The 72,089-nt window shown below is 42.7% G+C and overlaps 1 protein-coding gene across 2 annotated transcripts; it reads left to right on the top strand.

Annotated features, from left to right (window-relative positions):
- Positions 1-15,968: 15,968 nt before the first annotated feature.
- Positions 15,969-69,894, top strand: PLCG1 (phospholipase C gamma 1). 2 transcript variants are annotated; one of them, XM_075846364.1, is made up of 32 exons: positions 15,969-16,638; positions 43,113-43,265; positions 44,136-44,229; positions 46,162-46,209; positions 47,412-47,496; positions 49,338-49,421; positions 49,925-49,947; positions 50,992-51,064; positions 51,628-51,729; positions 51,833-51,951; positions 52,120-52,205; positions 52,570-52,690; positions 53,782-53,950; positions 55,570-55,692; positions 56,227-56,328; positions 56,654-56,841; positions 57,036-57,236; positions 57,898-58,017; positions 58,116-58,296; positions 58,388-58,465; positions 58,602-58,705; positions 59,168-59,264; positions 59,527-59,596; positions 59,707-59,864; positions 60,344-60,440; positions 60,835-61,059; positions 61,689-61,837; positions 63,423-63,537; positions 66,926-67,087; positions 67,173-67,261; positions 67,842-68,005; positions 69,072-69,894. In XM_075846364.1, exons 1-32 carry the CDS (start codon positions 16,425-16,427, stop codon positions 69,112-69,114), a joined length of 3,837 nt encoding a protein of 1,278 aa, XP_075702479.1. In that variant the 5' UTR covers positions 15,969-16,424; the 3' UTR covers positions 69,115-69,894. The 2 variants fall into 2 exon arrangements, with proteins under 2 accessions (XP_075702479.1, XP_075702480.1); XM_075846365.1 differs by lacking the exon at positions 67,842-68,005.
- Positions 69,895-72,089: the final 2,195 nt, after the last annotated feature.

Genomic DNA, 72,089 nt, shown 5'->3' with positions numbered 1-72,089 from the left:
CCCCTGGAAGACCTTACTTTTAGTCGCCATCTCTACAGCGAAGAGGGTGGCAGAACTTCAAGCTCTATCATGTAGAGAACCGTATTTGAGAATTCTACCGCATTGTCTCGTTATCCGAGGAGGCAGGATGTGATGTCTATTCAGACTCCCGACACTTTGTTAAAGTTTGTGTGAGACTTAATCACACAGCGCAGCGTGATCTCGTGAGATCACGCTGTGCTGTCTTTCACAGCGTAATCCTGCGAGATCACGCTGTGCCGTGAGTAAGTCCCACAGTAACTTTACCGACGTGTTGGGAGTGGGAATAGACATTGCATCCTGGCTGGAGGTAATGTCTATTCACTCTCAAGACACTTCAGTAAAGTTAATGTGGGTGTATGTGAAAGCACAACAAGAACTCGCGAGATCATGCTGTGCTGTGAATACAAATGGACATGTATGGAGAAAAGTGTATGACGCTGATTGGTCACTGATTGGTCAGCGTCATACACTCCTCTTTACAACGCCCACTTGGTCAAAAGTTAAAAAAACGCCCAGTTGGGCATTAAGAAACGAATTAGCATAAATCTACAATTATTCATAACTTGCTCAAAAATGATCGTATTTCACTTATAATCTGGTGACAGAGCCTCTTTAACTTTATTGTTACATATTTACATAAGTGGTTAGTGGCTCAGCCCTTACTATATACCCTAGCTATGCTGGTTAAGTGTACTGATTAATTGATTAACCACTTATGTGTTTTTTCTTCTGTCCTAGTAGCCAGGAGGAATGACTAACCCCATTTGTATTTTAGCTATTGTTTCGAGTGTATAATAGAAAATGTAATTATTCTTAATTTAAAATATAATACAGGGCCAGGTAATATAATTCTTGTGCAGCCATATGTTCTGAATTTCTTGTTAAAGACCATAAAGAGAAGATTGTGAGGATGTAACCAGTCCCTTATTAAATATTAACCAGCAACATTGGTTGTTCATATAGATATTCTGAAGTGAGAGACGCTTACACAGGGCAGTTTTCAAGAGTAATGTAGGTGACTGGAAACAGGAGATGATCTGTCTAATAAGTGCAGGGAAAAGGGCGATTGTGGCTGCCGAAAATTCATCCCATATTTATGTTTGTCATACACTGGATAGTAGCAAAGCAATCATTTAATACAATTGGAAATCGGGGGGGCGTGGCTAGCTACCGCCACGAGCAGTCGCATGCAGTAGGAGCTCCGTCCATGTCTCAGCGTCTCCACTCATAATCCTGACATAATACTGCCGCAAAGATTTCCTGGACCAGGTATACCAGACGGAGGAACAGAGGAGCACTTACCATGAGTAAAACTCGAAACTCGACGGCAGCGGACAAGCTCCGGGAGTTTGCAAGGCAGGGAGGACAGCATGGCGCCGAGGTTCCTGAGGCGCGGCAAGAGCAGTGTGGAGGTGAGGGGGAGGGGGAGAAGGAGCCAACTTTGAAAGAAGTCACAGCTCAGCTTTTAACGGCTATAAGGGAGTCGACTACCTCATTGACTACCAGAATAGAGGAAGTTAAAATTGATATTGGCTTGATACGCCAAGATATACATAATCTCCGGGACAGAGTGAAAGACACGGAAACTCGAATATCACAGATTGAGGATGACGCTGCACCTGTGGCTAGACAGCTTGGGGCCCTGGAAAGGGCAGCAGAAATGTGGTCCCAAAGATCCGATGATCTTGAAAACCGCCTAAGGCGGAACAATGTACGGGTCCTGGGGTTACCGGAACGAGCTGAAGGATCGGATCCCAGCACATTCATGGAGCAGCGGATTAAGGATATTTTGCCGGATGCTAAATTATCTCTGGCCTACGCGGTTGAGAGAGCACACCGTGTCCCCTCTCGCCCCCCCCCCCCCCCCAGGGACTGCACCGAGACCCATGCTAGTGAAACTGCTAAGCAGTAAAGATAGAGATGCCATCCTGAGTGCTGCGCGCCAAAAAGGTCACATCACCTACAACACGGCATCCATAATGTTATTTCCGGATTTCTCTGCTATACTCCAGAAAGCACGGGCCACGTTTGTGGGGATTAAAAAGCGCCTGAGAGACCTCCAGATTCCATACTCAATGGTTTTCCCTGCAAGACTGCGAGTCGTTTATCAGGACAGGTCTCTCTTCTTTAATACGCCGGCGGAGGCCGAAGACTGGCTGAATAGCCGCAATGCCACGGCGCCAAGAAGTTTACCATAATGCCGCCTGCTGCGAAACGGGCCATGAATCCTGGCAAGGATAGAAAAGTTGGACTGCTAGGCTGAGTACCGTTTTTTCAGACCAGATTGATTTATTCTGATATCTGTATATTCAATGGAAATGGCTGTGGGTTATGTATGTGCGAAAAGATATCTTGCTGTAGAATCACAACTTAAATCAGCATAACCGGCACACTAGAATAAAGCTAAGAAAATGAAATGAAATGGTGAGGTAAGCAAGGCAGGATGGTATTATATATAAAGGATGGTGACCGAGTTTTATATTACGCATCAAGGGCAATGGTGCACCATTGTGTAAAATACCTGGTAGTTCCTAAATAAGTTTTTTAAAATGAGTATATAGCCATCCCTGCTGCATATTATGGGTATGGGCGCATACTTGTGCGGAATGAAACAATTGATAACTGTATAGTGAAGAGTCTTCTAGCAGGAATGTAATGTAATATATACGGCTGATAATATACAAAATATCAGAGTGGGTTGGAGAGATATTATATAATAACGGTCTGCAAATACAGGTATATCTTTATAATGTGGAACAAAATTGTCCGATACAGCCTGGGAGACGCTGATTGGGCGGGGCAATAGTCTGTGAGAGGCAGATCGTTCATCACAGACTACCCCCGTGAAAATCTTCTTAGTAGGATCTGACTAGTTTCCCATCAGATTCTGAGGAAGTTCGTTAGTTTTTTTATTGTGTTAGTAAGTCCGTTTCTTTTTCCCTTCTTTTGAAGCTCTTTGTCTTATATCAGCCAGTGAATGGTAATCCTAAATCTATTATCATGGAATGTAAGGGGAATGGGTACCCCAGGTAAACGAACCCAAGTATTTTCCCAAATTCGGACAAGTGGAGCACAGATGATATGTCTACAGGAGACGCATTCGATACCAGATACGGTCCACTTTCTCAGAAGGTCATGGATACAATGGGCAGCTCATGCCACTTATTCCAAAGGAGTTTCCCTGTTAGTTCATAGGTCCCTCAGGTGGGAGCCTGGAGTAATTAAAAAAGACCCGGAGGGTAGATACATTTTCATACATGCGTGGATTGAGTGTCAGCCTTATGTAATAATGTGTGTATATATACCCCCTACTCAGGCCTTAGCTGTCTTATACGAGGCAGCGGGCTTTGCATCAGCCTATCCCTCGGCCGCAGTTATTTGTATGGGTGACTTCAACTCTTTAGCCGTCCCTGGTCTGGATAAGTTCAGAGGCGACACTGTCCCGGATCCCTTGCCGGGTAGTAGGCCGTCACCACTGGTACTATTCCTGGAGGAGGTTGGGTGGCATGACCTCTGGAGACACATGTGGCCCGGGGTTCGGGAGTTTACCTGCTTTACCCCTGGGAAGAATTCAATGTCTCGCATAGATTATATCTGCGGGAATGGGCAGACCTGCATGGCCTTGCAGTCTGCAGAACATCTACCCCGCACGTTCTCAGACCACTCACCTATCTTGGTGCGTCTGAAGGTGGCTCAGAGGGGGGACACGATTGTTGAGTAGGAAGATACATTCCTTTTGGCTAACACAGTTTACCCAACAGGACCGTATACCGGATCAGTTACTGGTCTACGTAGGGGAGAATTCGTTAACACCTAATCACTCAGCCTATTGGGATGCACAAAAAGCATACCTCAGGGGCTGCCTCCAATCTACCATCTCCTACATAAAGCGAGAGTCGGTCAAAAAAGAAAAAGAATTAGCCGAGTCTTGCACACGGTTAGAAGCAACATACATTTCTGATCCTTCCGAGGTTAATAGACTGACATGGCTGCAGGCGGGTAGACAGTATCTTTTATATCTTACTGAAAAAAGCAAGCGCAGAATGTTTTTTAATAACCAGAAGTATTTTGAACAGGGCAACCAATCTAGTAGCATGCTAGCACACATTATTCACCAGAATAATGCGTCACCGGCCATACTGAAAATTAAAACTAGAGAGGGCACGACTCTGACATCTACACCTGATATATTATTGGAGTTTTATGCCTTTTACAAAGATTTGTATGTCTCTAGATCTCAGATCAAAGGAGGAGTTGTTTGGCTACTGTGATCAAGTTAGCTGTCCTAAAATAACAAATGACCAAAGACAGTACCTTGATAGCCCTATTACTATGGAGGAGATAGTGGAAGCAGTATCGTCCATGCCCAAGGGGAAGGCCTCGGGCCCGGATGGCATCCCACTAGAAGTATATGTGAAGTACCTAGACCAGTTAGCACCCGAGCTGCTTAAGACGTATCAGGCATCTCTAGTGGCGGGGGCCCTACCAGATTCATTTTCTGATGCAACTATAGTGGTCATATTAAAGCCAGATAAAGATCCTCTAGATTGTTCATCATATAGACCTATAGCACTTCTTAACGTGGATTATAAAATACTGACGAAGGTGTTGGCCTATAGGTTGAACGCTATTATGCCATCTATTATAGCCCCGGATCAAACGGGGTTTATTAAAGGGAGAAGTACATCAGACAATTTACGTAGGACCCAAATCGTGTCTCAGATAGCCTCGCGGCAAAAAGAGGACTGGGCCTTGGCCTCCTTGGATGCGGCCAAGGCCTTTGATTCCATTGAATGGCCATACTTACTGCATATTCTCCAAAAATTTGGGCTAGGGCCAGTCTTTATACAATGGATAGGCCTCCTATATTTACATCCCAGAGCGGCCATATCCCTGAATGGGCAGTTGTCTTCATACTTCAATTTGGTAAGGGGAACCAGGCAGGGGTGCCCAATATCTCCTTTATTGTTTGCTCTTGCTATAGAACCCCTTGCAATCCTGATACGACAGGATAGGATATTCCGGGGTACTTGCTTAAACGAGGGTGAGGAACGGATTGCCTTATATGCAGATGATATGCTATTATACATGTCGTACCCGGAGGAGTCGCTACACAGAGCAATGTGAATCATTGAACTATTTGGAGATTATTCTGGCTTACGTATTAACTGGGGCAAATCTTGTCTGATGTACCTCTCCCCGCTCCGGAACTCGGTGGTGGGCCAGAAGGTTAGTGGGTTGCAAGTGGTATCTCAATTTAAATATTTGGGGATCCAGATAGCTAGATCAGACAATGACATGCTGAAGTTGAATGTCGACCCTTTGCTTGCGATCTTCAAAGACAAATTCTAAATTTGGTCGGCTCTACCTCTCTCGGTGGCGGGCCGTATTAACCTCGTTAAGATGGTGGTTCAACCTAAGTGCTTATATGTACTGCAGCACATATTTGTTCCCATTCCCATGACGTTCTTTAGAGAAATGGACTCTATGTTTATAAGGTTTATATGGGGGTCCTCCAGATCTAAGCTGCAACTAGCCAAACTACAACGGCCTAAAGACCTGGCAGGTATGGCTCTCACGGACTTATATGTATACTATCTAGCTGGCCAACTTAAATACCTGGGAGCCTGGGTGTCACATGAGGAACCGGTGGGTTTGGAGAATTGTCTGGCAAATTTTCTAGGATTAAGGAAACTGTGGTCAATACTGGAACCTTTGGTACCACTTGGCAGTAATGCCTTACCAATCCACAGGGTGGCAAAAAAGTCCTGGGTAGCCGCGAGGCAGCTCACATGGAACTATCGGATAATGGCAGAAACCCCCTTGTGGCATAATGACACGATGGGCCAGATGAGTACTTCACAGGACGCTGGGTTTTGGTCTAATCTAGGTATTAATACTGTTGGAGATGTGTTTGATAATAATGTATTACTTTCTTTTACCCAGATGGAAGAGACATATCAGGTCTCGAGACAGGCATTTTACAAATTTTTGCAATTCAGGCACTCTATTCAGGCCCAGTTTAGAGGTAGGGACATTGACATTTCCTCATATCCCCTAATAGGTATTGTACGATCCCAGGGACCGGGGGGGGGCGGGTTGATCTCCTCGATATACTCATATCTCATACACGCCAAAGCAAGCAGGGCAGCCTTTCCGGCGCTGGACAAGTGGCAGGAGCTGATCCTATCCCTGGACGAGGAGGCCAGGGCTAGCCTTTTGGAATCACATAGATATGTATCCCCTGACATTAATAACAAACTTATACAGCTATATATAATTCATCAGAGTTATCTCACACCAATACGATTATATAAAATGGGTAGAAGGCCCTCCCCCCAGTGTCATAGATGCTTTTATAGTCCTGCTAATTTTCAGCATATGATATGGGACTGCCCAGATATCCGCCACTTCTGGATGGAGGTTACTGCCCTGCTTGCTAGGGTGCTGTCGATCCCTGTGTTGGCAGAGCCAGGTATCTGCTTATTCGGGCTGATGGAGGAAGACCTGATTTCTCCACATCTTCGCATATGTATCTGGGAGACTTTGTTTATGGCCCGCAAAACAATAGCTCTCAGGTGGATGAACGCCCGACCCCTACCAAAGCTATGTGGATTCAACTGGTAAACGCGGCTATACCTTATGAGCGTATAATGTATATTCATAGAAATTCTCCTGAAAAATTTAACTGGATCTGGGATAGTTGGTGCAATTCGGATCTTACGTCCTACTCTGGGACGGAGCTAACAATGGCTATTAGAGGGAGTCACACATGAGCATTCATGAGCTATTATGATCTAGGTGGAATGGTGGATAGTTGAATGATAGTCACTGCAGAGGGTGGTACTCTATATCCCTGCTCCTTTACTTGATTATGTTGGGAAAACGCATACTATATCGGGACAGAAATGTAACTGGCAAGAGTTTGATAAAAGAGACGTATTTTCTTTCTTTTTCTTGTTTATGTGGTTCTTTTATTGTATAGGAGTGTTATGACTCTTGTTAAATATTTCACAGTGGTAATGAACAGTTTTGCTTTGTATATGCATAAATTATGGACATGTCCACTATGCGGGGGTCCTGCTGTTTACTGTGTTAATGTATTTATATGTCTCCTTCAATAAACTGAGTTTAAAAAAAAAATACAATTTGAAATCTGTTGGATATTTTGCCGGACAAGCTTTAAATATTCTCTCTCTGTAAATTTGCTTTTTCTCCACTCAGGGCTGACTTCAGCACCAGGCAAACCCATGACAATATGGGTAAACATGCCCTACTTTTGTCAACTGTGACTCTGTCGATCAAAGACCTATTAAAGAACCATATTTCTCCTGTTTAAGACAATGGAAGTTAAAACACAAATACGTATTTTAGATACGAATATCGTAAATGGCAGAAATATAGTTTTAGAACCGAAAATAAGGGAAATTTCTGGTCAACAGGGGTATTTCTAGGTTCTGAAGGCACATAGGGAACCGATGGAGGAGGACACAGTATAAAACAATTTTCAGCCCTATGTATGTATCCTGCATTAGCCCATCTCAAAATAATTAGCCCATCTGGCCAAGTTTATAGGCTTCGTCCAGCTACGACTCGGACATCTTTGTCTCTTAACTTTTGCAGCACATTTCCCTTCCTACTCAATTTTAACAGTGTCGTTCTGCTGCTGCAACACCGAGCCTTCTGCAACCCCCATGACTATTATATTACCATAGGTGGCTGTGTTTAGAAGATTCACTAGTAGTCCTCTACATGTTTCCTGGCCTGGCATCGCTTACAGCAGCACATGGGTAATCGAGTCAAAGGGCAAAAGAGTGCTACTTTTTATAGGCAATATGGCTGACATTGCTTCCCCCACAAGGGCTTTCTGCCAGCTTTTCCAGACACCTGAATGTCAAACTTACCTAGTTGTGTGTGACAGATTAGATGCATTTAGAGCCTTACAATGCGTCTTTCATTGTACGTCGGAGGTAAATGGTAGTGAAATACTCCTAACATATCCCTCCCACGGAAGCCTCCAATGTATGCCACTGTAAAGATGCCCATAGGCATCCATTATAAAAAATAATAAAAACTGTATACTGCACGGTATATGGTTTTCTGCAGGATGTCTCTATTAAATAGTATAGACAGCAATACTATTCCATATAGTAAAAGTATATACAGTATCTATCTATCCATCTATCTATCGACGTACACCTCAATATATCACAAAAGGACACTCTTTTTTGTATAGATAGCCACATAAAAAAAGTAATAAAAAACTGATTTGAAATATGTTTTTCTGATTATACATTCCCTTTAACCAATGCCATGCCCTAAAATGGACTACAAGGCCAGATATCAGTGCTACTCTATTTCCTATAGTATAAGTTTAAGTTGTCAACTTTCCTCCTGAGTCTGTGGTAAGGAAATGGCTGTGGGTTATGTATGTGCGAAAAGATATCTTGCTGTAGAATCACAACTTAAATCAGCATAACCGGCACACTAGAATAAAGCTAAGAAAATGAAATGAAATGGTGAGGTAAGCAAGGCAGGATGGTATTATATATAAAGGATGGTGACCGAGTTTTATATTACGCATCAATTTTTTAATACATATACAGTAAAATAAATGTCAATAGGGCGTGTTACTACACACTGACATTGTCTAATCAGTGCTCACAGATTGTATAGGGACCCTATTGACAAGGGGAATGGTAATGCCCATTTGTCATTTCATTCATACATTTCCAGGAGGGATAACAGAGGAACGACACAGAGTTCTAAGAAAATATATCAGGAAAGCTGACAGGTCCTCTAGAACAGGACTTGAAAGATGCAGGATTATCAAATATTCAGAATCATTGCATAGTCATATAAAGGTAAGTAACTTTTAGAAACCTGTACAGAGGCACACAGAGTACCTGCTCCACCACACTATGAAGCTATAAGCAATCTACATCGCCATATGGTTACACTTTAGAGCACCATATTACAGAGGTATTCTAGGGGCGATTGCCTCTGTAATACTGCCTGCAATGGGGCATGCCACTATTTTACAGATTTATACAGGACCCAACAGAACATACTATCCACATCTTTGTATGGAATTGGAGGCATAAGAAAGGTACAGTAGAGGCCCATACAGCTTAATGTGCACCATAATATGGATATGTACAGTTCGGAGGTTGTACAGAGCTATATGTTTGTATGCATGAGGCCTTACTTGTAAGGGTAGAGAACTTCAGGGAAGCCATAGAAAGTTAAAGGGGTTTTATGACATATCCACAGGAAATGTCAGATACATGCGGGGGACCTCTGGGACCCGCACCTATCTCTAGAACAGGGTGCCCTAAACCCCTTGTTCTAGCTTTTTGTGCTCACACTGCCTCCCAGCCACTAAGGCGGGATTCACACGAACGGGTCGTTCCCGATCCCGAGTGTCGGCCGGTAAAATCGGCATTTTGCCCGGCCGGTTTGCATTAAGTTTTGCATCCGTGCCGGGCCGGGCAGATCCGGACAGTGACATCAGCGGCAACTCCTGAAGGGGAACCCCATGTGTTCAGGGATTCCGCTTCAGGAGTTTCCCCTGATGTCACTGCCCAGATATGGACAGAGACATCAAGCGCTCTGTCCAGGAGCGGAATCCCCGAAAACACGGGGATTGCGCTCCTTCAAGGAGCTAAAGTGCGGCTCTGCTATAGTGGCGTCGCTACAGTAGACCCCCTGAGGAAGCTGATACAGCGAAACGCGCGTTGGGGTGGCCTTTCACTGTCTGTGGATCACGACTTCATTTTCTTTCAACCATGGGTGAGTGTACGCTTCCTGGCTCTATCCGGTGATTCCGGAATAGTAGCCGTACGTATTATGTATACTTTGCACACAGAGTGCAGTTATTACAATAAGTCCTTGGACTCTTTAGATTGGATGGCACTTTGTACCATTATTGGGGATCTCCTTGTACGGCACATTCACTTTTGACATAGACTTTATGCTGTTCTCGTTCCCCTGAATATCAGTAGTGCTGGCTAAATTGCTAACTGTGCATTTGAGCAATATATACCTGTATGCTCCTGTGTCATCCTTTGTCTACTATACTAATGTACCCATGGTCGTATACTTTCCAAATGTGACCCACAGGCATACTTCTTCTTTTTAGAAACCTCGCCATGTTTTTTATTAAATTATTCATGTAAACTATATTTAATAAAAATTGTCTTTTGTACTTTATATATAGCTTATGACTCTTTCTTTCTCATATATATGCTATGCTATCAGTGAGTTTGCTATCTCATGACACTGTGGGGGTACTTTATACCAATGTGGGTTGTACCCAACCAGCTACCTGTCCCTGTGAGACATCTGTTTATAGTGGCGTCGCTACAGTAGTAGCAGCCGCAGCAGCAGCTGCTAGCGGCGCCATCGAAGGTGTCGCCGGGCCAGGGTGCTTTTCAAGCAGGGGAAGGGAGCCAGCGCAGCGCTCCCTTCCACCTGCTGTACACCCCGGCCCTGCCACACAGTGTACAGCGATGCCATTCGTCAGAATGGCATCAACTCCTCCTCCTCACATGCACTTTGCGCTGTGAGGAGGAGGAGATAGAGCGCAAGCTCCGGAAAACCCGGCCATCACTCGGGACACATCCCGGTGATGGCCGTGTATTACCCGGCCCCATAGACTTCTATGGGAGCCGGGCGGCCGGGTACCCGGGCGGAGATAGAGCATGTCCTATTTTTTGACGGACGGTTTTTCCGGCTGTCAAAAAAAGCGGTCGTGTGAATAGCCCCATTAGGGGTCTATTATTCCTAATGCAGCCGGGTGCCGGCCGATTTATGAACGGCCGGCACCCGGCCGGGAAACGCTGCCGTGTGAATGAGGCCTTAGGCCCCATGCGCACGACCACAAAAATCGGCTGTATTTGCGGACCGTAATTACGGTCCCATACACTTCTATTGTCCACGGACACCTTCCCGTATATTTACGGGAAGGTGTCCGTGCTGTAGAAGCCTTCTGCAAAAGATAGGACATGGCCTATCTTTTGCTTTTTACGGACCGTGCTCCCATACTTTATAATGGGAGCACGGCCTGTAAATGCGGATGGCTGTCCACAGCCGGCTGTGCCCGTAATTACGGACCGTGATTACGGGCACGGTCGGGTGCATGCGGCCTTACTGGTTACATGGTCGGGAGTTACGGAAACAGCGTAACTCCCTGAGCTACTCTGTTTCCGGATCTCCAATAGAACTGAATAGTAGTTACGGAAACAGTGTAGCTCGTATGCTACGTTGCTTCCGTAACTGCCATTCACTACTATAGGAGTTACGCTGTTTCCGTAACTCCCGACCATGTAATCAGGAAGTGTCCGGGAGTCCGCGTGAGTACAAAAAGCTAGAACGGGGTTTACGGGTCCCGTTCTAGACATAGGTGCAGGTCCCAGAGGTGGGACCCGTATTTATCTGACATTTATGACATATCCTGTGGATAAAAAATGCCACATATGAAAGTATATTGCCCCCTCACAGTATAATGCCCTTTTTAGTGCCCCCACACAACATAATGCCCATTATAGTTCCCGCACACAGTATAATGTCCCATAAGTGCCACACACAGTATATTACCCCCTGTAGTGCCCCCACACAGTATAATGTCCCCTTAGTGGCCCACACACAGTATAATAACCCCTTGGTGGTCCCTCCCCTGGGTGCCACACACAGCCCCCCCTTGTAGATAGTGTCCCTGTAGATTCTGCCATACAGCCCCCCACATCCCCCTTGTAGACAATGCCTCCCCTTTCTTGAAAAGTTTAGAGTAAGGCGCAAATATCTGTTCTTTTTGGCGCATTTGCTTCATGAATAGTTCTAAAACTTTATGTGACATTATGCGCCAGAAATGAGTCACATTTTGTAGATTTTTACAACAAGGTCAAGTCGCAGTCACGTAAGTAAGTCTTCCCCTTTGTGTTTGTTTCTCAATGTTCTGGTTTCCCTCTACAGATAGAAGACACACGAGCTGCTTACCTGGAGTGATATGAAAGCATATCTTGTGTTTGTTCTTGTTGGAAGGAAATGACACTGTAAATTTAGCACGTTGTGAATATAGTCCATACAATTATAGGGTAGACTAAATGTTTCAGAAATCCCAATTCTGGGAATATGGCCAGTTATCAAGGAAAACTAGTGACGCTGCCAAAACCATCTAAACACAACGTTTGTGACGCTTGTAGAGCGGCAATAAGGAGACAATTGGTTTCTTTCGTATTTTATTAATGTGAATTACAGTAGTAATAAGCTGAGTGGTCAACTCGTGGCCGAGGACCTCGACTGAACGCAGGAGTCCCACCCTGCACCGGTTGCGTCTAATATTTGTGTCCGACCATTCGGTCGTTGTTCCCACTGCGCCTCCGTGGGTCACTGCGGGAACCACCCCACTACCTCATGGCCTACTCCAATAGTAAGGGAGGAGCCCTCTGCTCTTGGTTGCGCCACGAAATTAGAGAACGTCGCTGCTACGCCACTGCGGGTCCTAGTGGCGGTTAACCACTACCTTTCACAGTATCACCGGTAACACACTCGAGCGGTTGCTTGTAAACATCACCAGCAACCCAATTTACTCTGCCGACAGTCCACAATTCAATTTGCAGGCTACCGTCCCTTTAAGACCAACTCACCATTAAACAGCAGCTTTGAAGATAACAACACACTCTGCTTCACCAGAACTCTACAATGTAACACTTAACTTGACTTGCAGGGTCTGCTGGGTGCCAATAGGAGAGTCTGAGGGACTGCTGGGTGCCAATAGGAGAGTCTGAGGGTCTTGTAGCTTTCAGCAGACTTCTTCACCATATCAGAGCTGCTTCATTCAGAGAATTAGTAATACAGTGGACTCTCTTCTGCTGTACATGGATAATAAGGATGCAATTCAGCCTCTGCTTCAGACTGAGGAAACCCAACTATTCCTCACAGGCTGCAGCCTCTCTCTCTCCCCCGAGTCACATGGCTCTCACTGACTTCCACTTCCTGTCACCCAGCTCTGTCTCCTCAGTCACTCGTCCTGCAGTGACACCTTGTGGCTGCTAATAATATGACAGGCATACCCAGGATAACACATAGTAGGTACAGATAACACAGAAGAAAAGTACCACTAAACATGAAAGATGCACAGGGAAGACAGTTCACTTTAGAAGGGCAGTATCACCCCCTTACACGCTACATGCCTAACTATCGGCAGTGGGTGAATCTGCCGCACAGATTGTCACATCCTACTTGTTGATTTGGGCAATCTTCGTAAGGCCTCCTGCACACGGGACGAAAATGCTGTGAAAATTCTGCAGCTCTGGAGATGGAGCAGCTGGAGGAGCAGGAACGCGTTGCTATGTCAGCGCCACAAAAGGTAAAATAGGCTTTATTTTTTTAACCTGCGAAAACACAGCGTAATTGCAGCAAATTTTGCAAACAATGGCTTAGATGGTTTACGTAGATGTGCGTCAGAGACCCACAGGACCAGCTTTCAGCCGAGCCGTCAGTCCAGCTGACCTGACGGAATCGACTTTGACGGCAAGATACAGCTTCTATGTATATAGGATATTTATGCTCCCCTTTCAAGTCTATGGGACAAAGATGCAGCATCTCCGCACAGAATTCGCAGTATAAATTGACATGCTGCGGAGTTAAAAGTCGCACCGCAGAACACTTACTGCACAACTTTTTTTTTTCTTCAGCGTGTAGCTGAGATTTGCTAAATCCCATTCACTTTGCTGCTACTGTAAGTGCAGCAAAGGTAATTTCCGCACAGAATTCCATTGCAGAATTTCTGCAGTGTTTACGCTGGGTGGGAACCCAGACATAGGCTTTGTTTTATTTTCCATTGTCCAAGCGTCGATCCATTACATTATGTGGTTTGTTTTCTAACATAAATTAATGATGTTCAAGGACAAACACAGAATTTTTAAGGGTTTGGGGTACACATTTGTTCCATCAGGGTATGTTCCCACAGGCCAGATACAGTAGCAGCAAAGTTTATGAGATATCAACAAATCTTATACCACCCGGCTGGGAACATACTCTAAGTCTGGGTTCACACAACCATGTTACGTCCGTAATGGACGGAGCGTATTTTGGCCGCAAGTACCGGACCGAACACACTGCAGGGAGCCGGGCTCCTAGCATCATAGTTATGTACGACGCTAGGAGTCCCTGCCTCGCTGCAGGACAACTGTCCCGTACTGTAATCATGTTTTCAGTACGGGACAGTAGTTCCACGGAGAGCCAGGGACTCCTAGCATCGTACATCACTATGATGCTAGGAGCCCGGCTCCCTACAGTGTGTTCGGTCCGGGACTTGCGGCCGAAATACGTTCCGTACATTACTGACGTAATGTGCTCATGTGAACCCAGCCTTAGGCCGTGTTCAACTATGCAGAGTATCTGACCTGGAACCCGCAGTATAATCTGTCTGGAAAACATTTGTTTTGTGTGGAATTTCCGCTGCGATAGAAAAAAAAGTTCATACTTACCCCGGCCGTTGTCATGGTAACGCGTCCCGGACACCTTTGCCGTCCGCGGCCGTGTACTGTGTGTTGTTTCAACACACAGCACATGGACGAGAATCACTCTCGTCTGAATGAGCCCTAATACTGCGTTTTTTTATGCGTTTTTAGGCACGGAATTTACATATTGGTGTGGAAATAGGTGCGTTTTTTTAAATAAACTTGTCAGATACAATTCTGAGACGGAAGTGCAAGATAAATTGACATGCTGCAGATTTTAAAATCTGCCCCGCAGGTCAATTTACGTGCGGGGAAATTCTGCAACGTGTAGATAAGAACACTTGAGATCTCATTTAGGGTATGTTGACACGCAGAAACAAAAACGGCTGTAAAATATGGAGCTATTTTCAAGGGAAGACAGCCTCTGATTTTCTGCCGTTTTTTAAACATCAAATGTTTTTTGATGCGTTTTTTTGCAGCCGTTTTTTTAAGCTGTTTTTCTATTGACACAATAAAAACAGCTCAAGAAGTGACATGCACTTCTTTATACGGGGCGTTTTTTACGTGCCGTGTTTTCAAACGGCCACGTAAAAAAACGCTCTGTCGGAACGAAACGCCATTTTTTCCCATTGAAATAAATGGGCAGATGTTTAGAGGCGTTCAGCTTCCGTTTTTTCAGCTGTTTTACGGGGCGTTTCCGGCCGAAACACGGCTGAAAATAAGCCGTGTGAACATACCCTTACTTTGCTGGTAATGTATTATTCTGTGGATTTGCTGCAGGAAAATCCACGCGGCAAATCCACACGTAATACGCATCGTGTACATGTGGCCTTACATGGCGGTATATAATACATGAACTGGCTCTGTCCGTGAGAGACACTCTTTGTGAGCCCCCTGGATAATAGACGGGAATCCCGAGCAGGGGATCCCCCTCTATGAGGTCCATATACCCTAATAGGTAAAGGGTTATCTCCATGACCCAACCCTTTTAAATTATCTAATTCAGTCTGCCTGCAGCCATCATTATGAGGAGCACCCGTGGGGCCCTGCCCTGGCCCCCTCAGGCTCTGGGCCCCATAGCACCTGCTACGGTTATAGTTCTGTTCATGACATCCACGTTCATTTATGAACAGCAAATACGCATACACAGCTACTGAATGATCTACTCACAGAAATGTGTCCACCTGCATGACAAGTCAGTATATGTTTTTTGGTTTTTTTTGTCTGACGTAGGGCACATAGTGGCGTGGTGTGAACATAGCCTAACAACAGTATGTGCTGTGAATGATCACCTTTCATATTTACACAGCTCGACTGTTATACATCGCACTAGACAAAAAACCCTCTGTGTAAGTGGCCTTAACCTTCAAAGCATAGGTGGGAGCACATGTCACCCAGCAGGCTCTGCTCCATAGGCCAGCACTGAGTAAAAGTGGAAGAGCAGCGTCTAGCCCTTTAAGAGGCAGTCCCTGTATGGGGGGTGTGGAGTCCTGGCTCCAGTTCCTCTCTGCATTTAATCCCACTGGAATCTCTATGGATTCAGGACACTGCAAGGAAGCACTGGGCGGGTATGTGCAGATTGCAATCTGAGAGACCCATGTGAGACGTTGGCCATATTTGCAGGACCCCTGCATGTACATGTGTGCACTGCAGATGTTAGGGGCAGGGGAGATGTGAGGGTCTGCAGGAGGGGACACTTCCTCAGATCATGTTCCTGTGATCAGCTCATACAGAGGAGGAGGGGAGAAGAAGAAGAGGAGGAGGTGGAAGAGGAGGAGGGAGATCTCAGCTCAGCTCAGTCTCAGTTGGCAACAATAGAGGCTGGAAATCCTTCTTCCCTGGTGTGATTTTGCAGGCAGCAGCGCTTGCAGGATTGTATTGTCCTCTCATGGCCTCTGGTTTAGGTTTTGCACTGTAAGTGGCCCCTGGAGTGGAAGGATGATGGATGCAGGGGCTCTTTTAAATGGCTTTGCCCCTTCTGGGCAGAGTGAAGCTGAGCTGACCCATCTATGCAGAAGTCTGGAGGTTGGCACAGTGATGACTCTGTTTTACTCCAAAAAGTCTCAGAAACCAGAGAGAAGAACCTTCCAAGTGAAGCTGGAGACAAGACAAGTTACATGGAGCAGGGGGGCTGACAAAGTGGAAGGAGCAGGTAAGAGGACATGAAGCCTTCTGTGTGTCTATCCTACTATTCACATGTCTGTCCGCTATGTATAGACTACACTATGTAAGGGGTACTAGCAGTGAATATCACTTGATGTTACTATATATATATATATATATATATGTGTGTGTGTTTGTGACAACATAGAGGCCTATCCGAGAAGTAACAAGTTATTACACTGTATAGAACCACTTATAAGGTCATGTAAAAAATAAAATGGCTTCTGGATGTGATATTTTCGTCTTAGGTATATATGACCTATTCATAAAAATGTCCACGTGTGAGAGGAATATATCTCACGTGAGACCGCTAATGACCACTATTTGTTGCCCAGCTGGCGAACGCTTCTGTTGCGTTACTGTACTTGACAATATGGCGCACAGTGACCCGAAAAGTTTTTTTTTTTTTTTCCTCAGAGCCATAAAGTGTAAAAGTTTCATCCCTCCGGTTATCGGTGTTGGTGTCTTTGCTTGTGTCACGTTTAGAATATATTTCACAAAACTTGTTTTGAATGCTGCACATCAGGACACCAGCGCCAAGGTTAATATGCATCATGCGCCAGGTTGTTTCTATGCCACTTTAAGGCGCCATTTGCAAGCACCTCACGTGTACATATTCACAGCTCTTGTCCCACTGTTTATTTTTGTAGTGTAGGCTTATTTGTTTTTAAATATTTGTCTGTGATATATATATTTTTTCCTATTATATCAATATTTTTTGACTATAAACGATGCCATTGCGCCCAGCCTGGGACGTTCCTGTTTCTGCTCCTGGTGGAAGTATACACTGATTCTGCGCTAGTTCTGGGAATAGCTCTATATTTCCCCTGTCTATTTGTGGCTTCCAGGTGTATCCTGGATGTTATTGTCCTACTTCCACTCCTCCGTTAACTCCTAGTATACTGGCAGAGCGGATATTGACCAGCAGTCCTCTTGTCCTACAGCCTAGGAACTAATTTCCAGGGTCCTGACTGTTACTGGGTAGTTTAATTAACTCATTAGATTGCGTCAGTTGTCCTATGTCGGGGCAGGCTCATCGGGGGGCACGGTAGTCGCTCTGCTTCGTGTACATTCTGTCAAATATAAGAAAGTAATTCAGTAGTATTGTCAAGCATTAGGCCTTGTTCACTCCTAGGCCTTCAATGGCAGTAGTGGTTTGGCTGAGAACTGCAGCACTAAATACTGCACTTTTCAGATGTTTTTTTGGTGCGATTGTAATGGAAAAAAAACCCTCAAAAAATTGGGGTAATTTTCCTAAAGCTGTCTTATAAAAAAAAAAATCCTATTTCTATGGTGGCATATGTAGTACATGCCATATCACAGAGCTATACGGCGGCACTGCATTTGGCTCTGGGATATATGACCTTTATCTCGTTTAGCTAGAATATTTGATGTTCCAGCACCTATCAAGTCTCATTGATGCTGGATTAAAGGAATTTTACTGAACATTGAATTGAGCAGATCCTAATGTCTTTAGGTATGTTCACAAGCGCAGATCCGTTGCAGAAATGTCCTTGATTGAAAAATCTGTTGAAAAATCTGTTTTTTTTTTTCTGCAGCATGTGCATGGGTTTTTACGCCTTTTTCAGATGAACAGTTAGAGAAATTTCTGTAACTGCCGTGCATGAACTTCCCCTTACACATAACCATGTCGAAGGCTTGTCTCAAGGAGAATACATCCGTAATACGGCATGTGATGGAATATGTTACGATTTTTTTTTTTTTATCATGGATTCTATATGAAAACCTATGTACGCCTTCATAGGAAATTGGAGACACAGTAGGGCCCATAGATTTCTATAGGTGCCGTATTAAAGATCCATACAACACGAACCTGTAATCCGTGAACCTGTTTTTAGACATAACATCTAACTTTTTTTCAAAGGTGTGTGAACAGTTATATACTTATTAAGATTGAAAAAAGACACCAATCCATTAAATCCAACATATAATCCTCCCGTGTTAATCCAAAGGAAGGAAAAAAACTTCCACTTAGGCCTTCTTTACGCGAGCGTGGTTCACGTCCGTGATACGCACGTGAAAATCACGCATGCCGCACGGACCTATGTTAGTCAATGGGGCCGTTCAGACATTCCGTGTTTCACGCAGCGTGTGGCCTTTACTTTGGCATTTTTCGCTCATCACGCACCCATTGAAGTCAATGGGTGCGTGAAAACCGCGCACGGAACACGGACGCACTTCCGTGTGCTGCTCGTGATTCGCGCAACAGTTGAAGAAATGAAGGGAATTATAAAACTACCTCCTTCATTTCTGTTTATAAACATCAGAACCACGTGTCATAACGATGCCATACGCGCAAAAAACACGCAGTCACGCACCAAACACTGATGCTGCACGGAACTGCAGCGCGAGCACGCGTTCGTGTAAATAAGGCCTTAGGCCCCAAGCACACGACCATAATAATTGTCCTTAATTGTGGGTCGAAATTACGGACACATTCACTTTTATTGTCCATGGGCACCTTCCCGTTTATTTACAGGAATGTGCTTGGGCTGTAGAAATGTGCTGCAGGGGATAGGACATGTCCTATCTTTTGGTTTTTACAGTCCGTGTTTCCATGCTTTGTATGGGAGAACGGGCCGAAAATCCAGGCGGCTGTCCGCGGCCGTCGTCAGCCATGCCCGCAATCCCTCGATGGCCGCTGCTGTCAAAAGTTCATTGCCGTTATCCCCTCTCCTAAACTCCTCCTCTGACCGTAAATAATGCTCTGCGAACATTTTGCCTCTTCTATGGTAATAATCCGGCAGTCTCGTTCATCCCTCTTCTTCTTATGCCCGCCCACTGCCGAAAACTGGCTCACCCTGAATGCTGTCAATCAAAAGTAAGGAGGCGGAGAGTTAACTCGGAAAGGCTTGAAGAATGTTACATAAACATGATTTTTCACCCACTTCCACCAAGTATTGCTGGTTTAATAGGTGAAATTCTGGTGACCGGTTCCCTTAAAGGGGTTGACCACTTTAGGTATACATTAAAATGGGCAAATGACTAATTCTTTTTATCAGTTCTGCAGCGCTTTAATTATGTATGGAGCCATGCCCCTGATACTCAGAACACTTCTCCCACGACAGCGTGCTGCTCCGTCCATAATATTGCCATGGATGGAGGGACACATGACGAGATGTCAGTCTGGAGTCTCCGATGAAGCCCACTGCGCATCTGCTAGTCCTCTTTTGCGCTTGCGGAAATCCTGGAAAGTCAGGAAACGCCAATGGCATCAGCACCGGTTTCCCAAGCTTATTTGCTGTAATGAAGCAGTCCCTAACAAAGCGATTACAGTGGGAATATCAGGTTTTCTCCAGGGTTCTCCTTTAAACAGAAACTCCAGCAGGGAAACACAAAGTTCCCTTTTAATCCCCTCTCTGGCCCCTTCACTTGTAAAATAATACCAAGATACCAATGATCCAAAGCCTTCAATTGTAATATCGGCATTGTATACCATTGTGGAGTAGCAGCATCTCTTACAAATGAGAGAAACAGAAAATGGACTTGGTTCCGGTTTATGACAGTCCATGTTGTAGGAAGCCGTGACCTGTCCGCGTGTTGGTATTTATTAGTTGGGACAAGACGACATGTGGCAAAGGACAATGAGATTGTAAAAGGGAAATGCAAACAAAGACTTGTAATCCATGTTGGTTTATGGCTTGTCCTAGTCTACTAGAGTTACCACTACTAATAAAGAGTGCACCCTCTCCCCACACACAAATAATACTACCAGTAAAATGTTGTTGGGTTGTTCCTTTCTCTCAAGTTGTTAAGTTTTTGTTTTTTTTTGTTTTTTTATGTACTTCTTGGCAATATGGCCACATGAGTACCACCCTGGGTTTTCTAGACTCAACAGATTTTATATGGTTTCCACTAATATTTCCCCTACTCCTAGTATTATTGCATAACTAGGTAAACTCTCCTTTCTGGATTTTAGGAAAGTTGTGTGACAATCCCTGGGGAAGTTTTTGGGGTGATCATATTGGTTGTCACCTAGCTTTCCAGAATCGGATGGATGATTAATATTTTTAGAACACGCAAAGAGGACGACTCAACGACTTCTATTTACTAGTGACTATTGATTTGAGTGGGAAATGCCGTTTACCAAATTACACAACAGACTTTTTTTTGTTGGCTCCCATTAATGGGTTTTGCCACCATTCTTATTTATGGCGTATTCAGAGAATATGCCATAAATGTTTGGTCAGTGGATTCCAGGAAAACTAGTGTAGTATAGACACAGATACCAGACGAGCCGCTGGGCTAATGAGCGTTCTTAACAACATCATAGATTAGTTTGGGACATCGGATCCTCTTGTGGCCGTAATACAGGGAATTTCTGAAAACTTTCAAGTATGCTGTGACTATATGATTTTATATATATTTATTTATATATACTTTTTTATTAGCATGAAGTGTTATCCACTTCTTGGCATTTATTTAAACTTGTAGGTTGTCACTGCAGTGGTGTCTTCACTGTGTACAATGCTATGGCCTGAATGTGAGGAGTTATTCGTGCAGAATATTGTGTGCAGTGCAGGATGCACACACCAAAAGGATAAAGCCTGTCCAGGGTCATCTTCATTAGATACCAGTCATCCGCAATGCTTGTCTACATCTCTTCAGTGTGAAGAATCGCAATGTTTTCAGTTTTTGGACTCGATGAACGATAGTAAGTTGTTGTGACGATTTAGGGGTACCATCTTAAATGGCTTACTTGGCTTTTTCTGTAACTCCCATAAACTTCAATGAAGAGGGCCTCCCGCCAACTCCGCAAGTGCTGTCTGTGAATCGGAAAAGGGAGGGTCACGAGACACTTGTTCTTCCGGTAGGTCAGGTAGTTATGGGTATCCTGTGGATCTATATTGGTGGCATAGCCACGTGATATCCCACTGCTCTGACTCCTGCCGATTGCTAGAATTTTAAACTTTAATCATTGTGTATAAATCTAGTAAATGAAAGGTGACTAGAAATGTTCATGTTTGCAGCACCAGGTCATACATCTGACCTGGACAAACATCTGCATGGAGTTTGCACAGTGTCCCCATGTTTGTTGGGTAATACTAGTATAACATACGCCAGTAGTTCTAAGTATTCAGAACTCTGTCAGTCCTCGTACGGTCTCCATGTGTCCGTAGCTCACTTCTGCTACATTGACTAGTGGATGAAGGCTGTGTTAGTCCCTGTCTGCTACTTAACAACATCGTTCTGTTTAGGCAACAAAGTTCTGGGATCCGGGTGTTTAGGAAATAGACATATTTCTGTGTCTGTTACACTTGCTTTGTATACCTGGAGAGCTTCGTTGGCAGCTACTATAATAATGCCCACACTGCTCTTTCCTGTTCAGAGCCCGCTTCGGTTGGGGGCACTGACTTTGTTGGTAGGATCAGTGTTACTCCTGCCAGTACATGATCTTGTGAGGGGCAGTGTGCATGAAGGCACAAATAAAATAAACTCAAATTAAAACAAATAATGCACAGAAAACAGATATGTGGATAAAAAAAGACTGCAATGTTTTTATTACCAAAATGATCAATAATAATAAATACTTTAAAAACCCAAATACTTAAATCCACATATAATAAACTATTTTTAATAAATCAGTCCACCCAGCAATAGGAAGACAAAAAAAACCCTCTAATAAAAAATTGCGACAGTCCGGAAGAAATAAAATTCTTGGGGAGGGCGGGTGGTCACTGGAACGCTCAGGAACTGGCCCCAGACCTCCTGAGACCGTGGATTTTTAAAGGGGAATCTTTCCCCCCCCCCCCCCCCCCCCCCGAAAAATCCGAACTGACAATCAGAATCAACTCCAGGTGCCAGGCAGAATATTGACTTTAAACCTCTTCTTCCGCCGTTTTCTCCAGGTACCAATCGGGTGCCGACTCCTGGTGATGGGCAGATTATCGGAAACTTCCAGAAGCAGACAGGTAAGTACCAACTGAAACACAAAAAAGGGGGTGGTGGGGGGGAACCAAAACACATAAAAACAGAATTGAATTAACAAAAAACCATAGCAATTAGCTAAATTATTATTAATATACCTGTACCATCATGTGTCCACAAGCAATACTGCTCTGGGGGGCCCCTGTCATTCTTTAGATTTAAGAGCATGGCATTTTCACATACCAATTCAAAGATCTCTTCCGAAACCAAATACGTGTGGAAGTGATGAGACTTTTTTTGCCCATAGCAACCAATCGCAATGCATCTTTTATTTCTGAAGCTGCTCTGAAAAAAAGTTCTGATCGGTTGCTATTGGCAACAAGGCAGTTTTTTTTTCTGTGAAGGCATGAGTCCCATCGAGTCTAATTTATTTTGTTTCACATCTTCACTAATTTCAAGATCTCTGTTTGAAGTTAGTGAATGGAAACTATAAACCTGTACACATTTAGAGGGTTGTTACAATGTATCCATCTTTACAGTCCTCTGAGCTTTACACAGAAGTATCACAAGTCTCCCTGCTGTCTCATAGCTTTTGCACACGACCCAGTGCCACTCGGGCCGTTCTTCACGGCATCCGAGTGGCACCCTATAGCTTTCACAGACCCATTCACTTCAATGAACATGTCCTATCTTTCTACTGATCACAGAAGGGACTCTGGCGGCACACACTGTCATGCTGAAGAGCCCTCAGGCAATAAATTGTTGCAACGAACTGTAGCTGTGCGGCCTGAACAGGGTCAGGATAGGTTTTCAGCTTCTGAGTGTAACCAAGCGTATATCTATTCACCTCTCCGTGCCACTGTTTGTCTTTCCCATAGAGTTTGTATGGAGTGGCAGCGCCCCTGCTTGACCGCCGTTTCATACAAACTCATGTTTTCCACAGACGTGTGGGTGAGGATGAATGGGGGAGTTGGGACCACATTCTAGTGATCAGTGAGGGTCCCAGCAATCCTCCGGATAGGTGATACATGTACTTAGTAGTAATATGTCTTTAATGTTGGTATCCTATTGAAGAAATTGATAGCATATCCTTCTCTGCGCCCCCCCCCCCCCCCCCCAACACCACTTGGGGGAATGGGCGTCCCCTCTACTCTGATCCGCCAGGTGAGATGGCTTGATATGCCATAAATATCTGTGGTTAGACTCTTGCTTTAACTACTATAGGCCTCACGCATAAAACATCTTTTAGAAGGTTTTCTTGTTGCCCATACAAACCAATCCGTGTTTAGCTTTCAGTTTTTATACTCCAATAAACATGTCTTCTGTTGCCAACACAATGGGTGGATTTAAAAAAACTATTGCAGAGCCACCAATTGAATTAATGCTTAATTTTCTGTGCTGTATTTTGATTGGCTGTGTGACATGTAGCACTCTTAGCTACACTGGTATTATGAACCTTCTACACTGTAAGCTGGCCATACACTTAAAGGGGTTTTCCCCCATCAGAGACATTTATGACCTCTCCACAGGAAATCCTTAAAGGAAGGGTGTCGTGAAAAAAAAATTTTTTTTATATCAATTTGCTTTTAGTGTTTTATTAAAAAATGTATTTTATTTATTTGTGTGTTTGTGTTTTTACTTTTTTTATTTTATTTTTTATTTTTTTGCACTTTTTCTTGTCTATGGGTGCTGCCATTTTTTTTTTTTCATCTCTGTATGTGTCGATTTTAACGACACATACAGACATGGAATACGGCACATAAAGCCCCATAGAGAATGCGAACGGGACCCGTTCCATTCACTATAGCGTACGCCGTCTGTGTGGGAACGGCGCATGCGCCGCTCCCACACAGTCCAAATGGAAGGTCTTCGGCCGAGCGACGTCCGGCACCATTTTCTTGTGGACTGGAAGCCGCGGCCGGACAGTAAGATTACTACTTCCGGTCGCGGCTTCCGGACTTGTGTTCTAATGCAAGCACTTGGAGCGGATGGACCAGAGGGAGCGGCGGCGGCAGGAGCAGGTAAGTTATTTCTGTGTATGTACGTGTTTTAGTGTGTGATTACTACTGTATGTAAACCTACTACACTGTGTGTTAGCTCAAAAAATGGCGACACACAGTGTAGGAGGTAGCTAAAAAAATGGCGACACACAGTGTTGGAGGTTTGACCGTTCAATCCCCTCCTTTCTCCTGGCACTAGCCAGGATAAGGGAGGGGGGATTCTGTGAGCTCACTAGAGCGAGTGTGTTTTCTCAAATTTTGCAGCATAAAGCAATGTGGTTGCTTTACCACATGCCAATGTTGCAATTTTTGGAATTGCTCCATCTAGTGACCAGCACAGGGAAATGTTATAAATTAGAATCTAATTTATAATATTTCCTGACTCGTGAAAAAATTAGAACAATGTTTAATCATTTATACAACTGTTTAACTAAAAAAAAAAAAAATCTTGTTATTTCCGACCATGAATTACAGCCTAACTCGATGAGCTACGCGGTTTCTGTAACTCCCATAGAAGAGAATGGCAGTTATGGAAGCAGCGTAGCATGCGAGCAGCGCTGTTTCTGTAACTACCATTCACTTCTATGGGACTTAAAGAAACAGCGTAGTTCATCGAGTTAGGCTGTAACTGTAATTCATGGTCGGAAATCACAAGATTCAGCCACAACACAGAGCGGTAGAGTGGGGTTTAGGGGTCCCTGTTCTAGAGAGAAGTGCGAGTCCCAGAGGTGGAACCCACATCTATCTGACATTACTGACATATCCTGTGGATATGTCATAAATGACTCTGATGGGAAAACCCCTTTACGATAGCTGTCGGCCAAATACATGTTCGGCCAACAGCTATTCCTCCTGATGCGGCCAAGCGTGCGTTTTCAGAGGGGAATAAGCTGCTGCGAGATGCCGCTTCTCTTCTGGGGGAACATGAATAGGCATGTTGAAATCCAAAATGCCTGATCATTTTTTTTTTCCCCTGACATTTGCCATCAGGGGAAAGTAGGGATACTACCATACACGTCAGATAGTCGTCCAAAAACGATGGGTTCGACCGACTCTCAACTGATGTGTTTGGGCACCTTTTAGGCTTGGCATGTGTGAAGATCTTCTTACCCTGGGGTCTTAACATTCATAGACCTGTACACATAAATTTAGGAACACTTTCATTATGAGTCATAGACGTGACACACCTCTCACCGAATATGTGGTTACACATTCCAGAAATATCTTAACCACTCGTCAAACATAATGATTTATGTCATTCATTCACATCCTCTTTATATTAAAATCCATATAGCTTCATAATACATCCCGTCAGCTCGGCCTAAGCAGCAATATGGCCCATAAAAGGATATAAGCGCCTTTTTTGAGAAGGATCTGGGCATTTCTGGGTGGAATTTGGGCAGACTGGAGTCCTTTTATGAATATCCTCAAAAGTCTGATTCATGTGTTTGTTTGTGGCAAAGGCTGTAGTACTATGTCTGTGTTTCAGGAGTGAAAAGTCCTTTTCGCTAAGAGCACTTTTACTGCCGCCAGTTAAAAAAAACATTTGTGTAGTCTACAAAATCGTTGTTCCTTTTTGCGCGGAGTTCATTATAAATACATGTGAGAGGACTGGATAGGTATTGCACATTTGGAAATGCATGTCTGCACTTAAAGACGACTTGTAAGCTTTCCTGACATGTATTTTAGTAAATACTTCTATTCCCCATAATATAAAAAATTCTGGATCGTCTTTAGAACGCTGCATTATACCGTTGCTTAGTTATTCCTATTAGAAATTTATGAATAAATTGACAACTGGGTGTTATCCGTTACGGACAGTCAATGCGCACTGTCAGTTTATGTTCACATAGGGCGGATATGCTGTGTCGGCAGGAAAATCGGGAAAAAATTGTGGTGCAGTTTTTCGACCGGAATGTCTGCTGCGGAAAACTCCACGTGAAGATAAAATAAAAATGTCATACTTACGTAGCCATGGTTGCAGCAGTCACATGGGATGAAACACCATCCCAGGAGGACGGCCTGGACGAAGAAACACCCCAACAAATAAGCAGCGATTACGCAAATACAATTGACATGCTCCGGAATAAAAAAAACGCACCGCAGGTCAATTTCTGAGTGTTTTTTTTCCACTCCGCATTTATGCAGTGTGAGAATTAGATTTCTTCAAATCTCATCCACTCTGCTGCTATTGTATTATGCTGCAGATTTTCCGTTGCGGAAAATCTGCATTACTTACACAATGTGTAAACTTACCCTTACACTGTCCAATAAGTTCTGACAGACTGAGACTGTGTGTAGGGCAGGGCTGCCGTGAGAACCCTCCAGGGGTGCCGCGAGACTCCTCTGAACCACTGCCACGCGGCTGTGCTTTCTCTCCTCCGCCTCACAGCGTGAAGTGCATGTGAGGAGGAGATTTTTTGCAGCCCCCTTGTAGATGGCACCCCCACCCTCCTTCCTGTACATAGCATCCACTATATCTCCCTGAAGGAGCCCCCTGTGGCCGGGGATTCCGCTTCAGGAGTTGCCCCTGATGCCACTGTCCATATATGGACAAAGACATCATGCACTCAGTCCAGGAGCGGAATCCCTGGTCACGGGAATTCCGCTCCTTCAGGGAGCTACAGTGGCGCTACCTACAAGGGGGCGGTGTGGCGCTACTTACAAGGGTAATTTTACTGTGAGTGGCGGACTGATGGTCTTCAAGTGGTTTCCACCTCTGACCTCCATTTGAAATTAATAGGAGGCAGAAAATACCTGCGGCGCTTGTTTGGAGTGCTTTTTTGCCTGCGTCTTTTGCGTTCGCTTCAAAGGCTTAAAAAAAGCGCAAAAAAAAAGTAAAATAATGCTGTCCATTCAAAATCTGCCTCAAAATTCCTGAAGGAATTTTGGGGCAGATTTTTTCTGCCTTATAATAAAAACGCTGTGTTGACCATACCCTAAGGCCTCATTTACACGAGCGTAATATACGTGCGTGCTTTTAACGCGTGTCGTACGCACCTATATTACTCTATGGGGCAGTGCAGACGATGCGTGAATTTTGCGCATCGCGAGTGCGTTGCGTAAAACTCACGACATGTTCTATAATCGTGCGTTTTTCGCGCATCATGCACCCATTGAAGTCAATGGGTGCGTGAAAACAACGAAGGTCGCACGGAAGCACTTCCGTGCGAACTGCGTGATTCGCGCAAGAGCTGTCAAACTGAATGTAAACAGAAAAGCACCACGTGCTTTTCTGTTTACAAACATCCAAAAGGAGTGTCTTAGAGATGAGCGAACCGAACTTCACCGGGTTCGGCCGAACTCGTTTTGACCGAACCCGGCAAAAAATGATGCGGTACGCGACGTCAGGAAACAGTCACTGTCCAGGGTGCTGAAATAGTTAAACTGGTTCAGCACCCTGCACAGTGACTTCCGATCCCAATATACGTGAACGTGTAAAAAAAAAAAAAAAAAAAGTTCTGACTTACCGATAAAACTCCCGGCTTCTTCCTCCAGTCTGACCTCCCGGGATGACAATTCAGTCCAAGTGACAGCTGCAGCCAATCACAAGCCAAGCACAGGCTGCAGCGGTCACATGGACTGCCGCGTCATCCAGGGAGGTGGGGCCAGATGTCGAGAGGCGCGTCACCAAGGCAACGGCTGGGAAGTTCTCGGTAAGTACGAACTTTTTTTTTTTTTTTTAAACAGGTTACTCGATATGGTGATCGGAATGCACTGTCGAGGGTGCTGAAAGAGTTACTGCCGATCAGTTAACTCTTTCAGCACCCTGGACAGTGACTGACGTCGACTAGCCTCATCTCTATGATGGCGGCTGCGCGAAAATCACGCAGCCGCGCATCATACACTGATGACACACGGAGCTGTCAAGTGCCTTTTGCGCACGCAAAACGCTGCGTTTGTTTGCGTGCGCAAAACGCACACGCTCGTGTAAATCAGGCCTAAGAGTGTAGTTCTTGTTTTTCGCAGTTTCCTATTTTTCTCAACAATTTTTGGTAGGGGTGCCCTGAGGAATTTTTTATTTTTTTATTTTATTTTTTTACAGGGGTGCATCCAGTCCGAAAAGGTTGGGAAACTCCGATCTAGGGACACATCTGTTTAAAAACTGGTTTCCTTTGTCAATTGATTAGTACATTTCTAGTAGGAATAACCGGAATGACACAACAGAGTTCTAAGAAAATGTTACAGAATTATTATTTCATAAGGAAGTATTTACTAAAACATGCAAGTCAGGAGAGGTGCCAGGTCCTTTTCAAACTCCTCGCACCGAGCTCTTGATCTGCAATACCCGACACCGCCAATGGTCAAAAGTGGTGCTGTTTCTGAAAGAAAGCACACCCTTTTTTCTCTTTTCCAGACACATTTAAGCGATTTTATAGTCTCCCACCACATTCTCCACCCAAAAAAGATTTGAATGTGTAAATACTTTATATATTTTTTTACTATCTTGGCGCATTCTTGAATATCCTTGTCCATTGAATACTGACCCGTCTGAAGACACATATTGGTCTGTTTATAACCGGTGTTTATTTGATAAATAAGCAGGTCTGTGCTGGCCGGGATCTTTCCAGGGGTGGATTATAACCTGTAATGATGTGCATACCTCCGCCCTGCGTGCCACCCTGGCAATACTACTTTGTACACAGACTTCTGTGTCTTTTTTAGTAACAGGGAGTCTTTGTGTTCTCCATTACCCCTCCCATGTCCCTTATGCCTGTCTTCCCAAACGTCATTCACCCCTTCAATGCCGTGATCCTGACACACATTGCTAAGATAACACTATAATTTGAGGCTCACCCTACTGTTACAGGAATGCATGGAACATAACGGAATGAGTCAAATGCCAAAATCTAGGCTTGCTTTACTGGCCTGATCATACACCGTTTCATTGGTGGTTATCCCAGTGTTCTTTTTATTTTTCCTACTGATGTGTGGCTCGTATCTTGTGCCCTTGGCTGTGTCCCTATGGGAGGCCCTCGCTGATGCGTATTGATTTATCTCTGCGGATTCCCTTACCTGCAGATGAGCCGGTAATTGATATAACCCCACTTAACTGTATGCTGGTGATGGGGCTGATTCTTATCTTACCATTTGTGAACTTCCTGCAAAACCAGTAAATGTCTTTTCTCAAGACTCCCTCACCATATTGCCTACCATACTGTGCTATACATGGTTTTCTGGAGGCCATGATGGTTTTTCTCTCAAATTAGAAGAGAGGATTGTGGGTAATGGCTCGGAGAGCCATAATGTTTGCCAACTCCGATATATAACCCATGATCGCTCCTCATCTTCCAATATGTTTTCACATGCAATGATCTTTCGAACAAGGGTTCTGATCATTCTAAAAATCACATTTGAACGTAGGAAACTTGTGGTTGACCCTTACAGCCCGACATGAAAAATGTAAAAGCATGTCTGAGAAATGGTCTGGCTGATTTGTGTGTTCCTGATATGGAACATTTTGGTTTTCGTCCCCCCCCCCCCCTCCCCATTGGAGATGGAGACTGATGCGAATGCATGCTCTGTACAGCACTGCAGAACATGCTAGCGCTATATAAATAATAAGAAATAATTGTAATAATAAACTGGTTGCCTAATGCACAGCTAAATTCTAAACACCCTGTTCCCCCTCAAACACTTCCAGGTAACTTCTTATAAACCACATCCTCCGAAATAATTATTTACTCCTATACTAACTGAGATTTGTGCACGCCTTTGTGCTATAGACCACCATACAGACCCACAAAGGGGGGCTACCCTTACTTCACTGCAGCTTTGCTCTTACTTTCCCTAGAGTCTGTCTGGCTGGAAATTCATCAGACTGATCTCTTTGGACAGGTTCTAGGCAGGATATGAGGAGATAACGTAGTTCTCCCTGGGGCCCACATGACGTTTAGAGCATATCAGGAGCGGCCTCATGTCCATCCCACAGATACTTGTGTGTCTTTTTTTTTTACCATATTTGCTTCACAGCTTATGTATGTTGAATAAGTATGTGGGATTAAATAAGGATTGATTTTCTATAATGTAAATGTAATTCATTTAGACCTATAAATATAAGTGGGACGCGGAGCTCTCAGCGTTTCTCTGCCAGGACGCACCTGTTTGGCCTCGTGCTGGATCAGAGAATGCTGCGGCTGGCTGCGGTAAGGCACGGCTGGACAAAGCCCAGTAGCCAATGCGAGTAGAAATTTGCTACAAGGGCTTTCAAGTTGTCTTCTGTGATGCCTGGAAGTTCTACCGGGCTACATGTGGGTCAATACACTATTGTCATTTCAAAAATGTTGTGGTATTTAGGCTCGAATCAGTTTTTTGTTTTTTTCTTTTAAACAAACAATAGCTGATCCAAAAAGGAAGAGACATTAAAAATCTTTCCTTTTTTATACTATTTCCTTCTTTTGTGTCCACTCCTGGCTCTGGCTAAAAAAAAACACCTTATGTGGATTTAGCCTTCGATCTAGTCAAACACAGGAGTTATGTCTCCTCTTTTTGTATCCGCTCCTCAAAAAATGACACCAGAAAAAAGCATATGTGATTCAAACCTAACATTGATCAAATCGACCTCTCTGATTGAGGGAAATGTCTTATGTCTGGGCAAGGCTTCAGAAATGTATGTCATTTTTAAGATGGGGCACTAATGTCGAACCATAAGGCATTGATCCAGTTCATCCCAACGGTGTATTATGGGGTGAAGGTCAGGGCTTCGAAACTCTGAAGAACATGTATGTTTCGACCTTGCCATGCTGCAACAGGACCTTTTCACAATGCTGTTAACACGCTACTATCCTCATTGTATGTTGTAGCATCATGATATCAGCTCACTGGAATGAAACGTTCCAGCCCTAACCATGATAAAGCAGCCTGGGACCATAATTCCTCTTCCATAGAACGTTACTGTTGGCACTATACATCCGACAGGAAGAGTTCTCCTGGTATTTGCTAAATGCAGATTAATCATTTTAAGCTTCTAGATGTTGACGTGAGTCATTTCTCCAGAGGATATATGTCCACCACTCCATAGTCCAGTGGCCGGGTGCTTTTCACTAGTACAGCAGATGCTTTAACATTGTACATTCTGATCTCAGGCTTGTCCAGGATTATTCGAAGCCACACAATAGCAGCGCTTCCTTTGGAAGTTGGAAAGATATAATATTCACGTTTAATAGAACCCACCATCAAGGGTCCCGTATATTACAGAATAACTTTAAAAGATGAACAGCGCTCTGTGATTATGATACAAATGTAGTTCTATTAAGTATCACTCCAAACCTGGACTGTAGCGATCACAGCAACATTGCAGATATAATAATTGTCCTCCCATCAGTTGTCCTATTATTATGCCTGAATGACCCTACCCAAAAGAAAAACAAAATCCCTTGTGAATCATTTGTACTTCTCTATGAAAACGAAAGATGATTTCATTTGAATAAATAGAAAGCAAACAAGTGGTGTGGGTTACAGTAATAAATTGGTGACTGCCGGCTCGTTGAAACCACAAATGACTGTAATATCTGTGATGGTTAAGTTGTAAAGTAACCTTTTTATGATCATGTAGTTGAACTTACTTTAGCATGTGCCATTTTGGTGTAAAAACAGAACAACTTTAGGGCTCCGTTCACATAATCCAAGCAGTTTATCTGAAAAATATCGACTTGGGTGCACGCGCTAATGAAGTGGGCTATGCATGACTATGATGACAAAGTTAGAAAACTGTTTAAAGGGATTGTCTCCTCTTGACCTATTTCTATATGCTATACTAGGGCATAAGGATGTCCTATAAGGAAGACCCCTCGATTTGTCAGGAGATCCGCTAACACGTATATTAGCGGTACTACATTTCTCATGCAGGGGATGTGAACAGCTGATGGAAACCTCCAGCAAAATTGTCTGTTTGCTGGGGGTGTTGGCTCTAATATTAAAGGCGTATGCTGTAATAATCCCACTCTAATAAAAGATATGGTCCCTTTTTTTTTTTTTTTTTTTTTTATTTTTTTTTATATATTCTGACATGGGGAGAAGAAAGCATCAGTGGGGGTCCACTAGCTGGGACTCACGATTTACAAGAATTAAGCGACACTGGCGGTCTAGTTTGGTTTAACTCTGGGATTTCTGTATCCGTTATACTGACGAGTTTCTTATTAAAATCAATGCAACTGTAATGTGCAGGCAGCCTATTCATATGATCGGTAGGTGTCCCAGTTTATGGACTCCATGCCAAGTAGTATGGAGTAGTATTCTAAAAAATAAATTATGGCATATCTGTCGGAACAGGGTCTGGTGTCCCATGGTGCAGGGCCAAAGGGATAGGAGACTATTGAGAGTGACCGTAACAGCCGGGTTAGAGTGCTCATCTGGTAAAGTCACTCTCCTTACTTGTGCACTGCAGTAAAGACTGTCTCCTCCTATTTTGACACTACTACAGGGAAGCAATGAGGGATATGGGACCCCCATTCTCCCCATTTGTTGGAGTCTCTGAAGTCGTACCCCTACTGATCAGACATTTATCGTATACTATAAATGTCAGGAATAACGTTCCCTGGAATGCCTCTTAACATGTTGCTCGTTCTCTAGGGTAGCCTGGCTGCACAATTTGGTGTTGGGGCTGTTTAATACTGACGCCTCTAATACTGACCTCAGACATACAGAACACTTATTGCAGAAGTAAGGTAAAAGCAGCAGACAAGGAGCATTAGAGGCTGCTCAGTGTATGACAAATGACTCTCACTATAAATTTAAAGGCTATGTAAACCTTTTTAAAAGGGATTTTTTTTTTTTAAATAAACAGGTTAGTGTGATTGGTGCAACGTCATAATTAGTTTGTATTAAAAATTATTTTTACTTTTTTAGATACAGCTGCTTTGTATTCTGCATACAGAGCATCTCTATCATTTGCTAAATCCTGTTCCCGTCAGGTCAACGAGACAGACCGGTTCAGTGAAAGTGGGTGCTGCGTGGCTAACACGTAGCATCCACCTGTTCTCCATTAAATCTATGTTCATAACTTAGATATGATAGATTACAGGAGGATCCTGCATGTCAGAGACACATAGGACCCGCTGACACTGAACCCGTCGGGTCCGCGTGATTCAGGTCTTGGTGGACGATACAGCTGCTCTTTATTCAGAATACAAAGCAGCTGTATCTCAAAAAGTAAAACTTATTTTAATAAAAACTAATTATAAAGTTTCACCAAACACTGACTGACCTTCTTATAATAAAAATAATCCCTTTCAAAGGTTTACATGGCCTTTTAAGTAAATCACATATTTATTTATTCTACCCAGCTTCTTCATACTGAAAACTTTTATTTTTGTTTTAAGGTGGAATTTCAGACCTCGTTCACACGCAGTTTTTTGCAGGAGGAAAATTTTTGCCTCAAAATTCTGTTTGGGATTTTAAGGCAGATTGTGTCCTTCCTGCATGTCTTTCGTCGCGTTTTTCGCTCGCGCCCATTGAGTGCTACGGGCAAAAAACTTCACAATACTTCCCGCAAGCCGCGAGGCATTTACGCCTCTGACCTGCCATTGACATCAATGGGAGGCAGTGAAAGCTTGTTTCGCTGCGTTTTTTGCCCACGGCACTCGGTGGCCACGGGCGAAAAACGCCCCTAAAATTGGCGGCAGAGCAAAATCTTCCTAAAATTCCAAACGGAATATTGAGGCAGGTTTTCCACCTGCAAAAAAACTCTGTGAACCCAGCCTAAATGTCCTGCAGCAAAAGGTAAAAATTAGTCAACATTTAGCAATACAGCCTGGTTTATAGTAGGCTACATCACTGTGGTTTTGTTTGTTTTTTTTTGTTTTTTTTAAAAGATAACATTTATGATTCACCATATTTCTGTATTGTTGAAGCCAAAACCAACTTAAAAAAATTATGTCCATTCTGAGGTCAAAAAATGTCTTTCCCAAATAAAATTTACTCTTTGGAGCGATCTGTGCGAAAATAATATATCTAGCTTCTCCTTGTGAGCTACAGGACTGCTGCAGCATCATAGTCCGTAGTGCAGAGGTCCACAACCTTTTGGATTTTGTGAGCCATATAAAACTGGGAGTAATGATCGCGAGACACATTCCAAACATGAAGAAACCTGTGGCGGAAGTGAAGAAAGTGGCACGAGTGGTATTGCATGTTTTAAGTGGCACACACATAAGAAAATATGTATTATACCATCCAAATTGGCACAGTTCAGAGGTTAGGATATTTTTTCAATTTAATATTAAGAATATGCCATTGTGAAGGATTGCAGAAACAGTGAGATTATAAAATATTACTATATGATAAAAATGTACATGTTTATCGTGCTTGCATGTATAGAATTGTCCTTTTTGTTTCACAGCAGCAATAGTATTGCATATTTATTTGTGTAACGATAGTTCAGAGTTGAAATGCGGTCTGGAAGCATTCTTTGTGGAGTCTGTTTGCACAGAGTTCCTCTGGTATATTTAATTCTAAATGTAATCTTCACATCAGACAATAATAGTAATGTGATGCAGGAGCAAGATAGGAGCTTAGCTTAAAGAGGCTCTGTCACCAGATTTTGCAGCCCCTATCTGCTATTGCAGCAGATCGGCGCTGCAATGTAGATTACAGTAACGTTTTTATTTTTAAAAAACGAGCATTTTTGGCCAAGTTATGACCATTTTTGTAGTTATGCAAATGAGGCTTGCAAAAGTCCAAGTGGGCGTGTTTAAAAGTAAAAGTACAACTGGGCGTGTATTATGTGCGTACATCGGGGCGTGTTTAATACTTTTACTAGCTGGGCGCTCTGATGAGAAGTATCATCCACTTCTCTTCAGAACGCCCAGCTTCTGGCAGTGCAGACACAGCCGTGTTCTCGAGAGATCACGCTGTGTCGTCACTCACAGGTCCTGCATCGTGTCAGACGAGCGAGGACACATCGGCACCAGAGGCTACAGATGATTCTGCAGCAGCATCGGCGTTTGCAGGTAAGTAGCTACATCGACTTACCTGCTAACGCCGATGCTGCTGCAGAATCAACTGAACAGAAACCGATAAAAACACAGGGACATATACAAAAACACCGAAAAAGGCCATACTTACAAATGGACACAGCCAGGTCAGAAATGCTGATGAAAGGGCGAGCAGGTGCTTTAAATAATAATAGCCACTCCCACTAGTCTTGAGGGGAGTGGTGTGTGGTGCATGGGATGTGTAGTAAGAAATAATAAATGAATAGTGTGTGTAAGTGTAATACTATAAGTGAAATATAGGGGGCAGTAATGAGTAAAGTGCCTCAATAGAAATAAATGGATAATGGGGTGCAAGTGAGTGAAACATGGAGGGATAGTGTGTACGTCATGAGGCACAACGTGAATAGCCAGGTAGAATCAACTGAAGCCTCTGGTGCCGATGTGTCCGACACGATGCAGGACCTGTGAGTGACGTCACAGATCTGCACTGCCAGAAGCTGGGCGTTCTGAAGAGAAGTGGATGATACTTCTCATCAGAACGCCCAGCTAGTAAAAGTAGTAAACACGCCCCTATGTACGAACATAATACACGCCCACTTGGACTTTTACTTTTAAACACACCCACTTGGACTTTTGCAAGCCTCATTTGCATAACTACAAAAATGGTCATAACTTGGCCAAAAATGCTTGTTTCTTAAAAATAAAAACGTTACTGTAATCTACATTGCAGCGCCGATCTGCTGCAATAGCAGATAGGGGCTGCAAAATCTGGTGACAGAGCCTCTTTAACTGTGAGGGTATGTTGACACGCACTATTTACGGACGTAATTCAGGCGTTTTATGCCTCGAATTACAGCCGAAAAAACGGCTCCAAAGCTTTTTTTTTTTTTTTTTTTTTTTACGCGTCGCTGTCAAAAGACGGCACGTATAAAGACGCCCGCCTCAAAGAAGTGCATGTCACTTTTTGGGACGTAATTGGAGCCGTTTTTCATTGACTCCAATGAAAACAAGCTCCAATTACGTCCGTAAAAGACGCCACGAAAAACGCGTGCACTTGTCAAAATGTCTGAAATTCAGGAGCTGTTTTAGTCTGAAAACAGCTCCGTAATTTCAGATGTAATTGGCGTTGCCGTGTGAACATACCCTGTGGTGTGTGCAACGCTGATTCTATCTTTTCTCCTGGCCAAGGCGCAAATTAAAATGGCGGACCACCCAGACCTTTATTGACATTCTACATCACTACCGGCCTCCTACAACTCTCATGGATGTGCACTGAGCATGCACGGTGTACTCCCCATGCATGTGCGATGAAGTCGGGCAAAATACACCTCGCTTCACTGCGCATGGTTGAGGAGTACAAGGCAAAGACGCCTCCCTGAGAGTTGGAGGAGGCTGGTAGAGATGTAGAACTGCCAGGGAGACGTCAATCCAGCATGGAAAGGCGGGTTTGGAGACTGAACTTTGTGACTCTTCAGGACAGTGGCACTGCCCCTAATGACTCTTCAGAGGTTAATTCGCATACAGCCCACGCCGTTTTGAAAGTTGATTTTACTGCATCTGAAAAAACATACGGAGCATGTTTGGAAACATTGTCTGGTCATGTATTACGGCATTGTGGGTAGTTTGGAGGGCTAAAACAACTTGACAGGTTCCCTTTGAATTTTCACGAAATGCAACAATTCTGGTTAGTTTTTATAAATATATACTACTTAAATGAGCACCAGAACTAAGCTCAGGACATCTATACAGCACCAGAACCAAGCTCCGTACATACACTATATGGACAAATACATTGGGCCACCTACACATTACACCTACAAGAGCTAATTCATCCCAAAGCTTTTCGATGGGGTTAAGGTCAGGGCTCTGTGGGGGCTAGTCAAAATCTTCCACTCCAAACTATGTCTTCTATGGATCTTGCTTTCTGCACTGGGGCACAGTCATGCTAGAACAGTAAAGGGCGTTCCTCAAACTGTTCCCAAAGTTGGAAGCATACAATTGTCCAAAATATATTGGTTTGCTTCAGAATTAAGATTTCCCTTCACTTGAACGAAGGGGCCTAGGCCAATCCCTATACCACCACACACTGTACCCCCTCTATATACTAGCACCATACATCATTCTTTTGAATATGCAGCCACACACTGTGCCCCATAAAATAATTATTACATATTCTACACCTGAAATCTAATCGAATCACACACTGTGCCCCCTGAAATAAAGCGCCACACACCGTGCCCTATAAACATATTGTCACATTCTGGGCCCCCTAAAATAGTGCCAAAGACTGTGCCCTCTGGAAATAAAGCACCACACACACTGACCCTTATAGATGATGTCATGAGCACACAGTGCCCCCTGTAGATGGTGTCTTAACACACATACAGGCCCCTGATGGTTCCCTTGTTCCCACCAGTGCTGGCGAGACTATTCAATTGTATCTGCGTACTATAGACGCAGATATAATTTGAGTGCAGTGGGAACGGGTGATGACTGTTGGGTGAGCTGGAATGTGTTGATGTCAGCAGGCTGGGCACAGTGGGGGCATCAGCCTGCGGCGCTCAGTAACGCTGCCGTCCCCTCAGACACTATAGGCCACTGCCTGAGTCAAAATGCTCATCTCACCTCGTGGCAGAAGCAGTCCTGGGTGTGTGTCAGACCACAAGCTTGTGGATAATTTCCAATGAAATATAGCATCGTTGTTGATACCGCTCTAGATTAAATTAATTGCTGTAACTCAGGTTAAATGTAGTATTTACAAGGTTGAAGTGTACTTTATTCTGAATACATTGGCCTCTGGACCAGGTTTCCCTTATTTGTTGCAAAGAATTATGGAGGCAACTAGCGGAGATCAGGCATTACTGGCTATGTGTGCTCATCTACTTCCAACTTTAAGTTGGCCAAACACATCCAATAGCTGGATCATTCAGCCAACGGTTGTGTTCCTGTTTGTGTTATTTCACGAAAAAAATAAAAAAGTGGTGATAAGCGGCTGCCAGATACCTCTGGAACAGCTTAACTCATCTTCCTGTGTAACAAAGTATCAGATTGGTCAAAATCCAACTGTTGGGCTATGCCCATACATATTAAAAATTTTTGCGGCGCTCACAAAAATTAGCAGAGCGCGTGTGCCGCCCTCACACTGTCCGTAGCGGATTGGACAGTGTCACAATGATAAGTAACACGCCCCCATTTAGAAATAAAGAAACGCCCCATTGACAGTTCAGGGGGTTATTTACAGATCGTGCACCAAATATGACGGCACCGATATCTAAATAATGAAGGAGGATAGAAAAAAAATGTAAAATGAGACCAGGTTTGTGCAGCCCTGTCCATTACATGGTGCACTCAGCTGCACGTGTATGGGCAGGTGGAATAATCTCATTAAGTCCAGCAAGATAGTCCAAGTCAAACACAAGGGAGCACTCCGCCAAAAGCGGAGGATTAGTCTAATAAAATATCCGTTACGTTTGCTTGGTACATATTTGCCTGAAAATCTACGTGTAAATGGTCATACACCCGCTTATGTTTTTGTGAAGTTTTCAGCCAATAACACGTTCAGTACAAAAATACCACGCAAATTGCAATTTACCTTAGAAGGATCTATTTGCTTTCACAGGAAATCTATATTTTGATGTCTTAAAAAAATAAAAATAAAACTAAGACGTCCCTTCTAAACCATAAAGTTGAGGAGGGGATGTTCGAGAATAAGAACTTGATACGGGGGCTACCCTTCCAGTCTGTTAACAGTATAGAAGTAACACAAATGTTACATTATATAAAACACAACTATAACGCCTCCACTGAAATGAAGCTGTTTATGACAAAAAAAATGTCCGTAGTTAGTTTTTTAGTAGGTGTGTGCTTGTAGCATGCTGTACATTGCTGCATGGGGGTTGATCTCGGGAAGTAGTGGGCACAGCTAGAGAGTGACAGATGCAGTGCCCCTCTGACACAGGATGCGGGCAGGCAGGAAGTTAACCACATGCAGCATCTGTGCTCCGCAGTCTACGTTGCAGCTAAGCGTCCTGTCCCACTGCCTCCCCTCAGCCTATGGGAACTAGTTCAGCTGTGGGGAAAGAAGAGTTAATGCTTACAAGATCACATAAACTGTATGTGTCCCAAAAACAACTTGCCATTTGGGCTCTGATCATTTATATGTGGCTATCCTCTGCATCCAGCTGAAGCCCCCAGACTAGGTCTGGCTTGTGTGTCAGTCTTTGCAGTAAATGCTGATGGATCAAGCTTCTGTAGAGGGGTCTCCTGGGACATCTTACCCTAGCAGTAGGAAGTTATTTCTTCCCTCCATAGTAGTTAGCTGAGACTGTAACCTGGATGTATGACCTTGATACAGTTGTTTGTTGAAGCTCCCTTTGTCGAATCCATACCACAAAAAAAAATACAGAGCGAATTTATGCCCTCTAGTCCGTTGCTGCACAGTGGTGTAGCTAGGCTTAACTTCATCTGTGGAAAATATTCTGTATTCTGTCAACCTGTATCTAAATATTCTGGACAAGGCAAAGTGGCTTGTTGGCACCCCCACTGGCCCCCTGTACCTGGGGTACATGTTGCTGGTATTCTTTAGAGCAGTTTTTCCAAACTGTGGGTAGTGACCCCCTGGGGGGGGGGGGTTTATGTGAAGACATCCGGGTGGTCGCGAGCCACTCACTGATGTCCCAGTTTCAACTGTATCTGCGCCTTCGCACGAGCGCTGCGGCCCCTTCAAAACAGCTGATTGGCGGAAGTGCCAGTAGTCGGACCCTGACCAATGAGATATTGATGGCCTTTCCTGAAGACTCATTAAAAGATAGTTTATACAAGAAGGCATTTCATTGACCTATTGTACTAGTAATACGGTGCATGCACATGTTACAATTCAATTTAACGATAATCGGGGTCCTAGCTGGAATTTGGGGTTGACGTGGCATATACCTTGAATGCTGGAGTCCAGGGGGGCACCGACATGCCACTTTGCATTGGCCAAGGTGTTTAGATAAAGAGCTAGGAGAGAACTGAATATTTGCCTCGGGTAAAGTACGAGCACTGATCAACGAGAGAGCTCACTGATCGGCGCTCGTATTCTCCTTTCACAAGGAGCTATTATCAGTAATGTATGGGAACGAACGCTCGTTACTCCAATCACTCGTCCCCATACATTTCTATCATGTCTGCAGCACATCTCTCTGTTTAAACAGGTAGATGTGCTGCAGACGACAATTATATTTTAGGCTGCGTAAAATATAGTCAGCCGATGAACGAGTGTTTGCTCGTTCGTCAGCTGATTGTTGCCATTTACACTGGACAATTATCAAGAACGAGCGTTTTGTGATCGCTCGTTTGCCCGATAATTGACCAGTGTAAAAGGGCCCTAAAGCCTAGCTACGACTCTGCCAATACTTTTTATGTATGAATGATTTTTCCCTAAAAAGATACGTGCAATAATTTGCTTTAACTTCCTGCCATTCATGCATTCGCTGACTGTTGCTTCCACTGGGTACTGAATATATCGAGCTGAATGCGGTTCACACGGCTTATTTTCGGGCCATAAACGGCCGAAAAATCTGAAGCAGAACGCCTCCAAACATCTGTCCATTGACTGCAATGGGAAAACGGCCATTTTGAAAAAGTGCATGTCACTTCTTGAGCCGTTTTTCATTGACTCTATTGAAAAACGGCTCCAAAAACGGCCGTAAAAAACGTGAGTTGCTTAAAAAAAATGGCTAAAAATCAGCTGTTTACGCTTGAAAACCAATGCGTATTTTCAGATTTTTTTTATTTTGTGTGTGCACATACCCTTAGCAAAGACCAATGCCAGGGTCTAGGTACAGCAGCGGATAATACGCTGCTTGCATGTAGCTTCAGAGTGCGTATTTCAGGAACATGTCATTGGGGGAGGGGCAAGAAGGGAGGACCTGCTGTGACTATTGGGTGGGTAGGTAGTCTTGCTTTAGCTAACGTGGCGGTGGGGAAAGCGGTGCCTACTGAGGAGTTGCGGAGGCGGATTCTATGCTTCGCCTCCTGGGGAAGTGGGATATTTGCTCTGACAGATTTGCATCCGTCGAGAGCAGGAGCTTCACAGTTTTTTTTTTTTTATGGGAGTGCGAGAACTCAACACCTAGATAAGGTGACAAGATTTTTAAGCCATTTTGAATTCCTTTTAGAAAAATGGGGGCAGAAGGTTTCTGGCACTGTAATAGGGGCACACTGTGGCTGGCATTGTAATACACACCTCAGGTGCTACAGAGCTCCTTGTTTGCGAGAGTGGTTCATGTTGTTCAATCGGTTATTGTTCTGAAGCCACCGCTTGCCCGCCAACATTCAGTTCTGTAGCAGCTGACGTGTGTACTCCAAGAATATAGACTGCCTATAGTAATTTATTAAGATTATTAGAAGTCTCCTCAGAATTCTGTGACCTATTAAGCACTTCGCTATCGGCCTTTTACTTTTATATGGTCGTGGAAGTACTTGGCGCCTCTAATGGTCTTGTAGGTTACAGTAGAGATTATATTACCTCTTATATAATATAAGTAGGAAAGTCAAAGGAAGAGATTGTCAAGATGTTTGTGCTAGTTAGAATAATGGTGATTTAATTAGATTGGTATTAATGGTTTACTGGCTATGTCGGTTTTTATTTCAGTAATTGATTTCAGCTAGTATATTGGTGAATGTATTATGTGAATTTACTGTGGCAATGTTTCATGGGTTTTTGTTTTTTTAGCTTTTTTTTTTTTTTGCTGTCCCCACTATTGTCTGTGGACTGTGTCTGGTATTGCAGTTCAACCTCATACACTTGAATAGGGCAGAGCTGCAATACCAGACACGGCCTATAGACCAGATTGGCAATTTGAGGTTTATGAAGGGTCATGGGGTGCCTCCAAATTATTGACCGTCAGTGATGCAGGTTGTATAAGGCAGACTATCCATCATGAGACTAAACACTCTGGCGGTCCTGATTCCCCCACAACTTTGCTGTGTTTTTTTTTTTTATGCCACAAAAACTAGTTTCCATCTATGGCATGACTACGTATTGAAGGTAATATAATTGGTCATCTCTAGATCCAAGACCCAGGATTTGATAAATTCTAGTTGGCAGAACTTTTTAGAATAATCTTGTAGTCTTGCATGAAAGGTCTTATTGGCCAGCTTAAATGTCCAGTTGGGTCCTAGACTTGTGTAACCGGCACCTAAGGTTAACCGTATTTTGTTCATGAGGTTCAGTTGCTCCCCTCTGTTTCCCTGCTCATTTTCAGCTCCACCATGTGAAGATGATAGGCACCTTCCAAGTAGGCATTCGCTATGGCTATTCACAGGGTTGAGAACCACTTTACATATGTGTATTCCAAATAAAACTATATTTATCAAATTTTGATCTGCATCAACTCCTCTACTTCCCACTTCTTATTTTCCCTTCTGTTCTGGAGCAATATATTTAAATAAAGCATGGAAATATGTCATTCAGACAAGTGTGGGGGTAGTGTTCTAGAAGCAAATATGGAAAAAACATTGGTTGTGTAGATAATGTGGATCATTGAAGCCGTGATTATTTATTGGGTAAAAGCATGTACGGCTGATGGGCTCGGGAAATAACATGTTCATATTGGAACTGATGTCTCATCCATATACTATACCAACTCTCTTCACAGTCGACATCAGGGAGATAAAAGAGATTCGGCCTGGGAAGAACTCTCGGGATTTTGACCGCTACCAGGAAGATGCTACGGTACGCCTGGAACCGGATCACTGCTTTGTTATACTCTATGGAATGGAATTTCGACTTAAGACCTTGAGCCTGCAGGGTAAGTGACCTCCACATGATACCTGTAGTGCTACCTTAAAGAGGCTCTGTCACCACATTATAAGTGCCCTATCGCCTACATAATGTGATCGGCGCTGTAATGTAGAAAACAGCAGTGGTTTTTATTTTGAAAAACGATCATTTTTGAGCAAGTTATGAGCTGGTTTAGATCTATGCTAATTAGTTTCTTAATTGACAACTGGGCGTTTTTTACTTTTTACCAACTGGGCATTGTACAGAGAAGTGTATGACGCTGACCAATCAGTGACCAATCGGCCTCATACACTTCTCATTGCTCCAGCCCATTGTTACAGCGTGATTGTGTAGTGAAAGAAGCTGGGCTGGAACAATGAGAAGTGTATGACACTGATTGGTCAGCGTCAGACACTTCTCTGTACAACGCCCAGTTGGTAAAAAGTAAAAACACACCCAGTTGTCTATGAAGAAACTAATTAGCATATATCTAAAATTGCTCATAACTTGCTCAAAAATGATTGTTTTTCAAAATAAAAACCACTGCTGTTATCTACATTACAGCGCCGATCAGATTATGTAGGAGATGGGGCACTTATATCTGGTGACAGAGCCTCTTTAATAACCCTTATTGCCTTGCAGGGTAAGTGACCTCCACATGATACCTCTATAAACCTTATTGCCTATTTAACATTAGAAATGACCACAGTGTGCATAAATGTGCTGCAGGCACCTAATATGTCTCTATTAATATTGATTTTTGTAGGTAAAACCATTTCCCGGACAAGTGCGGCCGACTTTGTAATAATTGTGTCTATTCTCTTGTACTATAGTGATTTATCAAAGCTTCTGCGATTTTAAATAGGTTTTTTTTGTTTGTTTTTTTGTTGTCCTGCAGCAACATCGGAGGAAGAAGTGAATATGTGGATCAAAGGATTAAACTGGTTGCTCCAAGATACTCTTCAGGCCCCCACACCACTGCAGATAGAGAGGTAATAAAGAGGGGCAAGTGTAATCTTATAGTTTGCGTTAAGCTGGCCTTCCTGGATCCACTGACAATATAATGTATAACGCGTTCTCCTCCCGACTGTTCCCGAAAAGCAAATGTCTGAGGGGTGGGTTAGCGTGATTGGGGTTTCTGGATTTCCATATGCCCAATCCTTTGTTTTGGTGGAAGGGAAGTCGCTGCCAGATGAGAAATGAACTTGCATGCTCGGCCTTGCTAAGTTTGCATGTCTATGGAGTGGTTGGGGAAGATATCGATTACATGTTAGACCAAACACTCCCTCCTTGACATTGATTTTTTTAACATTGCGTTATTGCCTTCCGTCGGAGGTATACGCCAACCGCCAGGGCAGAACGATGCCTGATGGATAGTGACGTCAGGAGCTTCCCCAGAGCCCGAGTCTCCGGGCAGGGTTCTTCCTGATTCTTATTGCCTCACCACAGCTACCCCTGGGGTAGCCCCAGTGACGTAACTGTCCATATATGGTCATATACCTTACTGGGGCTACCTCAGGGGAGATAAAAAGCACCGGAGAGTCCTCCCACTTTAAAGAGGGGATAGCTGGGCCCCCCCCCCCCGCCTTAGGGTCCAAAGGCCACGGTAATAGGGCCTAAGTAATCAAGAGAGGGAGAGTGCGTGCTGCATAGACCGGGATGGTGGTGCTGCCTGCGGCCCTGTGCAGGAAGCTCCAGTGACATAACTGTCCATATGTGGACGATTACGTCACTGGAGCTTCCCGTTTAACATGTGCCTGAGACATCCGTCTCCCATAGGCTTCCATGTTAGACAAAAGTCTACTGCACTATTTCATCCTTCAGCCGACGGCGAACAAAAGGACACTCTTTTGGCCTCCATCGGGCTAATGAAAACTTTTTATATAGAATATTTATATGCTGTAAAATGGAGCTTAAAGGAGAACATGCCCTTTAAAGCAGGGGTCTCAAACTCGACCGGGTAAGTGGGCCACATATAGAAAAAATGTAAATGTTGACGGGCCGCATTACTTTCAAATTTGATAGAAGACAAAATTATTGTTAATCGATTCGTTGTTTGACCTACTATAACAATACTACATTACTAGAATATTACTACATTACTAGAATAATACTACATTACTAGAATAATACCGCTAGGTTTAAACTTAAGGGAAATTTGCGAGTTTTCTTCACGTTCTAATTTTAACAATCCAATTTTCCAGTTTGTGTCGCTAAATTCAGTTCGGCAGCTCAGTTCGCAGCGTTTGGCAGACACACGAATGTCAAGTTTGGGTAGCCCCTTTTTAGACACTGCCACAGTGCCCTCTGAATATAATGCCACACCCCCCCCTAAATAATGCTACAGTGTCCTCTGTAGATACTGCCATCCACCCACCCGTAGATAATGCCACAGTGCCCTCTGTAGATAATTCCACAGTGCCATATATGGACAGCGATGTCAGGGGATTCTACAGAGTCCCGGAGCAGAGCCTATACTAATGCTCTGCCCAAGACTCCGGCTCTGGGGAAACCCCAGACATCGCTATCTATATATGGACCGCAATGTCAGGGGATTCCACAGAGTCCCGGAGCAGAGCCTATACTAACGGCTCTGTGTCCCGCGGGCCGCAGATGACCGCCTCAGGGGCCGCATGCGTGCTGCGTGTTTGAGACCCCTTCTTTAAAGCATGGGTAGATGGCATGGGCAAATGTGTCCAGGGTAACTAAACATTTGATAAACTTCTGACATGTTATAGTGACATGTCAGAAGTTTTGATTAGTGGGGGTCCGAGCAATGAGACCCCCACCAATTGCTTTTTAGTTTTAGATCGTTGGCCAGAATGGGCTGGAGAATAATAGGAGAGTGACTGACTGCTTTGTAGTATTGCAACATTGGACTAATTTGTGATTTTGTTCTAATAGTCTTTCTTTTTCTGTCATAGGTGGCTACGGAAACAGTTCTACTCTCTAGATAGAAATCGTGAAGACAAGTGAGTATCTTATCATTCGATCAGATTTTTGACCTGTCAGGAGAAGCCGAAGAGGAGACGCGCAGCCGACACTTCTCCCCGAGCACGGCACTTATTAAAACTATGATTTCTTTAAAACGCTGCAGTGCTTTAGCGTAAAACATAGCGACAGGTGCCCTGATTACACTAAACGATATTATGCTGCCCGCGGGAAGTGCAGACTTATTTGTTGTCCATTAGAAAGCTTTTGTGGAACATATAGGAAGCATCACCTATAGGTCAGTTTGATACATTTGAACCACTTCTTTATTGTTCCAATGCATCTTAAATAAACAATGAAGCAACTTTGCAATTGGTCTTGATTTAATAATTGTTGTCTATCTACAACTCCTATGTAGACCTATGCATTTCCATGGGAACAGACTACAAACAAACCCAGTGTAGTCTGATCCTGCAGTCATATAATCTTCCATCTATCTACTTGCTAACCTACCAAATATTGGTGACAGATGGAAGGAAGTGCAGAGACCGTAGGATCAAACCACACCGGGTTTGTTTTTTAGTCTGTTGCCATGGAGATATACAGGTCTGCATAGGAACTGTATAGAATAAATATTTAAGCAAAACTATTTGCAAAGTTTGCTTAATTTTTAATTCCAGATGCATTTCAACAGTAAATTTTTTTTATATTTTTGCAAAGGTGTGTGTATGTATGTATATAGCCTTAAAAAGTCATGTAGAAATCTCTACTCTTCATAAAATATGGATGTACCGATGGAAGGTTGCTCACATTGGTCTACCGCTGTCCTCATGGTCAGTGTTCAACCCTATCATAAATGTTTTCAGTATTGCATTATATGAGCGGGTCCGGATATTTTTACAAGACAAGAGAAAACTCTTGAACAGCTCACATTGGCATACATTCTATTTCTGTAACCTAGATATATATATATATATATATATATATATATATATATATATATATATATATATATATATATATATATATATTGTTGTCTCTGCCCGCAAACTCCTGTTTTACATTTGCGAGTCTAGTAGTATTATTGTTAATGGCAGACTGGCTTCACATTACAAGTTTTCTCTTTATCCTATTGTCCTCGCTTCCTTACATTAACCTATCAGATATGGAGAATTTAAGACAATGGCTGAACCACTTGACTACTCTGAAATGTATACAATTAATGTTTGCTTTGTTACATTAGGATTTCTGTAAAGGATTTGAAGAGTATGTTGTCCCAGGTCAACTACAGAGTTCCGAACATGAGGTTTCTACGTGATCGGCTTATGGTGAGATTAAGATTCTTTGTTTCCACTCCCTACTTTTGCATACACAGTAGGGCTATTATGGAAACTACTCGTAAAGGGATTGTCCCATCATAGACATAAGTGGCGTAACTCTAGGATATGTCACCTATATTTCATCGCCGGACTCCAACTGCTATGACCCCCATTGATTTCTAGAACAAAGTGGCAGCAGTGTTAATGTTCTTTGCCAGTTCATTTCCTATAGACTCCGGGGCCATATTAGCCAATGCCTATAACAGACGACCATAGACTATAATGGTCACCTGGAAAAAGCACATTACAACCAATGGGACACACAGGGGCATGGTGCTTTCCTAGCACTGCTGCCACATTGTTCTAGCAGCCATCAGACCTCTGTTGATCGGTCATTAGCAAATCCTAGAAATATACCACCAATGTCTATAAGGAGACAACCCCTGAGTTGCATCAGACTTAATACAACTTCATGTGGTGTATTACTTTTATTCTATTATGTGCACCACAAATCAATTTTTAATGTCATAAAGTTCTCATTTTAATCTTTTTTTTTTTTTACTGACCTTGTGGCTGGAACTGAATGTTAAGTCAGGTTTTGCTGATGAGGCAATGTTAAGTAGTATACCTAAAGAGGTTCTCCTAGTAAAAAGGCTGTCATATTACTCACCAATATGCACGGTCACCCTTCTGTGCCATTTAATGGGTGCCTTCCAGTAGCACTTCCCATATTGGTAATGCCTGTCGTTCTAGCCTCCTCTGAATGGCACATCAAAATAATTATGCCTAGTCAGTCTTCTGCATTACACGCAAAAATTGTACAGCGCCAGGACGGTGGGTTTGTTCCCTCCAGGAGGTCTACTGTACGGTTACTTAATAAATTCCCCCCAATATATTCCTTTCTGCTCCAGAATTTCTAAGAATGGTGTTTCCTACGCCAGTCCTAATATAATGTGCATTGGAATAAAATGCGCCTAATTTTAAGAGGCAGGTGTCTCTTAATAAATTTGTCACCTCTCTGGCCATCCTTGTGCCAGAAAAGCAAATCTATGCCAGCTATGAGGTGATGTAGATTTGCACTATAATTTATGCCGGTTTCTGGCATAAATTGTAGTGAATGTGTGGGGCTATGGGAGGCCCCACCCCTTTTTGCTAACGCACGCCCCTTTTTGACAGGCGCAGAGTAAATGCATCAAAAGTCGCAAATCGCGATTTTCGATGCATTTGCGACTATTCCACGTCAGAGAACTGGCATAGAATGTTTAATAAATTCTCTTTTTATAGTGTATTATGCCGCAATCTTTATGGCACTACACACAGGGTATGTCTGCACATAAAATTAAATACACCATCCTCCCCACACAAGCAGTTGCAGTAAAACACATTATATTAATGGTGTCAGTCCCCATTATTTTCATTTTGGATTGTGTACCCTGGAAATAATTGGCACCAAAAATATCTGTTCTACACCCCCCCCCCCTCCCCCGCACCTCAGTAGATCCATACGAACTGATGGCTGTCAGCCAAACAATCATTCAGCCAATGGCTATCTATCTATGGCAGATTCGACACCTTAGGTACTTAATGAGTCCTTGGAGTGGGATTATGGACCAGACAAAAAATGTGGATAGCCTGTGTTTCGATTGATTTCATGTATAGTGATACCACCAAATGTTGCACTGTGAGTACAAAAGACTACATACAGCATAGTGAGGGAAATTTAAAGATCCGCCTTGTAAAAGATATTCTTAAAAGTCATGGCTTCTGGTAATTGGGGTGTTGTGCAGAATTTGATCATTCATCCATGCTGTGCCTGGTCTCACTTGTCTCTCCCCGGTCCCTTATTACAGGAAGTGGAACAGAGGAACCAAGAAATTAACTATGCCCAGTTTGCCCAGCTGTACCGTTCCCTCATGTACAATGCACAGAAGACGGTATGTAATGTTCATCAAACCAACGTCTCTGCCGTGGTCTTCTCTCTTCCTGATCTGTAAACCATTAATGGGATTCTCTCACATTCTGAGCCAGCCTGTCTCCAGTCAGTGATTTGTAGGATGGTAATAATAAACTGTATTTGTTATTACTCGGCCTTAAGCAATTGATTGTGGTAAAGAAGTTTTTGTGTGATTGCGTTTTGATACTTTTAACTTGCTAATAGACCCATTTTTATTCGAGCTAAATAAAAAGTAACAAAACAACCACATCTAAAACCCTACAAAAGACAGATGACCACACAAACTAAAAGATGGTGCTTTCCCAAATAGAGGTTGCTGTGACTTATAAGGTTGCACTATGTCATTTTGATTCCTCTCATTTAGCTAATCTATAGACCGTTTTATTCTGAGGACCTTTTGTAACTACGTTCTATTAGCCGTAAAAAAATGTGTCTGAAGCACTAGAGTTATCCACCCTCATCACTTGTGTCTTTTGCTTTCAGATGCCGCTTCCATTCCTAGAAAGGTGAGTATCCTCGATTTGAGTAGTTTTATGTTTCCCTAAACCTAAGTGGATAAAAGGTGACCATATAAGTACAGATAATGCGACCTACCTGACCAAAAACTAGTGGTAGAGTGGTAATTGGTGCATCTATGGTGAAAAATGCTGCCGAAACACATTGGATAAATGTCAGCCAAAACAAAGTTTATGTGATTGGCTGACTACCTAATGTGTATGTGGTCTCCCAACCCCTCCCTCGATTTCAGATGTTAGGGGAAAGAAGGATCGGGCATATTGGATGCTCATGTTGGGCATGTTTATTCAGGATTTCAAGTAAATGGCCAGCTAAAGCCACTATTTCCAACCAATGGAAATCTGTTCAATCAGTCAAACTGTATTTAGATGGGTTGAAACAAACTTGGCGTTTTATTATTATATTTGACTGTGTATTATAACTGTTGTGACCAACGGATGGAACCATAGGGGAGACGAAACAAGGGAGAATTGTAGCTCCGCAGTTAGAATCTATAGGAAGATGGTTGACCGTTGCTTTGGCCACTGATGTGACCATTAGTAGTTGGATCAAGTTAACAACTGAGAAATGTGGCTGAATATTAGAAGAATTAATATGGAGTCTGGAGTTTTCAGGTATATTTTAAATTCCTAGGGAAAAGGAGGGGGTGCTTCTCAGCTGTAGGGTACGGATGCTTTTTATTTCTTGTTGAGACATTAGGGGGAATTTATTAAGACTGGCGTTTCATACGTCAATCTAAATCTGAAGAGCGCTGGATTAAAAGAAGGTGCGTGTCTGGCTGTCCGTGCGCTACAGAGTCAGATCTACTAAATCTTGTGTCATAATTTTTGGGGTTTTTTCTGTGAACGGCGGAAACATTGCGCAAGTAAAATTTTTCCCTGCAAATTGCGACTTTTGTTCCGTTTGCGACTTTTCTATGGCAGAAAACTTTCATAGAGAAGTTAATTAATTGCCCCATTTTCTTTTTAATCTATGATCAAGCATGTATCAATGTGTGTATCTCTTGTTAGTCACTTTTTTTGTTTGTTTTACAGAGGTGGAGAGCGTCCAGAGCTGTACCGAGTATCATTACTAGATTTCCAGAGATTTCTGCTGGACTATCAGAAGGTAAGCACTAGTTGCACGTATAAAGGATTCGAGAAGCTTGACCAAAATCAGAGGGCTGATTAAAAGTATTTTTTTCCAACCTCCACAAGTAATGGCATATTGCTGGCATGATCCCCACGATCACTAGAATGAAGGGGCCGTGACATTGTGTACATTTTGTATGCTAAATGGGTTTGTGCTGCAATACTAGACACCACTACGAGATGGAGCAGTGTCTTTGTCTGGTCAAAATCCCTCATACCAATCCTTGATTGGTGGGGGTCCCAGAGGTCGGACACCCTCCAGTCATAAAGTGATGGCATATCCTAGCGATATGCCATCACTTTATAAGATGGGAATAAACCCAACCAAGCAGAAAACCCTATTGATGGACCTCATGTGAATAAAAACATACATTATGAAAATGTAACATGTATCCATTACTAAAAATCAATGCCCCCTCATAGTATGAATGCAGTGCCTGGTAGAGAATCATAGGAATTTGTAGATGGAGATCTGTAGTACATCTACGTATAGTTATGGTCTTTCTCACTTTTCCTCGCACGGTTTCATATACCTTACAGGAAATGTGGGCATCTGACCTGAGCCGGGTCCAAGAATTCATGTTCCACTTCTTGCGTGACCCTCTGAGGGAGATCGAGGAACCGTATTTCACTTTAGAGGAGGTGGGTGCCTTATAACTGCATTTCTAACCCACTTTCTTGCTGTACGAGATTTTTATTTTGTAACTTTTTTTTTTTTTTACATTTTCTTTTATGCGGTCTGCAGTTTGTTACATTCCTGTTTTCCAAAGAGAACAGTGCGTGGGAATCCGTACTGGACACTGTGTGTCCCCAAAACATGGACAACGTTCTGTCCCATTACTGGATCTCCTCTTCACACAACACGTAAGTAATTTTTGGGGTCATGTCCCTCTCTCCTTCCATTGTCCTTCTTTCCTGTTGTGTTCATTGAATTTCATTGTTCTTCATGTGTAAACTTTATGTGCACCTTCTCCCTCATACACCCTTTAAAGCTACTAAAACCACCTGCTCAGCCATTATTTCTGTCTTCAGGTACCTAACAGGGGATCAGTTCTCCAGTGAGTCCTCTCTCGAAGCATATGCTCGTTGTTTGCGGATGGGTTGCCGCTGTATAGAATGTAAGTTTTACATTGAAAGCGCCTCCTTGTGGAGGTTTGGTTACTTTGCCTATTTTTTTTTTTTCTAGAACTGTTCCTTTAAAAAAAATGCCCCCACAATTGCAGCAGAAACTTGAGCATGGAAATCAAGTGAGATGACATCACCAGCTTGCTTGCCTGCTTTTTCTTTTCAGCCACCCAAATAAGCCCAGAATCTGCAAACATTAGTGTGTCTGAAGGACTCCCTGATGAAAGATTTCAATGGGTTTCAAAGTTTTCAAAAAAGTATTAAAGTTGTAACCAACTAAGAGCTTGTGTACAAATAACTTTGATCTCTTGTGCATTACATGACCACAAAATTACTATTAATGTATTTTTTTTCCAGTGGATTGCTGGGATGGACCTGATGGGATGCCAGTAATCTACCATGGACATACCCTGACCACCAAAATAAAGTTTTCTGAAGTCCTCTTGACCATCAAAGAACATGCCTTTGTAACATCAGAGTAAGTATTGAGCTTTTATGGAGGATTATTGAGCTGTGACATTATTCATAAGTGTTAATAATAATAATAATAAGTCATTCAAAAGAAAAGTCCTAGTCCTTAATAAGGCTTCATCAGAATCTTGAAATGTGTAGGGTATGTTCACATACTGCAGATGTCCGAAAAATTAGGTTTCCACACAATATTCACATTGTAAACCTTGACGTGTTTTTTGCATGCTGATTCAGAAACCGATTTTTCCCATTCCATTAATATGGGGAAATCCACAAAATATACAATAGATTGAAAATCTGCCACACGTTCTAAAATATGCAAAGATTTAAGTGTGAATGGGAATTTTATAATCCTGCTCCCATGTTTTGAGTGGTATATTGGAGCAAAAATTTTCCTAGACCGAAAATAACCGATCCAATGTGTGAACCGCTTAAAGTAAATGTCCAAAACCTAAATAGATCCCAAATTCTCTGTTGATAAATTTCTTATTATATCTTTGCAAAGTTCAGAGATCCAAATACCCTGCATAGATATAGAGCTAAATTATAATACTCTGGCCACCTGCAGTCACCACTAGAGGGAGTACTGCATACTGTTTTATTATTGAAGAGGACCTTTCCCCTCTCCTGACATGTCTATTTTAGTAAATACTCGTATTCCCCATGAAAAAACAAATCTGGACCATGTTTTCTTATAACTCTGCTTTGTGCCGTTCACTGTTATTACTCCTAGAAGGTGTTACCATTCCCCTTGTCAAAGGGGCGAGTCACTACACCGTTTCCATCTGTCCGCACTGATTGGACATGGTCAGTCTGTGTAGGGACACGCCCCCAGCTGGGAACACCCAGTTGTCAATTTATTCATACATTTCTAGAAGGAATAACAGAGGAACGGTACAATGAAGAGTTCTAAGAAAAGATGCTCCAGAATCCTTTTTTTTTTTTATGTGGAATACAATTATTTACTCAAACAGACTCAAGTGGCCACTGCAGGCAGGGAGAATTTTATCAACCGTAATATAGATGCAGGGATTTGGTGGTCTATCGCAGAAAAACATTTTATATTTATACCTTTGAACACTACTTTCTTCTCATTAGGTACCCAGTTGTCTTGTCGATTGAAGACCACTGCAGCATAGCCCAGCAGAGGAATATGGCCCAGTACTTTAAGAAAGTGTTTGGGGACATGCTCCTCACCAAACCAGTAGATGTCAATGCTGATGGGCTCCCATCACCAAACCAGCTTAAGAGAAAAATCCTCATCAAGGTTAGCATGCTTTTCTACAACATAAAAATAGATTACAAGCAGTCAAAATTGTACAGTAGGAATGTACAGGAAATAGAGTCCTACAGCTCCTATCCAGTGTGAAATCTGAAATCCAATGTTCATTACTACCACTATTGGATTGGTGGAGGAGTGCATATGGCGTCTCTCATGCCTCTCACTGTCTATAGATCACTGCCGATAATGTTCGAAATAGAGGCAGCAGATGCACATATGAAGTCTCTCCTGTATCTTGGAATGTAAAATAATAAATAAAGATACTAAAATGCATCCCCAGAGCACTGTATATATGTTTTAATCTGTCTTAACCCCTTCCCGCCGCAGCCATTTTTTCCAAAAGCCATATCTTTTTAATTTTTCATCTATATAGTCCTATGAGGGCTTGTTTTTTGCGGAACGAGTTGTAGTTTTTTTTTTGTAGCGCCATTTATTGTACCGTATAATGTACTAGGAAACGGGGGAAAAAGTTATTTGAGGGGTAGAAAATGAAAAAAAACAGTCCTCCATTGTTTTTTGCCCTTCGTTTTTACGGAATTCACAGTGCAATTAAAACAACATGTTAACTTTATTCTGTGGGTCAATACAATTAGGGCAATATCAAATTTATATAGTGCGTTTTTACTACTACTTTTACAAGGAGAAAACTGTGAAAAATAAAATTTATTTTGTGTGGCCAAATTTCCGTTGATTTTAAGTGGTATGAGGGCTTATTTTTTGCGGAATAAGCTGTAGTTTTTAATGCTACCACTTTGGGGTACATGCAAGGTTTTGATCACTTTTTAATCCATTTTTTGTGGGAGATGAGGTGACCCAAAAAATAGTGATTCTGGCATTTTGACTTTTTTTTTTTTTTTTCTTTTTTACGGTGTACACAGTGCGGGTTAAATAATGATATATTGTAATAGTTCAGACGGATGCAGCGATACCAATTATGTTTATTTTCTTACAATGCTTTAGGGGGAAAATGGGGAAAAGGTGGTTTGTTTTTTTTTCAACTCCGCTTTTTAAATAATTTTTTTTTATTTGTCCCCCTAGGGGACTTGAACCAGCGATCATTGGATCATTTGCACTATATACTGTAATACTAATGTATTGCAGTAGATCGTCATTCTGACAGTCATCTATTAACCCCAGAGGCAGGGCTTAATAGAGCACAAAGATGGCAGACCTGGGGACCTTCTTTAGGCCCCCAGGCTGCCATAGCAACCATCGCCACCCCGCGATTGCATTGTGGGGGGGGGGATGAGCTGCTAGAGGGGGTCGCTCCCCTCTTTCTATCTATATAAATGCCGCGGTCACTATTGACCACGGCATTTAACGGGTTAAACTAGCTTGTTACTGTGAAGTGTAGGCTGTAACATATAGCCGACACCCGCGTTGTATGAAGCGGGTTCACTCCGTGAGCCCGCTCCATACTTCCCCTACCCAACTATGACGTATGGATATGTCAAGTGTCGGGAAGGGGTTAATATCTGGTATCTTTTAACTATTCTATGCAGAATAGATATGGCAAGAAGTTAGGGGTCATGACTTTTTATTAATGTGACTGTATTTCATACATGACCAGAACTGTATTAATTTATTATATCTAATCTGTACAGCACAAGAAGCTTGCGGAGGGTAGCACCTATGAAGAGATCCCAACATCTACTGTGTATTCTGAGAATGATATAAGCAATTCAATCAAGAATGGAATCTTGTACCTACAGGATCCCATAAATCATGTAAGTTTTTGAATAGAAAGGTTTTCTTGCTGGAGTAAGACTCTGTTCACATCACGTTTTGAGCTTTCCATAGGTGTTCTACATTGGGAGGATTTTCCGATGAATACCTCCGATGATATGCTGCAACGTATCCCACTGTGTAGGCATACAGGGGGAAACGTCGGCCATATGACCGCATTGTTAATGCAATATACCTCATAATATACTTTGTCCTACTGTACACCTTTTATACTGTACTATTCCATACCGCATAAAACAAGGTATGCCGATGCATACCAACCTAGCGGTTTCCTGACACAGACACCAAACTTAGGGCTCTGACATGATGTGAACAGAGCCTTAGTGACTTCTTATTTTGTACCTACTGATGATGTGTCTCTCTTTTTTTTGTATGAATGAGTTAATGTATTAGTGTCTGTTTAGATGACACAATTAAGTTTAACTTGTGATAACATAAGTGCCGTAGATGTCCATGGAACAAAAGATTACCCAGTGTGAATATCCTACAATATATCTTCTCCTCCTCTCTTACAGGAGTGGTATCCTCATTTCTTTGTACTTACAAGCAGTAAGATCTACTATTCAGAGGAGACAACTGGTGGACAAACCAACGATGATGAAGAGGAGCAAAAGGAAGTATGTAGCACTGAACGACAACCAAATAAAGTCTATTATATGCTGCCATGCTTCAGATGGCCGTAATACATACAGAAACCGTATATTTTGTGCCAAGAGTCGATCAGATCTTGTTAGAACAAAGTACGGAAACCTAAAGGAATTGTTTTCATGCTTTGTCTTGACTGGGTCCCATGCAGTTCTTGGCACTGAATATATGGTTCTGAAATGCGGCAATATAAATGTGGACTTGCTGTTCATACAAATAGGTGATTGGTTCTATTTTGCATCCACAATCCAGAAAGCTAATGTTTTGGTAAAGGCTTATGATATTTGTATCATTCAGGTCAGCAACAGTTCCGAGCTGCACTCAGCTGAAAAGTGGTTCCATGGGAAACTTGGTGCAGGCCGGGATGGGCGTCACATTGCCGAACGCCTCCTGACTGATTACTGTATTGAGACTGGAGCCCCAGATGGTTCTTTCCTAGTGCGGGAAAGTGAGACCTTTGTGGGGGATTACACGCTCTCATTCTGGTAAGTGTATAGGGCAGGGAACCATGATGCATTATAGTATATCCCATTAGATTAAATCGTCATCTAGAATAAAGTGGACTAATCCCAAAACCTTTTATCATTGTTCAGATGTTGTAGTTTAAAATGTTTTTGAAAAAATACTACAGCTTGATGCCTACTTGATATTGACTTATTTTTGCTTATCTATTGTATAGGAGAAATGGAAAGGTCCAGCATTGTCGGATACACTCCAGGCAGGAAGCTGGTAGTCCCAAGTTTTTCCTAACAGATAATCTGGTGTTTGAAAGTCTGTACGCGCTGATCAACCACTACCAACAGATGCCTTTAAGGTGTAATGAGTTTGAGATGCGGCTGACAGAGCCTGTTCCACAAACCAATGCCCATGAGAGTAAAGAGTAAGTAATGGAAATTATGCCAATAAAAAAAATAGAGTTGATGTAGTGAAAATTAAGAGCAGCGTTAAAGGGGTTCCCCCAAGATCGACATTTATCACGTATTCACAGGGTAGGTGATAAGTGTCTGATCGCTGGGACCCCAAATGATCACTAGAACGATGGTACCGAACCCCTCATTCTCCCGTACTGCACTTACAGTAAAGACTCCTGCTGCTATTTTTAATGTCTGGGTCCTATCAGGAGTCTCCTGAACCCAGTTCCGACAGGTGAGGCGCTGTGGGCAACCACATTCAGGTGGAGCGAGGTGGCTGCAATACATGTCTATGGTTAGAAAAGCCCTTTAAAGATTTGAGCGTTTGAGCCATATTTTGCTGTGTTGCTGGTATATGAATGCCAATGTGAGGACAAGGTTTCCATTTTAGGGTAGAAAGCGAGCATATTTTGTATTCCAAAACAAACGTTCCGGTGGACTTCTTTGACCATGACTGACCTATATTTATGGCGCACATTTACTGGAAAGGGTCTGTGATGTTATGACTTCAAATCCAGACTAGGTTGTAGATTAGAGAATATGTTGTTGGGGGTAGCCTGAGTGAATTGTTAGTATATTTTGTTTATTTGTACCAGTCTTTGAATCACACTTTTGCTGTTTTTTTTGCAGATGGTACCATGCAAGCCTTACCCGAGCACAAGCTGAACACATGCTGATGAGGGTACCGCGGGACGGTGCTTTCCTAGTACGGAAAAGGAGTGAGCCCAACTCTTATGCAATATCATTCAGGTGAGACTTGGCATACCTTGCCCTTATAATACATGTTCCAATAAGCCACTTTCTATTTATCTATAATTGTTTGACGTCAAAACTTTATTTGCCTGCAGAGCGGAGGGAAAGATCAAACATTGCCGGGTGCAGCAAGAAGGGCAGAGTGTGGTACTGGGCAGTTCAGAGTTTGACAGCTTGGTGGATCTCATTAGTTACTATGAGAAGCATCCCTTATACCGCAAGATGAAGCTGAGATATCCCATCAATGAAGAGACTTTGGAGAAGATCGGTACAAATGTGAGTGCTAGAGGTGGGATTTTGGCTAAGTTGGATTGTCCTCTTGCCTTGGAAAGCATGGATCCATCACGATACCATCTTTGTGTTGTAGGAACCAGATTATGGAGCTCTTTATGAGGGGAGGAATCCTGGCTTCTATGTCGAGCCAAACCCCATGCCTGCATTCAAGGTATTCACTCGTACTTATTTGGTCAGAGCTTGTGTGTAGATGTCGGTGTCTCCTTTTACCAATGATCCTTTGTTTTTTTTTCCCTTCCTAATAATCCTTTTTTTCTCCCTGGTTCTCACTCCTCCTGTGTCCCCAGTGTTCTGTTAGGGCTCTCTTTGATTATAAAGCTCAGCGAGAGGATGAACTTACTTTCACAAAGAATGCCATCATCCAGAATGTGGATAAGCAGGAGGGTGGATGGTAAGCACATTGCCTCCCAACCATGTTCCTTAAAGATCTGTCTTTTTGCAGGCCCATTCTAATCTTAAAGAGCTTGTCCCACCAGGACCTCCTCTGTCTGTAGGATATATGGACGTCATAGAGGTCTTGCGCTTAAGACCCCTCGCTATGAGCCAGAGCAGACCTGACCCATCCATGTATTTCATGGACAGCCATTTATTTGAATGTCCGTAATGTGATATTGCATTCCCCTGCAGCGGCCACTGAAGGGGAAATGTATGGCTAATTAAAAATGACCCATCGATAACAGCTGAACGCCGGGGATCAGAGCCCTTGGCAATTGGCTGATCACTGGGCCGGCTCCATTTTTAGAAGGGGCTGTCACGGCGGCTTTTTAACTGTTAAAATATTTTGAAGTGGAAACTATTACTATTACCACAGTTACATGCTGCTATTAATTATTAGTGTCTACATTTTCTGTAGGTGGAGAGGAGATTATGGGGGTAAAAAGCAGATGTGGTTCCCTTCCAACTACGTGGAGGAGATCTTCAGCCCCCCTGAGCCTGAACCAGAGCGACCGGTAAGTAATACTACTACATAAAGGGTGTGTTATTGTACAGAATCCACATGAGGTGGTATGGCAAGAATTTTGGCATCTTAGGTCAGTTAAAGGTATTGCCATCCATGTTTTTTTAAATTTTTGATATTTAAATTGGATACTAAAAAAAAAAATGTCTTGTGTTGAGTTATGCAACGGTACCAGGCTACGTAATTATGTCTGACATTTTATGACCTGACGACATTTTTTATATTTTTATTTTCTAATTCTGTTTTTTCCCCAGCATCTTGATGAGAACAGCCCTCTTGGAGACCTCCTTGGAGGAATATTAGACGTGCCATCTTGTCAGATTGGTAAGTGGTTTTCCGTTGGTGCTGATGTTGGAGATAGATGATATGTACGTAATTTTATATATAGGTTGTTTGCAGCTGCATTGGTTATTTATTTATGTCTTTTGTTTCAGCGATCCGGCATGAGGGCCTAAACAATCGCCCATATGTTTTCTCTATTAATGTCCCATCTGTGACCAGATGTCCACTTGATGTAGCAGCTGACTCTGCAGAAGACATGCAAGACTGGGTGAGAAAGATCCGTGAGGCAGCTCAGACAGCAGATGCTCGGGTATGAGGATTCTCTACATCGGACTTGTTTTGTTTGTATTATTGTTATTAAATAAATGGATGGTATTTTATCACTAGATTATAAAAATAAAAAATTTACTTAAAGGGGTTGTCTTAGATAGAAGGGGCCCCCCAAACTGATCACAAGGTGGTTTTTGTTTTTTTGCTGTGACCTATAGCAATCCATTGTAATCTTTGCGTGAACCTTGCAGTAAGTATTTAAGGTCTCTGCAGCGCCACCACAGGAGAAATGAAACATTACATGGTGGCCATTGAATTCAATGTGGCGTCCATGCAACGCACAGATATTGCTGGATCCTCCAGAGTGAGAGAGAGTGGTTTTTGTAGCGAGACTCTGCTCTGGCTAATAGATGAGGGTCCTGAATGGGGGATCCCCTCTATGAACTTCCCCTGAATAAGTTTTCTAAACCAGACAACTCCTTTTAGCTTCTTTTTTTCTATTTTTTTCCCACTCCTCAGCTCACAGAGGGCAAAATCATGGAGCGAAGGAAGAAAATTGCCTTAGAGTTGTCCGAACTTGTCATTTATTGCAGGCCTGTGCCCTTTGATGAAGAGAGTAAGTGAACGAGGTTATTGGTTAACATGCCACATTCATATTGTTGAATATATATATATATATATATATATATATATATATGCAGCACCTACAATAGAGGGTGCACGCCCCATGAACTTGACCGTCGTTCCTTGTTAATACAGCAATTTACAAAAATAGGCAGCGCTTGAGGCAGGCTTCAGTGGGGAGCCGAAACGTTGTATATGGGCTAATAAATTAGATCTTTTTCACTTGATGTCTGGAGTGCTGCCTGTTTTTTTAAATATGTGTGTGTGTGTGTGTGTGTGTGTGTGTGTGTGTGTGTATATATATATATATTTATAAATTATTGTTTAATAATATGGAAGGGAGGAGATTGTAATTGCCATCATTGATACCTTCTGCTCTGTTTCAGAGATTGGCACAGAGAGGACATGCTATCGAGACATGTCCTCTTTCCCTGAAACTAAAGCTGAGAAGTACGTCAACAAGCAAAAAGGCAAGAAGTTCCTGCAATACAATCGGCGTCAGCTATCTCGCATTTACCCCAAAGGCCAACGTCTGGATTCTTCTAACTATGACCCATTGAACATGTGGATTTGTGGTAGTCAGTTGGTGGCTCTCAACTTCCAGACACCAGGTAACCTTTTCTACCTCCTGTTTCAGCCTCAAGCACATGTTACGGCACCGCACGACTTTCGAATAGTATGGAGCCCTAATAGGGCATCCATAGGGCCCTACTTTATCTCTATATGTCTTAGATTTCATAGGGAGGGTTTCATGGTTTACTCCATCGGACGCCGTATTATGGGGGTATACTCTCCTTTAAATTGTCACACGGAGCAGAACACACAGTCTCTGCCGCAGGGGACTCTGTGTGCCGCTGTACAGCCTCTCTGCTGTGTGCATGAGGCCTAAGGGCTTATTCAGAAGACTGAGAAAGTCGGAGGTTTTTTTAACGGCCATCACACGGCTGTATTAAAATTAACGCATGTCTGTGGGCTATTCCCACAGTTGTTGTTTTAACAGACCGTGTGAACGGCCCAGGAAAAAATGCGACGTCTTACTTTTGCCTGTTTTCCCGGATCCCTCAGACTCAAGTCTGAGGCATCCGTGAAAACGGGTCCCGCCTGGGTGCAAATCGGCCATGAAAAATGGCAGTTTTTCGCGGCCGATTTGACACTCGGTCGTGATAATATAGCCCAAGTCTTGGTCTTTATTTTACGAAGTTCTATATCTTCTTGTGACACTTTTTTTTATTTTCTTCAGACAAGCCCATGCAGATGAATCAAGCTCTGTTCCAGTCAGGCGGCCGCTGTGGTTATGTTCTGCAGCCAAATAGTATGAGAGAAGATATATTTGATCCGTTTGACAAATGTTCCCTTCATATGGTGGAGTCGATCATTATCTGTATTGAGGTAAGTCTCTGGGGACCAGTCTAGACTCGGCTGAACAAATGTCCCAGATGAATAAACAATTGGCTGCATATATATATATATAAAAGTTGGCAAAGGACCATAACAAGATCAGGTGGATTGTAGATGGCTTTAACCCCTTCCAGCATTTGGACATTCTATTTTGTCCTAATTGCGGTGTTCTTACTGCAATAGGACGTAAAACTACATCAAAGTGGATGGCATGGGCACAGGAGCCATGTCTGAGCCATCAGCAGCGGGTCCTGGCTGTAATGTACAGCCAACATCTCACTGCAGCAGCCTGGACTGTAGGTAATTCCCATCCCGTTCGTTTGACCCATTAGATGCCACGGCATAACAGATTGCCTGTTTGTTTATACTGAGTATACCAAAGCAGTATAGTAGCGATTAAACGATTGCATTGTAAAGTCCCTTAGTGGGGCTAAAAAAGATAATTAAAAAAATATGCAAAAAAAAAAAAGGTAGTCCTTTTTTTTATTTTCCTATTCCCCCCACCCCCAAAAAAATTGTTAACAAAAAGTAATTAACAAGTGATATGTACCCAAATTGGTGGCATTAAAGATGATGACTCTACCCACAGTAAAACAAGCCCTCATACAGCTACATCAACGGAAAAAGAAAAAAGTTAATGCTCTTAGAATGTGGCAGTGTAAAAAAGTTTTTTGTGAAAAAGTAATGACACAAAAAATAACTCTAAATATTTGGTATCGCTAGAATCGTACCACATCATAGAATAACGTTTACACGTGATTTGTGCTGTACAGTGATCGGCGTAAATAAAGAAAATATAAGTTATGTTCAGAATTATTTGTACAGTGACAAGTTTTGGCATGTTAGCTGTTTACCAAAACATATTGAATAATCAGTTATATAATCAACATAGGCTTAAAGTGCAGACTCTCAGCTTTAATTTGAGGGTATTCACATCCTAATTTGAGGAAGGGTTTAGGAATTACAGATTACCGATCGAGCTGCATTTCACTTTCCTAAGACAAAAACTTAGGGCAGAAAGACCCACAAACAAGCAACAACTGAAGACGCCGCAGTAAAGGCCGGGCAAAGCATCACAAAGGAGGAAACCCGGCGTTTAGTGATGTCCATGGGTTCCAGACTTCAGGCCGTCATTGCCTGCAAAGGATTCTCTACAAAATGTTAAAAAAAACAACATTTTATTTATGGTAATGTTAATTTGTCCAATTACTTTTGAGCCCCTGAAATGAGGAGGTTGTGTAGAAAAATGGTTGCAATGCCTAAACGTTTCACAGGATATTTCTGGTCAGCCCCATGAAATAAACCTGAAAGTCTACACTTCAATTACATCTCAGTAGTTTCATTTCAAATCCAATGTGGTGGCAGCAGAGCCCAAATCATGAAGATTGTGTCACTGTCCAAATAATTGTGCACCTAACTGTATACCCCAAAATGGTGCCATTGAAAAATACAACTCAAAAAACAAGCCTTCAAACAGCTATATCAACGGAAAAATAAGTGATTGCTTCTTAACGCCAAAATGGGCTTGATTCTTAAGAGGTTAATAGTTTTTTGGGGCTGTTTTTTCTGTTCACAGATCCTTGGTGCCAGGCATTTGCCCAAAAATGGCAGAGGTATTGTGTGTCCGTTTGTTGAAGTGGAAATTTGTGGAGCAGAATATGACAATGCCAAAGTGAAAACCGAGATTGTAGGTAAGATATGTTGGGCTTTTGTGACACATGCTCCTAGTGGAAGGACTATCGTTCTTTTGGGGTAAAATTGTCATGTTTTACATTGTGTTGGTTTAACATGTTTGAATGTAGGAGTAATCTTAGAATAAGTAATAAAATTGCATGTCTTACTGTAATATAATAATACCACAGCATAGTGCCTTTTGCCCTGCCTGTACCCTCCATTTAAATGAATGTAGACCCTTTTTGGTATAGGGATGACTTCCCCACGTGTATACACGGAAGGCACAGTATTGTAACTATAAGGGTCAGTTCACACGGAGTTCTTTGCAGGCAGAAAATTCTGCCTGGAAAAATGTTGTACCACGTGCGTTTTTGTTTTTTTAGGCGGGTTTTGAGGCATTTGGAGCGTGTTTTTACGCTGTTTCTGCATTAACATCTGCACCAAACAAACTCTGTGTGAACAGGGCATTAGAGTTATACACTCAGGAGTGATAAACATGGACAGGATAGCGGAGGAAGGAAGTGAGAACAGGAAAGACTTGGTGTTTACTTGATGGTTGTTGATGGTGCCTAATGAGCGTTCTCCATAACCTTCTAAGTGGATGATTATGGCTGCCGTCTCTTGCCCCTGCTTACCGAGGGAACAGCTTTTGAGCACACACTGCTGTACAAACAAGTAATGTACTGTTGTTTTTTTTTTTTTTATTATTTTGGCAGAGATGCACATTAAAGGGGTATTCCCACCTCAACTATTCATCAGCTATCCACTAGATAGGTGATAAATGTTAGCTCTCTGGGGGTCCAACAATGCGCATACTTGACCCACCGCTCCATTCTGACTCCTCACCACGGTCCTTCTAGTGATCCTGGGTGTCCGAGCAGTCGATCCCCCACTGATCTAATATCTCCTATCCAGTGGATAGGTGATAAGTGGTTGTGGCTGAAATACCGCTTTGAGGCATAGCAAAAAAAAAAAAAAAACAGAATTGGTGTCCAGTCTGGTTAAAGTTTAACATTGGACATGTTAAGACATGCCACAGACAGAGACTGGCATTTAATATGCCAATCTTAATATGAAACAAGTTAGAGTAAGATGCAACAAATTTATTAAGCGGTGCACGCCTCTTAACTTGTCGCATTTTCGGCTGTGGGTGCGCCACTGAGTAAAATTTATGCCAGTCAGATTCCGCCATAAATTACAGTAGATGCGGATGGCCTCGCTTTTGTTCCGCTGAGCCCTGCTCCATTTTTAGACAACTGGTGTAGAAAAATTGTTACATTTCCCCAATAATGTATTCCCTCTTCTATATTGTCGTCCTCACTCTGGCCTTTTTGCAATGTAAATCACAGGTGTAATTGTTATGTCAATTTCAAGACTAGCCCAAACATAGACCACCTTTTTAATTTGGAGTTGCAAAGGTGCTTTAATAAATATTTATCACCTATACACCAGATAGGAGATAAATACCTGATCTTTAGGGGTCCTACCGATGAGACCCACACTGTTCCAAAGCTGCCCCTGTGCGAATGGAGCGGTACACCGCTCCATTCACTCCATATCGATTATAGAAAACCCCTTTTAGTATGGACATTTACGTTTAAATGCATAAGTAATGTCTCCTTTTCAATACAGTTTTCCTGTCCCTGACTAGTAATAATATTGTGAATAGTGTTTCTGTATCTTGTACGTCCACCATATTTGGGGGCTGTGGGTTTAAGCCTGCGTCCACTATGTAAGATACAGCCTGAGCTCCCTCTGAATTGATGGAGATCAGATTACAATTTTCAACACAGACCGTACTGACCGGGTCCGTAAAGGGGATGGTGGCCTTTTTTTAGTATGGAAATCTTGATGACTTGATCAAATGGGCTTCTATAGAGATCCCTGGGTCCTAGTGAGATGCCCATAGGCTACAGTATTACAGCAAATGCCTTTAGGGCATTGTTTCAAAGCGCTACCTAAAGCAAGTATGGATTGATAGAAAAAAATAACCGGTATCGTTTTAGTTGTGTAAACTGTAAAATAAACAATTAACAAGCCTGGAATAAGAAGAGACAACAGCAGGAAAAATTGGTTGTGCAAATGGAAAGACAGTACCACAACTAAGGCCTCATGCACACGACCGTATTTTTTCCCACCCGTAAATACTGGCGTAAATACGGGTCCGGTGTCACACGTATTCCACCCGTATTTACGGGCACGGTTTTGGCGGCAAAATAGCACTGCACTAATCGGCAGCCCCTTCTCTCTATCAGTGCAGGATAGAGAGAAGGGACAGCCTTTTCTGTAATAAAAGTTAAAGAAATTCATACTTACCCAGCCGTTGTCTTGGTGACGCGTCCCTCTCTTCACATCCAGCCCGACCTCCCTGGATGACGCGGCAGTCCATGTGACCGCTGCAGCCTGTGATTGACCTGTGATTGGCTGCAGCGGTCACATGGCCTGAAACGTCATCCAGGACGTCGGGCCAGATGTCGAGAGGGACGCGTCCCCAAGGCAACGGGCGGGAGACCGGACTGGAGGAAGCAGGAAGTTGTCGGTAAGTATGAAAGTCTTTTATTTTTATTTTTTACAGGTTTATACTGATCGGTAGTCACTGTCCAGGGTGCTGAAAGAGTTACTGCCGATCAGTTAACTCTTTCAGCTCCCTGGACAGTGACTATTTACTGACGTCGCTTAGCAACGCTGCCGTAATGACGGGTGCACACATGTAGCCACCCGTCATTACGAGAGCTCCATGGACTGTCCGTGCCGTTATTACGGCCTGAAATAGGACATGTTCTATCTTTTTCAACGGCACGGGCACCTTCCCGTGAGAAAACGGGAAGGCACCCGTCGCCAATAGAAGTCTATGAGCCCGTTATTACGGGTCGTAATTACGACCCGTAATAACGGGAGTTTTTACGGTCGTGTGCATGAGGCCTAAGGAAGGTGTATTTTGAGATCTGCAGAATACAACACCACTCACCAGGAACATCTTGCTCCCAATATCCATAAATCACCATAACAAAAAGCCGCAGCAGGTGACTATCCAAGCCGGTGCAGTCTAGTGATCAGTGGAGGTCCCAGCGGTCAGACCCCCACAGCTCTGACATCGATCACCTATACAAATGGACATATTTATTTCTGTTGCTTGTACAGCGTGAACATATTCCGCAGTTCTGTACAGTTGTCATCACTCACTATCCCCAGTGGGGCTTACAATCTGAATTCCCCATCTGTATGTTTTTTTGTAGCACCCGGCGGAAACCCACGCAAAGACAGGGAGAACATACAAAAAAATGCTAGCGTCCTAAAGGCAAAAATTTGTCGCCTTACATAAAGTCAAGAATGTCTTTTGAGACTTTTTTGTTTTTTTTCTGTTGTGACTTTTACTACTATATTTATTTTTTGTTTACTCCACAGTTGATAATGGTCTGAACCCGGTCTGGCCTCAAAAGGCTTTTCAGTTTCTTACTTTAAATCCAGAGTTTGCCTTCCTACGATTTGTGGTCTATGAAGAAGACATGTTCAGTGATCAGAATTTTCTGGCACAAGCGTCTTTGGTGGTGCGTGGCCTCAAGACAGGTGCAGAACAAAATGAGTACTCCACAAGGACGTTTATATGGTTACGTTTCTGGGAAAGATAACATTTATACATATATTTATACAGGTTTCAGAGCAGTCCCCCTGAAAAATAATTACACTGAAGACTTGGAGCTGGCTTCACTCCTCATCCGTTTAGACATCTACCCCAGCAAGGTAAGAAGTTGTTCAAGGGCTGCTTCATTTTTTAAGAAGTGTCCAGCTATTGACTTAAACCATTCATCCGTCCTGCCGTCATTTTAGAATTCAAAATGGAGAATTTAAAGGTCAAATGGAGATCTAGAATTTGCAATCACATGTCCCATACTGAGGTTTGGCATCTCATAGATCTCCAGGTCCAATAGTAACTTCAGATTGGCTGCAATCCATTCCATCCAAACATTTGGAATAGTATTAATATTCTCCTAAATTTGACCAAGTTCTTCACATATCCAGCATCCATAAGGGTCTGAGACGTCACCTTTCCAGGTGGGTTAAACTTATTTTTGCTGTTGAAAACCTTGTTTTTCCAGAAGATCTGGACCAATGTCCAGGTACTGGTCAGGAATAATGGCCTCAAAAAGCCCCAATCACCAGCACAGACTGGGATGATCTTAGACATAACAGTTCTATTAGTTCTTGAAGAAAGATGTTTTCCAACAGGCCTTCCATGCGCTCTCTCTAGTCTTCCAGGTGGCTTTAATCATGGCAAGCACATTTGCTGTAGTAGTAACTCTATTTTCCAACTATATTGTAGCATGAGAATGGTGAACTAAATGGGGCTTCTGCACCCCGGGAACGTATCAATGATTCCACTGGAAGACTACGTGATGGCTTTGCGGACTCTCGATATGCTGCACAACAGCTGGATGATTTCCGAATCCCTCAAGAATTTACAGATGGTTATGACAGAGATAGGAGGTAAAATCAGAGCTCCGCCTATTTAGTGTGATATTTGAACAAATCTCATCCACAAAGTGGGAAAAATCTGGCGAGAAACGTTCATAAATTGACCTGCGGTGCGTCTTTTTTTTATTTAACCACTGCTCTTCTGTTGCGTGTTTTCCCCATTGAATTCAATGGGAAGGTAAAACCTGCAACCAAGAGCCATGTGTTGCGACTTTTGCAAAGGAAGCGCGATTCCATCGCAGATGAGGAAAATAATAGCTTATTTTGATATAAAATTAATAACAAAGTTTACACTTGCAAGATCCTCTGTTCTGAGTGCAGCCTGGCTTCCTGGGATGACGTTTCATTCCATGTGGCTTTTTTTTTTTTTTTTATGTTCCTGCAGTATTTCTGCAGTGGACATTCCACCCAAAAAACTGAACCAAAATTTGGTGCGTTTTTTTGGTCTGCGGTTTCCAGGACGGATATGCTGTGTACTTTTGCGCAGGATATCTGCCCTGTGTGTTCCTACCCTAAAGGGATTTGTCCCCATTTAGAGAGCTTATTCTAAAATACCCTATTAGGGTGAGTTAAAGGGGTTGTCTCACCAAGACCACCTCTTTCCACATTCCCAATGGGCAGCCATTCTTTTAAATAGTCTGGATGATTGTAGTTTCTGTAGCCAAACCCATGGCGATCAGAAAATTGCCTTTTTGTTTTGCATTGATGGGTCGCCTTTATGTGATAACCCCTGTAGTTGAGGGAGAGTCCTTAATTTTGGGACTTTTATCAATTAGGTGAAGTGGAGAAGGCTACAAATGGCTACTGTTTCTGGAGGACCCAACACATTAATGCATTACATATGGGCACCAAGTAATGCCTAATTTCCCCTCTGGCGGCACTGTAGCTAAATTAAACCCTTGTTACCAAATTATCCGCAGATCACTGGATTGGAAACTTCCATTGTATCCTCTACTAGGGATCTTAATAAAGATTATGGATTTTCATAAACGTTGTGATTCTTCATATTAACTGTACCAAGCTATAACTAAGTATTATTTTAGTGATAGTGATTTAAGATTTGTACTTGTCTTTATAGGGTCCCAAGAAAAACACGTCTCAGTGGGGATAACAGACTTTAAATTCAAAAAGACAAGTATGTTCGTAGACTGAGGCTGACATGGCTTTCTGCAAGAAGAATCCAGATTCAGTCCTGTCCTTTTGGAAAACCGTGCCTCGATGTGGAACTCTGCTGCCAGGCAGCTTAATCTTTGCACATTCGCGTCACAACTTAACATGACCCCTGTAAGGGTCATTTTGCATAGTATCTCAAATGTTTCCGCCAAAGGAACCATTTACCTGCAGCACAAACTGTAGGAACTCTTTATCGCTCTATATATATATATATATATATATATATATATATATATATATATATATATAATGCCTTGTATATTAGTATGGCTGCTCTCAAAGACTGTTTCCAATAAGCCGTTTCCAGAGTAGCATACCGCCCCTGCTTAATCTTTTGGTCATCATCTTCTGTCAAACTGTGAAAGAAGACGCTAAAGAATAGTTTGTATTAATATTCCAGGTATTGCCCATTCTTTCAGTACTGCACCACATTCCAGGACTCCAGCAGTACTCCAATGCTAAAAATTATATTTTTGTTCTTTATTTTTCATGCGCACGGCCTTTGACCTCTTACTGCAATAGTTCCTTTGGAACCGTGAAAGCAAAGTCTGGTGCAATTATACAAGTTTTACAGGACTTTTGGGTTCCAACACAATGTTTTATAGTTGTGGACCGATCATCACTAAACCAGCCGTTTCAGCAGATCTGGACAATCCAACATGGCAGCTTGAATGATTTCATTAGAAGAATGCTACCGTTCTGTTTTTATTGATTTTCAGGGGATTTTTTTTTTTTAAAAACTGATGAAGTAGTTAAATGGATAATATCTGAGATAGTTTTGTTTTTTCCCTGAAGTAGCACCACCCTTGTCCATAGGTTGTGACTGGAGCTAAGCTGCAATATCATAAATCGCTCCTGGACGGGTCGCACTAGTAGGAGGGAACAGACCTTTTTTTTTTCTAATCTCCGACAACCCCTTTAAGCCCTGAAAAGTGGTCAGCTGTTTAGCAGAATAAATCCTTGGCTGTTAATATTCATTGTCTCCTAGCTCCAAAATCGGCCGAATGGTTACAGAAGCACTCCACTTTTTTCTATTATTGCCCCCTCTATTTGTACATTGGTGTTTCAGTGGGTTGCTGTGTGCAGAAATACTTACCGATCCCTGTATCATGTCGTTCTCGGGTCCGGCGCTGCCCACGTGATCTTCACTCTGACTTGCCTGTGCTTTTCAGAAAACTGGAACTTCGGCACAATGCATTCCTATGGGAGCCTCGTTCTGAGTTCCGATTTTCTGAAAAGCACAGTGAGCACAGACCGGTCAGAGTGAAGGTCACATGGGCAGCGCCGGACCCTAAAACGACGATGCAGGGATCTGTAAGTATTTCTGCACACCGCACCCCACTGAAACACCAATTTACAAATGGAGGGGGCAATAAAAGAAAAAACTGGAGTGCTTCTTTAATTATTCCTAAAAAGTTTTAAGGTGGATTTATTCTGGAATAGTAGATTTAATGTGGCCGTATTCATATAAGCCAATATCCAGCTAATCATTTTGCCAGGAATGTTAGATGACTTGTATTCACAAATTGTATTTTTGGTTGTCTAATTGCCATTCTTATGAATATTGGTTCAACTAAACTAAGGGACATGTTCACTCGAAGGCGAATTTCAGACTGCTGTAATGCGGATGCAGTTTAACGTCCGTATTATGGCCACACTGCCTTGACCTCCTATGGTTCTACCGAATTAAACTTGGGTCATTATGAGGTTCTGTGATGATCTAAGTTTAGTCCACTAATACCATGAGAGGTCCGGGCATGGTGGTTGTAATCTTGATGCTATAATGCGGCTGCATTCCTGCTTTAGTGCCTTTAGGAGTTGACAACCACACATATTTTTGTCCTTTTGTTCCACAAGGCCCATTAGACAAGTGTGCAAAACTGTAAGGGGTAAATAGACATTATTCCAATCGCAAAGAACATGTGCCTTATTTCAGTTCCCCCCGTGTTCTATTATCATTCGAGAATTTTTACTCTTTGGCTGGTTCACACAGGAAAGTTTCAGCGCTCTCTGAGATGAAAACTGTTTGTCACTGACCATTGTGACATCGCAGTATTATCAATAGCATTTGCATTGGGAAATCTGAATCTGGTGTGTATTGTCTCCAACAAGCACACTTTAAAAAATGTTGAAGTCGTTTTTTCATCGGTTGTATGAAACTTGAGGTAAAAAAATTATATCTCGGTTAAACTGTATTAACGGTCACAAGCCCACAGACAAAAATATATATATATTTTATTTTTTTTCTTCTAATATCGTGCAACCCATTTAGGCTTCGAGCCTATTTAGAAGAGTATGTATTCTGACGCACGTAGCAGGTTGCTTACATGTTTTGGTTGGACCACCGCATCGGCTCACCTTTTTTGGTATCTCTATAACCTAGCTCATAGGATCTAATTCTAGAAGATCATTAGAATTACTATAACGCTATTGAGATGTCTACAGAGGTTTTTTTTTTTTTCTTCTAGTCTTCATACCTATTTTTAAGTTTGCAAACTGAAAAATGTCAACAAGCTGCTGTTCACGGATCTTTTTGTGTCCGTATTAAATACTTTTACTGCAAAAGAGTGGGCTGTAGGTCTGATTTTTTTTTTTTCCCCTTCTCTTTATAGCAGTTTTCCAACAATCGGATAATCCCCCCCCCTCGCCAAAAATTCTGAAAGTTTATTTGTAAGGTTTTTGCAGTTTTTTTTTAAAGCCTCTACATCCTCAGGTGCTTGGTGTTATGATTGCGATGGGATGATGTGGCGTCTATAGTGTTGAAACCAAACTCATGTGCCCATTGATGGGATGTATTAGGATGAAATCTCAATACGTCACATTCATAACACAGTGGGGGAATTAAGTAGAATTTAAAGTGAAGTATACTGTAAAGTTAATTATATTTCAATAGGTGACCGCTTTAGTGGGTAAACGTATTGTC

Source organism: Rhinoderma darwinii, chromosome 13 (genome assembly GCF_050947455.1).
Source record: "Rhinoderma darwinii isolate aRhiDar2 chromosome 13, aRhiDar2.hap1, whole genome shotgun sequence".
NCBI lineage: Eukaryota > Metazoa > Chordata > Amphibia > Anura > Rhinodermatidae > Rhinoderma > Rhinoderma darwinii.
This window is presented reverse-complemented; position numbering and strand designations above follow the sequence as displayed.

Excerpts from the sequence above, each read along its gene's own strand:
- PLCG1 (XM_075846364.1), top strand. The coding sequence starts at position 16,425 with ATGATGGATGCAGGGGCTCTTTTAAATGGCTTTGCCCCTTCTGGGCAG. Across the intron at positions 16,639-43,112 it reads TGACAAAGTGGAAGGAGCAG|TCGACATCAGGGAGATAAAA; the intron begins GTAAGAGGACAT and ends CTCTCTTCACAG. Across the intron at positions 49,948-50,991 it reads CCGCTTCCATTCCTAGAAAG|AGGTGGAGAGCGTCCAGAGC; the intron begins GTGAGTATCCTC and ends TTTGTTTTACAG.